Here is a 72,089-nt window from a genome sequence, read left to right on the forward strand (position 1 = left end):
TGTCACAAGAACTAGCAGATACATTACTGACTTTAAACGTTAGACAAAGTCTTACTCATGGCATGCTATTGATTATGCCCTGTTTGTCTTCAAAACTATAAAGTCAACACAGTTTATTTTCCTACAACATACACTATTGCCAATTCCTAGCAAAGATACATATACATTATATATCTTATATATCAAAATGCATTCACAAAATCAAACATACTTTACTTCAGCTTTCATCATTTTGTACAATAAAATACAACGAACATGTCTGATGATAAAAAAGAACCTATGTAAAAGCACCTTTATACAAAATCTATACAGTGTAATGTTATGTAAAATGTCATAAGACCAAATCTCAAAAATATTTTTTCTACAACACAAAATAAACATTAAAACAAAGCACGGGTGTTACAAAAATGGCAAGAAAAAAAATGTCGATATATTTTATTTGAAAATATTACATTTAAGTTTACTCATAGTAAGAAAATCCATTGTGATATTACACCTAAAACAAAAATAAAGAAATTTACATAAACAAAACTAAAACGAACTTCTGATTTTAAACTTGTGAAATCCTATGTATTTGGTGGAACTCGCTGGCAAGTTAAGGAAATATGTTTTCATTTCACCGGTGACCAATGTATTGCCACCTTACACTACATATACACGCAATTACGCGACACCATTTCTTTGTATTGCAGTTCAAACTCCAATGAATGTAGGTTTCGGGTGACAGCAACTAGCTTAACCTACACGCATACTATTGATCGACTTCAGCACCTGAAAACCAGGTGCAATATTTAAGTTTGGTGTAGTCACAAATGAGCATATAAAAGTTATTATTCAACAGTGGAAGACTACAGATAAACAAGAAAACCTTCAGTATAACTTAACCCACAACGTCATGACGTAACAAGAAGGGTGAAGAGTTCAAAGAGATTTACAATACAAGTAGATGTTTTCCAAAATTACCGTGGATTGATATATTTAGTATCATTTCTGATTAATGATAGAAATTGTTGTAATGAACACGATAGACAAACATAATTTCAATAAAACGTTGAATGAAGCTTGAAATTTCAGGTAGAATCTACATTTAAGGCTGATACTAGCCTTCTTACTTACCAAGTTTGTTAGCATAACATTTCAACATCATCTATGGATGTTTATCTGTAAGCTTCTCGGTACTTCTTTAATCTAATCTACACTATTATGGTATTCGACTTACAGGTAAAACATCAAGTTCATTCCATTAAATAACTATAAAAACGAGACGAAAATAAATTTACAACTACAAATTTCACTAAAGGTAATTAATATCTCCAGAAGCCGCTTTGATACAAGGGCAGTAAAATGTTTGATTATGATCTTTGACCTTCAAATGCGACCTCGACATTGAAGGTAGTGACACGGGGTCTGCATTTTATATGGTTTACACTTTTTGCTAGTTTTATGAGGTTTAAAAGATACAAAGTGGAAACAAATTAGAGCTAATCTTTGACCTCTTTGTGTGACATTGACTTTGGACCTAGTGAACTACGTTGCCGCTCTATATATCTTCTAGATTAGGTTACCAATCGATATTTATTTTACCAAGTTTATTTTTGTGGTTTATAAGACACGGAGTGGGCGCGAATGTAAGCATTTTGATGTTTTACCTCAAAGTGTGACCCTGACCTTGGACACAGTGACGCGAGTCTTATATGCTCTGCTTGTCGTCTTTAAGGAGGTAAATAATGAACACTAATTTTATGAAAACCTTGCACCTTGCAAGTGGTTTAGAAGATATAAAGCTGACATGAGTTTAAGCTATCATACCATTGACCTAAAAGTGTGGTCTTAACCTCGGACCAGTGACATTGGATGTGTCTCTGAACGTCATCTTAATAAGGCAAATAATTTATTCTCGTTATATAAAAATCTTCAAAGCGAAGCGGGCATGAAATTATTTGACAATTGACCTTAAGATGCGACCTTGACCTTCGACCAAGTGATATGGTTTGTGTATATTTTCAAGCTCTGTCGAGCATTTATTCAATTTTCTCAACAAGTTTGAAAAGTTCATTGTGGAAAATCAAAAATGAATAATCTTTTCATTCCATGTTACCTTTTCCTGATGAAACATCAAAGTTTCTTCTTTCTTTACATATTCAACAACACAATACAAATTTTTGATCAGCACATGAAAATATATCATAATCAATTATTTGCATACAAGATTTAACTACTAGAACCTGTATGATGGATGATTATCTTTGCCGGTGCCTAAAACCCCTTGACAAAGTCAGTTCATATGTGCAAATGTAGAAAAAAAGCTTTGTTGTACAGGCTTAAACGTGTCTTTAAAATGTATATTACAGATAAAAGCGATTTGATCAACATCCTCTATACTTGAAACGACGTCAACGGCAAGTATTATTACACTAATATAACACCAGGCTTTATAACTCTCGCGTCTTCAAACATGTGAACAATTATGTACATATGAGCTTTTAAGATCAATATAAACTAATATTACAAAGTTTGTATTAAAAAATTTTAATACATATGTTTTTCAATAAAAACCAGAATGAGACTGGATGAAAACTATCAAATATATAAAAATAGCTTAAACCCATTTAAAACTTGAAATAAAAATAGAACTTGGTTACTTTACACGTAAAGATAAAGTATCTCTCACTCAAGGTGGCTTTGCCACTCATCAAAATATTACATCTGGTCTCTTCTCGGTTAAAGCAAACGTACTCTAAATCTTTTGTAGTACTTAACATAAAATTTTAAACCTGACTGAACGTTTAATTACGTATTTCTGGTTATTAGGCAAAGTAAATTCAATATTTGATGACGTTAGTTTAAAACGCATTCATACCAATAATGACTATTACATATTTTGAATACATTAAAATAAGTATTGGAAGTTTAGCAAAGCTGTAAATAAAATAGATCTAAGTTCCATTCGTACACGGCATTCGTATTGGGGTATGAAACAAATTAACTCAACAGAACAACTTAAGGTATAACTTTCTTATAAATAACTCATGGCAAGCTATCATTAAAGGTAAAAGGGTGTAAATGGTAAATGGTCATGTACATTGTCATTAAAACACGACGGTACTGACGTCACGTCGATATATCATTTTGCGCCATATATCAGAATGCTGTTGCACCTAACAGACACAGTCTGAATGAATAATTTCAATTCAATTCAATTCAAATTTATTCAGGCATAAGATCATAAAACATTATATAAAACTAATGCAATAAAAAACGTGTATGCAATAGCTAATAAAGATTAAAATGAATTGATTATAATGTTATAAACATCTTAAAATAGATGTGCTAAGTAATATATGAAAGATTACGTCAATTATACTTTATGATTTATTAAATAGAATAAAGATATTAGTCTGTGTTCAGACCTTATGTTTTTTTCACAGGAGATAACTCCTGAGGCAATACAAATTTTGTATCATTAAGTCCCTTTTATTCTCAAAACATACGGTCTGTGCAAAACTGGTTTGAGCATCTCCTGAATCCTGGAGATCGACCTTTATCTAAGGTCAAGCTATTACAGCTGAAAATGATCATGTTACATGACCTGGTGGTTCTGGGATATTTATTGCCATTCACACATGTTTATAAACACCCATTGACCTGTAGATTACAGGGAGCACTATGGTAAAAATTATTGAACTAGAAAGAATACCTAATGAATAATTGATATATAGTGGATTAATGCTGTTGTTTAACTTTTTACATATTATGTATTCTGTGTTTAAATTTGAATGATTTTTAAAAAAAAATGTTGCACAGATGAAAATGCTTCTATATAATAATTCATGTCTTAATTGCTAAAATAAGGAAATGCTGATTGTAATCTACAATGGATAAGAATACCCGGCAATAGGAGTTTTAAGAACAGAACTAACACCTTCCTACAAAACAGAAATCATGTATAATGTGGGAAGAAGTGAAACTGCTCCCAAGGGACAAAAAGAAACTGATAATAGTTGGCAACCAAAACAATGATTTAGGTGTTTTATGAAACAACTGAAAAATATATCTGCCTATCACTGATCTGTTTCAATTCATTATTCTAAAATAAATTTCTTTATTTTGAAATAAATAAGCGTGATCTGTAAATAGTTTGCTTTGAATTTCTCTTTCTTGATTTTCATTGACTTATTATGTACTAATAATTCTGTATTATGTTTTGGTAAACATCCCTTTTAACAGTTAATGGTACTGTTCTAATTGAAAGATGGACAAGTTCATTATAGAAATTTAGCAGTGTAAGTGTTAAAAGATTTGCTTTGATAGATGATGTAATAATGTCTTATTAGTGCTTCAAAACAGTTCTATTAGCTTGAACATGCTTGGCATCCGCGTAAAATATGACAGTATATACTGCTGTGTCAAAAGTGTAAATGCGTCACAAACCAGCACTAAATGATATTCGTTCCTAAAAAAATATTTTTTTATATATATTGTTGTGGGCTTACTTTGCAAATGCATGGCTTTGAGGCTGTGTTTGTGGTGCTGTGCTTCCAAGAAATCTACCCTTACCTATTATCTTTTATAAATCATTGCTAAAACGTAATATAAATGAACATGGCGTATCTGTCGTGTTCTAACCAACAAACAAAATATCCAAAAATACACAAATCTAACAGAACATAAAAAAAGAGAAATAACAGAAAAATCTGAAGTCTAACTGGATTTAGAACGCATATCATGTCAAACTATGTACTTCAAGCCGTTCCATTTCATTTCAAACCACAGTTTGTGGTTACCATATCTTGCCATCCAAATTAATTGCCTTATTTTTTTCAGTTCACTTAGAGATACTCATCTTTAAGATATGTAAGTGCTTTTTTGCATTGTTTTAAAGAAAAGAAAGTAATATTCAAATCACTGAACTTAGCGCAAATATCGGTTAAAAACCAATAATTACCGGTATGTTGTTAGTACCAGGTAGATAAATGGTTTATAGCGGTGGAAGAACAATTCATCAGATAATAGTTTGTACTGTTTTTCAAGGAATTTGTTTAATTTTAAATCAAAGTTTCTTTTTAAGAGTTTTACTTCAGTTTAGACCACAATTACTGTTTGTGCTTGTGAACATGTAGACATTTTATAAGTCTTCTTATAAAACAATGCATTGGATAAGGGGTTTCACATTCTGAGTACATTTTCATGTTTTTATTGAAAAGGGGAAAATCTGGGTGAATTTGCCAATTTCACAATAGATACACTACTTATTTGGCAGATGTGAAATAAGTACATGCACTTGTTAAAGGACGTGGCTTAAAGAAGCTGCATAAAAATTTTGGGTATTTGATCTTTTCAAGGAAAAATAAGTTTTCTAATACCACTTGCATTTGGTCTCCATTAAATTTTCATTAACATTAAGTCACTGTTAAATTTTGATCGGAAGATATGTGCATTTTCTTTCGGGTGGTGATCAAATATTCATGCATTAAGGCTTTCATTGCCGGACAGTTACAAGTCATATTGTGTGTGTTTTTGTTTAACATAACATTGACAGGAAAATGTGTCATTTGATGATTTTTCAGCCTTTCTGGTACTAGAGGAAGAATCCAGGCGCCCGTCAGGCACGTAGGAAGCATTTTTAGAGTGGGGTCGGGAGGGCGGCACACATTTCGAAAGTCAACCGACCTATAACAAACCCAGTTCCATGAAATGTTAAACAACGTTTTCAAACAAAATATTTGGTTTGCCCTTCCATGCATGGTAATAAAGGAAGACTCCAGGTGCCCCACCATGCATGGTACTAAAGGAAGACCCCAGGTGCCTCTCCATACATGGTTCTAAAGGAATATCCCATGTACCCCTCCATGCATTGTTTCAAGCACAACCATCCAACTAGATGGCTTCCTCACCCGAGAGTTCTGCACCACAAGCAAGGTTTTCAACCCACAGGGGTTATTAGGTAAATATAATTAGGTAAGCTTTCTAGAGAAACATGATGTGCTACATATCTTACTTAGCAATTGACTAAAGAAAGTATGCAGATGCTATAAATTACAGTTTTGTGCTTATTAAAAAAATCCAATTAATTGTATACCGTATGAAGATAGAGGTTTTATAAGGACCATAGGTCAAGAGTATAGCAGGCCGAGTTCGTGCAAATGAAGTTGAATGTACTATAAACCTTTATACCATGCAATCAACGCATTTTATCCATAAAACCTTTTTATATATACTACAAGACGGATATAACAGTCAAAAACATGTTTTTACTGTGTGTGTTTTTTTTTTTTTGCCCCATAAAAACTAACCAAATCTGGGAGGTTAAGATGTTTACTAACTAGAAAATTTTAATACAATATTCAAAAACACATCATAAAATGCATATATAGTATATTGCACATACTTTTTCAACTTAAAAAATCAAGAAAAACGAACATCATTAATTACGTTGTAAAACTTCTAATCCCTTCTCTATAGCTGAATCCATTGTTAAAATATTCATTCTGCCTATGACTTCTTTTCTTATTATGCACTGTGCTATTAGATAAGACTTACTGGTATCAATAGTATAAATAGTTTATACATATTTATTTAATCTAACCAATAAGAAGACTATTATAATAATTAATATGATTTCATTTAGGAATTGTTGTTTTTACGTAATTATGATTGAAGACAAAGGGCAATTCTGACCTTTTTATTTTTTTGGTGTATAATCAAAACTAGCCAGATTAAAATGAAAGACAAAATTAAACCTCAGCTCATGTGCTCACCACCTGTTAACTAAATGCTGATTAAGATCTCTATCCATAGGAGAAATTTATTGCAGTGTGTCATACTGTGTGATTGGTCAGCTAACGGTTTATCATGAGATATCGGTCACAAGCTCTGACCAGAGTTTACCAGACTAGATAATCAGAGCCAAGACTGATGAAGTCAAAATATATAAAAGAATTATTTTTTCTAAAAAAAAAGATTATCTAGTCGGTAGCCAGACTATAAAGATATGATCTTAATACCTGGGATGACCCATCAAAGTAAAATCAATCACTTATTTCCAATGAGGTCCCATACAGGATAGTCTGTGCAGTCCTAAATTCTTTCACAGGACGTATTATCTCCCAAGATTTAGTATCATTAAAACATGGTTACGTTGCCTCAAGTTGGCCTTCTATATTTGGTACCATACATACGCAATGAAAAGAAAAAGATTCTCTATTGCATCCACTTGTTTACATAAAAGCGGTATAAAAATCGGAATACAAAATAGAAGGATCTAAATAATTTGAAATATTTTAACACTCCGAATTGGTGATACGTCTCGTTAAATAATTTACTAGGACTTCAGACTTCAGCGTATAACCTCTACGTCGTGCTCGAATTAATTAAAACAAGCATTTACACACAAATATATATATAAACAACACCAAATTACAGCAGTGAGTAAATTTAGTAGTGACTGCCATATTTTTACACAGACATCCATGTACTTCTATTCAAAATGTTCCCGATATTGTGAATATCTAAATATAATTAAGCTGTTTGCTTTATATTCCCCTTTAGCGAGATATAAATAAGACTTATGAGTGTTATTTAAACATAGTGTTGAAAGAACAACAACGTTTTTTCTTGAAACGTTTTCACCTACACAAATATAAAGTTTACCATTGGCATCGTCTTCCGTTAGGTAGACATTTTCCTTTCACAAACATGTATGTCTTAATCATATCGGATGGTTCAGACGGCCTCGTGTTTAAGATATTTCATTCGTTCGGCAACTGTCTGTCGACATTGGGAGGAGATCGGCGTTTAGGCAATGGGCGGATTACAGCCGTAGGAGATTGTCTTTTTACGTTTGATTCATGTACATTTGAGTTAATTGATAAACTACTTCCAAATGATTGTGTCCTTGATGCTTTGGCATCTCTACAGTCTGCGCAACTTGGTTATACAAATGATCTGTTTTGACTAATGAAGTATGTGAGACCTGGTTGAAATTTTCCTGACTGTCATTACTTTGCAACTTCTTATAAGAAATGTCCTCTGGTCCCTGAGTAGAAAACCCTGAAAATGCAATTTCTACAGGCATATCAGAAATTGGTTCCTTCAGTTCAGCTATCTGCAGACTTGAGGCTTGCATTCTCGTGTCTGTATATGTATGTTCACGAGGGCTACGAATGGCATCAGCCTTATCCGACTGTCGCATTACAATTCCCGGGCTTGGCGGAATATAGTTCATTGCCGGTGTGTCTGTCAAAGAGTCACCCACTAATGTGTCTATTTCTCTCCTCGGTTTAGTTACTGGTTGCTTAGATACATTGTTCTCGGAATGATAACAAATTGGATCTGATCGAGCCCTACGTAAACTTTGATTATAGTAATTCTTCTGTCGACTGTATACCACCTGATTACCTACTGGTGTACTTTCGTGTGGAATTTGGGAACTATACAATAAGCTGTTGACCGATGGCAATGAACAAGATCGAACATTATTCATGGCAGCCAAATCAGAGATAGAGTGTGGCCAGGTGTTATTAATACATTGTCTATTGGGTCCAGTAACATTGTTTGGCAAGTGATGATTCGGAGCCATTGAAGTGTAGCTAGGTGGAGGCTCTCCAACAGAGTTCAATGTAGACTGTATGTTAATCGGTCGGAACACATATTTTTCTCCACTATTCTTGATATGATAGAGTACTGGTTCCGCTTTTGAACACCCTCGATGACTTGTATATGTTGATTGTTTATAGTCAGTTTTGTGTTCACACTTTTGTTTTTCATCATCTGTACTTTTCTTAGTGGGTGTTTGATACTGTTTTGACTGTTCGCTGTTTTTGTTTGTCTTCTTTGTCTGTTCATTTCTTTCACTTTTTCAACTTTGTTGTTTTTGTGTTAACACTTTTGTTTTTCATCATCTGTAGTTTTCTTAGTGTTAATTTGTTCTTGTTTTGAGTTTTCACTGTGTTTGTCTGTTTTCTTTGTTTGTTCCTTCTCCATCACTTTTACAACTTTGTTAGTTTTGTGTTCACACTTATTTTGTTTTTGTTTTAATTTTCTATCTGTTTTTCATGTTCTTTCACATTTTTGTCTGTCCTCATTTGTAGTTTTCTTAGTTTGCTTTTGTTCTTCTTTTGATTGTTCATCGCTACTCTTTTGTTGTTCATTTTCTCTCACATTTTTATCTTTATTGTTTTTGTGTTCACACTTTTGTTTTTCATCATCTGTAGTTTTCTTAGTGTTAATTTGTTCTTGTTTTTAGTGTTCACTGTGTTTGTCTGTCTTCTTTGTTTGTTCATTCTCCATCACTTTTCCAACTTTGTTAGTTTTGTGTTCACACTTTCGGTTTTCATCATCTGTAGTTTCTAGTGGTTGTATATTAATGTCGGGTATTTCAATTTCATCGTCTGAAAGTTTGAGATCGTCCCATAGTTCTGATATAGATATTTTGTTTGTAGATGTTTCATATTGTTTTGGTTTGACTGATAGTTTAGGTATTTTCCATTCTCTGTTGTTGTTACTACTTGAAGATGGTCTTTTAACTACGGTACTTCTTATGCCTGTTCGTTTTGGTGTTCTTTCTGGACTGAATTTGTTAATTTTGTGTTTTCTTCTGATGTTGAAATCTTTTTGTACTTCTTTGTTTTTGTAATGAAAGGTGGCGTCTTCTGCAGGTCTTCCCCTCAACTTCGAAATTTTGTTGTAAGATTCAAAACGTACATGGTTAGGGTTTTTGCATGCGTGCGGAGCGTTCTCCCTGCTGAACTGCTTATTGCACCCAAGGCATATCATGGGCTGAGCGCGAAACTATTGTAACTGTATATAAATAAAGAACAAGATACAATAGTTTCGCGCTCAGCCCTCGATATATAACATGCCCCAAAATGGTATTCTACCAGATGTCTAATTATATTGGCCCGTCTGGGGTATTCTCTGCTGCACAATCTGCACTGGTAGGATGACTCATGTAAGTAGAAAATGAATCTACTTGAGACATTGGAATATAGTTGTTCATCTTGGCATAATACAGTCAGCAATAAATGAAGTTTTAACTTTGGGTTGAAATATTATCTGATTTACTTGAAAGTAGCAGTGAATTTATCATTTCAGTTGATGAGTTAGTGTAGTTCCCACCCACCAGGAATCGGTATATTTGGAGGATGGAGTGGTTTCACAATAAGGTAACTGTTATACAAGTACAGCAATGACAGAAATACAGCAATGACATCTTGTATCAATACAAAAATCAACAGTATGAACATCTGAAATCGTCAGAACATTTACATGTAAACACTTCACTATGGTATCATATGTGTGTTGTTAAACCAGGATGGTTTATTTTCACCCTTGTAAGGTTTCAGCTTGTCATGATGAACAATCAAACATTTGGTTGTTGGTTTCATTTTGATTTCATAAAGTACTTCTCCATACTTCTGTGTGACAATGTAACGTCCGGACCACGGATTTTGTAGTTTAGGACTGAGGTTTTTCTGTCTCTTTGGGTTGTAATACCATACAGCATTACATATTGAGTAAGATATAATGTGTTTTCCACGGTCATAGATTTGTTTCATGGAAACAGCCGCTTGTTTCAGGTGTCTCCTAGCTATCTCGTGAATTAATTCAAGGTTATGTTCTAATTGAATTACATATTCTGTGGTTGACTTTGTCATTTCATCAACAGGTTTCCCAAGGGCTAAATCAATAGGAAGATTCATCTCTCTTCCTAGCATCATCAAACTTGGTGTAAATCGAGTACTTTCATGGACACTTGAATTTTAAGCCATTGATAAAATGTTGAGGTTTTCGTCCCAATTCCTTTGGTTCTTTCTACATATGCAGATATCATGATTTCGATTGTTCGGTTGGCGCGCTCTATCATACCATCCGAGTTTGGCCTTCCTACAGTGGATCTGGTCTTATATATACCTAGAAGAGGGCACATTTCTTCAAAAACTTTTGATTCAAAATTTGAGCCGCGGTCACTGAATAATTCTAGGGGTACACCAAAAGTGCTTATGAATTTTTTTACAATTTTCTTGGCTACATAGCTTGCGTCCATTGTTTTTAATGATATTGCCTGAATCCATTTAGTAAAGTAATCACCAATCACTAGTATGTATTTGTTTCCTCTCTTTGACACTTTGTAAGGTCCTTGAATGTCTATTGCTATTCTTTCTAGGGCATGGCCCACTTGGTATATTTGCATAGCTCCCTTAGCCTTACGGTTTGGTTGTTTCCGAGCACCACAGATGTCACAGGATTTGCACATGTTTTCAACATCTCTTCTTAAGAAACACCAGTAAAATCTTTGCTGTATCTTACATAAAATTTTCTTAATCCCAAGGTGACCAGAGGTAACAGTACAGTGCATTTCCTTGAATATCTGTTTTTGACAACGTGACGGAACAATTACAACTTTACGTATGGTATTCTGTTCGGTCTGTATCTTTTGATGTAGTACACCGTCTTCAATAGTTATCAGGTAGAAGTTTGACCAGTAATGTTTTAGTACTACATTTTCTTGGGAGATACCTTGCCAATTTGGTTTTTGTTCCTGAATCTTCCATTGATTAATCTTGCTTAGTACCGGGTCATTTTCTTGTTCAATGCGTATGACATCCATGTTGGTAACAGATAAATGGGCACTAGGATTGTTATTTGAGAGGTTCACAATTTCGGTGTTGTTTACACTAATTTGCTCAGGTAGTGTTTGATCTGTCTCGGTGTAGTATTTGGTTTCTACACGTTCGCAGTGGGGACAGTATTTTTCAGAACAGGGTCGTCTACTGAGTGAGTCGCAGTTGTTGTGTATTCTACCAGGTCTGTATTCAATTGTAAAGTCATAGTTTCCTAGAACTTCTAACCATCTGGCTAATTGTCCTTCACAGTTCTTGAAATTTAGTAGCCATGTAAGTGAACCATGGTCTGTATGAATGGTAAAATGATTACCATATATGAAGTGATGGAAATGCTTCACTGATTCTGCAATTGCAAGTAATTCTTTGCGGGTTGTACAGTAATTTTTCTCTGGTTTTGATAAACATCTGGAGTAATAGCGAATTACTCTCTCTTGATTGTCTTGGTTTTGATTGAGTACACTACCTAATGCTTTGTTGGAACAATCACAATCTAGGGTATAAGGTCTATTTTGAATGGGGTAAACCAGAATGGGCGTTGAAGTTAATAACTTTTTCAACTGTATTAAGGATTTTTCACAGTCGTCATCCCATATGAAAGACCGGTTAAGTTCTATAAGTTGATAAAAGGGTTTTGCAACTGTTGCAAAGTTAGGTACCATTTTGCGGTAATAGCTACAAAGGCCGACACATTGTCGAATTTGTTTTGCATTTTCTGGTCTAGGCCACTCAGATATACTTTCAGTCTTTTCAGGACAAGCTTCTATTCCATTTTCACTGATGTTGTGGCCCAGGAAGCTTACAGATCTGTGGAAGAAACAACATTTATTTGGACTAAGCTTAAGGTTTGCATTTCTGAGGCGATCAAACATTTGTCTGAGGTGTTCGATGTGTTCATCAAAACTGGTAGAAAAACACAAAAGGTCGTCTAGATATACAAGACAGATTTCATAAGGTAGTCCATTAAATACGTATTTCATAAGGCGTTCAAACACTGCTGGGCTTGTGGCCATACCAAAAGGCATAACTTTCCATTGATAGGTTTCAGCACCTATACTGAAACAGGTCTTTGGACGGTCTTTTTCGGCCAGGGAGACTTGATGATATGCTTTCTTACAGTCCATACTGGAAAAGTATTTCTTGTTTGCTAGTGATTCTAGAGATTGGTCTATCCGAGGTAATGGATGAGAGTCAAATTTAACCTTCGCATTGACCTTGCGAAAATCAATACAAATACGAACTGATTTATCGGGCTTGGTTACCATGATAACTGGGGATAACCAGGGACTCTTGGTTGGTTCTATCAAGTCTTGTTTTAACAAATTCTGAATTTCTTCTTCAGCGACTTTTCTTTTCGCAGCAGGTAGGCGGTAAGGTGGTGTACGTACTGGAGGGCTTTCTCCAGTATCTATTTTATACTCTGCTAAGTTTGTTCTACCAATGTCATCTTCTGACTTTGAAAAGATATCTTGGTAATCAATTAGTAACTTCTCAAAACTTTGTTTTTGTTTCTGGGTTAAATCTTTTGAACATCTTTCAAATACTTCAGTTAAATGGACAGGTAGCTTATCATGAGTAAGGGTAGAGTTTTGTTCTGTCTGAGTCATGTTTACTTCTATAATGTCTGTCAGTCCTACAGGTTGTATTGTAGTTACTTTGGTATCTGTGTGTATTGCTTTAGGCATATTTGTGAAGTTTGCCAGTCTTACAGGTATCAATAAAATCTGGAAAGTAGATCCCTCGGAAGCACCGAGAACAAGGCAAATTGTGAAAATTGCAGACTCGGTTTGATTGAGTCTGTTCATGGGCAGTAATGGAAAAAGCAACACTGCCCACGCCCCCTAGCACCGGCAATCTTCAGGTTGTACCAGGATTGTTGCCAGGAGAACATGATGATTTTGTACGAAAGTAGGGTGTGTCTCGACAATTCCAACATAGTTCGGTGTGTATCCAGATAGTAACCGTCCTGAAGTAATGACTTCAGTATCTGGGGGTATTTCTATATCTTCAGTTATGCTAATGTAACAGGGTTTGTCCTGGTTGTCTACACTGAAATAATGAATAATTTCACCATTTCAGTCATTCAGTAATAGTTCACATTTTTATGACATTATGAAATCTCTTCCCAGAATGCCTTCTTGTTGGATGTCTGCAATAAAAGCAGGTATGTCAAAGGTTTGTCTACCTATCCTTATATTCACAATAGTTTTTCCATAGAAAGGGGCTTTGTCACCTGTGATTCCTATCAACTGAACATTTACGGGGGTTATTCTAGGTTTGCTTTCTTTTGGCCAGTTATCTAACATTTTCTTCTGAAGTATAGTTACTTTTGATCCAGTATCTATCAACATTTTGTTGCTTGATTTTGAACATAGGTAGGTAGAAAACAACCTTCTAGGCTTGCATAGTTTGAACTTTTGTTTATTGTCTCCGGCCCATGTTGTTCTGTCTTCCTATGGGCCTCCAGAAAGACTTGTTCTCGTTTCCCGAAACAGTATTTTGTTGTCTGTTTTGAGTGTAATGAGTGGGAGGAGGTTGTCTATTAGAATTATTGTCAGGGTAGGTATGTTGAAAGTTATTTCTTCTACTTCTATTGATATTTTGTCCATATCTAGGCTGGTCAGGTCGGGAATAGGGTTGGGGACGGTTGTTAGATGCCTGAGTTTGTGTCATCTTTTGAAATTGACGAGTTAAGTTTTCAAGTGAATCACAGATAGATTTTAGTTTGTCTTGGTTTTGATCTATCCCTGACTTTTCATTTCCAGTTGCTGCTACTGTAATAGAGGGATGTCTTTGTTGATCAGCTGTACGAAATGTCTCCAAACGTATAGCAGTTTGTACAGCTTCTGAGAGGGTCTTAACATTGGCTTCTCTTAATTTGATTCTCATCTCTGCTGTTTGCATTGCATCAATGAAACAGTCTACTGCAATTGTCTCGGTCCATTGTAAGGGCGCTTCGGGGTAGGCTTGAAGGCTGAGTTTCTTGATACTGCGGGCAAGTTCTGATATTTCTTCTCCATCTTTACGGACTCTTGTGCGTAATTGTGTCCTAAAGACTTCTACTCGGTTTAAACAACCATACCTTTCTGTTAATTTCTTACAAGTTTGTTATAGTCTTTTTTTTCTTCAGAATGAAGTTCAGTCAAGAGTAATCTAGCATCACCATTTAAACTGCTTGCTAAGTATAATCCAGTGGCTGGGTAGTCCCATTGGTTAATTTCACAACAGATTTTGAATGAGTCTAGAAATTCATAAAGGTCTTCTTTCCCATCAAATTTTGGTGGTTTTATTTTCATGTTAAGTTGATGATTTTCTGTTTGGGTGTTATGCTTATTCATACGTAAACTGGGGAAGTCTATTTCTGGATCGGGGGAAACTTCTCTATCAAGTATCTTTGATTGTGTAGTATGAGGTAGCAAGTTATTTTGTTTGAGCTGATTTATTTCTTCTTCCATATTTCTCAGTCTTGCTTGTGTTTCTTGGCTTTCATTTGAAAGGGTCATCAGACTGTCTGTTATCCTTGTTGTCATGGTTTCTATTTTTCTCTCAAAGTTGTTGTGATTTTGCTCTGTTATATCATCTACATAACAGTCATCATTATTTTCTAGATCATGGAACTCATCTTGTTCTGTTTGAGAGTCTTCTTCCATAATAGTTTCTACATCTACGATAACTTCTATGGGGCTATTTGTATCAGTTTTGGTTTCTGTCTAATGAACAAAGTATACAGAGGTTAAGCATTATATTATATGTAATCATCTTGAGGACTTGTATAAGGTTTTCTTTCATGCATTCATCCACATAAACAAACATAAATTATATATAACATTATTCTCTATCTTTCAGGCGCTAGCAGGAGGGTCAACAGTACTGCAGAAGTTTAAGTCACACACATAATCAGTGTTAGGGTGATGATCTTATTTCCTGTCTTGAGGTCTAAAGGATAGATGGAGCCAGGCATTTCCAACCATCAGAGCTGAAGATAATCTGGTCAAGATTGTGGACTCATACAGTCCTAACTAGATGGTCAGTTGTAATGGTCCTATTTGTGTGATAAATATTTTGTGGAATAAAATATGCTTGACAAGTATAGTTGTGTTATATATCCAAATGTCCACTTCTGGTCATGCAAATCTAATAAGATTCTGGTGTATTTATTTATCTGAAGAATAGGATAAATATGGAGATTTTCTGGGATACAGCATATGGAGGTTTCTGGAGAGGTATATATAAATTTGGAGGATCTGGATAGGTCATCATAGGGGATCTCTTCAAGATGGTGGTATTCTCTGCAGTCACTGTCATCTACACTTCTGACAGCAGTTGTTACGCCGGCGGGGAGAGCCTGCCAGTCCCCGGGAACAAGTTGTACACTTAGGTTGAGTAGCATAGCTCTTCTTAGTTGTACATGATCTCTCATTATCGTGTATTGGTGGTAGTTGTAGGAGATATTGTAGTCAGGATAGGGCAAAGTAGGAGGCAAGGCAGTAGTACAGTCAGACATCACATTTATTCTCATCAAAAGCATCATTTATAACATACATCATTCATGGTAGTTATTCATACATACATACAAGGGTCTATGTATACATAAATAGTAATATCCGGAAACCACTCCTGTTATGGGGACTGCCTATTTCTTTGACATATTTTATATGTTTATTATTTTAGAACTTAAGGACCTTAATATGCATTATTTTATTTATAGTGAACTAGTATTTATATAAAATATCTGGATACTACCTCTCCAGATGGGGAATTTCTATAAGACATTGTAAATAGAGGTTGCGTCTCTAAACGAACAATACAATTGACACAGATCTTAGAAAATCTGGGCTGTTTATAAGAAAAGGTCACATGACCCTTGAAATCAGAACGTGACATCTCCAGATGACGTCAAATAGGTACTCAGGGTATATCCAGATGACGTCACAATGTATCCATCTTAACTCCATTAACTTCGGAACAGTTTCGGAAGATTCCGTAACGGAAGTAAGCAGAACCCAGAAAATGGCGGATATTAAGATAATTTGGAAGTTTTTAGTGGTTATGGAATAATAAAAGGATGACAGGTACATTTAAGAATTGAAATATAAATTACTATAAAGGTATTAATGTAAGAAACCAAAAGTTTCCAAATGTGTGGGTATAGAAGTGGTTTCCAGAGGAAGTAAAAGTGTCATAGTATTCGGACGAAATGAACTTCGTTACAATATCATTTTTTTCTAGGGTGCCTCGAGTAAACGGATTTAATCAGACAGAATTCCAACTCCAATATTGAAAAATTATGGTCGAATCCTGCGGGTCTGTTTTGAATTTTGCTCACTTCATTCAAAAATAATCTTGGGGCAGAAGTAAAACCTACCTACATTTCTTCCACAATATGTAATCTAAAGAACGAAGTCAAAATAGAGAACTTTTACCGCATGTAACTCAATATTTTTAAAGATGTCTAACTCTACTCCTTCTGTTTTAGAGGTAAATTCACTTCTAACAGCAAGAAATTGCATATCAAATGATTTTTCCCATTTTTGTACAATACATCAATAATAAGTCTTGAAAGAAGTAAAAACTTACTAGAAAAAAGAAGGTTTGAGCCTGTTCATGGACGGTAGAGCAAATGCATGCTACCGTCCACGCCCTCTAGCCCCGGGTTGAGCAGAACTCAACATTTACACATGCTAAAAGTACAAAAAGCAATTTAGAGACATCCGCAGATGTATTCAAACGGCGGTGAACGTGGAACCTTCAATGATACACGTGTTGAGGCGTGTAATTCCCAGCCCAGTTTTAGCTCCCTGCCTTTTATGCTACAAAACTCCCCATCCCAATTTCTAGTCTGCTTTGAAACATCTTGCTTTTAAATTTGCTCTCACACATACACACACGCATGCATTGATTGACACAAACATTTCATGTTTATTTTATTATTAAAAGCATATTTCTTTAGATTTGTTAAACCGACATTTTCTCTGTCTTGATTGTATTGCTTTTGTTTCCAAGCCTTACAAGGGGGTTTTTACTATTTTTTATGCACTTTTCATTGTTTACAATAAATATTGAAATATTTTAACGTCGAAATATTCTTCGATGGTTCAGGACATAAGATTGTGTACTTGTATTCAAATATTTAATACGTTTTATTCCAGGACACTCGTCTAAGAGAACAAAAAGAAAAGCTGCAAGAGCTAAATGACTCGCTCAGTCGTAAATATAAAACGGATCATATCAACATATTACTGCTTGGTGAAATCCGTTCTGGAAAGTCAAGTCTTTATAATACATTAGCAACAGTCTTATTCGGAGAAGTTGTCAATGTAGCACTGACCGGCCCAGAAGACTCAAGTGTGACGACTAGAGTGAGTATTTCTGTAAGCTACAATAAGCATTGCGAAACGTAACACTTGCATTACATGAAACAGAACAAACATAGCAACCGTTCATTTTTGGACAATGACAACCTTATAATTTATCATGTATTATAATCTATCATATCCGGGTTAGTTTTAATGAAAAGCAATACCAAATTAGAGCTGAGACACTGGTTTAGTTATTTGCTGATTTACATAAAATGAACTAATGCTAAAAGTAAAATCTCAGATAAACAAGACATTACTGGAACATAAATAACATAATCAATAAACTGTGATCAATAAAATTGGTGATTATGTGAATTATAAAAAAAAAAACAGCATAAACACCTATTTGAAGGAGGAGTCTATATAACGCACTTAACACATGTTACGTTATCATTTCAATAATCATTTTTATTGTAGCGTTTCAGCAAATATTCTAGGAATGGTCTATTATCAAGTTCTTAAATACTCTAACAAAATTGTTTTATAATTACTATTAACTTTGCCTATGTATTTTTGTGAATAAATCAGTTATGTACACATCCATAAATTGTTGTAGGGGTACGATTTTGGGATCTGCCGTCTTGGAACATGGGTTTTCCTAATGGATATCAATCCTCGTTTTTTAGTGCTCGTAAACTGTATCTATGCAGTCATTCGCATATGTAGTAAAAAATTTTGTTTTTGAATTTCAGAAACACATGCATTACAGTGAGTTTTTCAAACTCAGAACTAAACAATAACTAACAAACAAAAGTAGATATACAGATCCTTTGATAATATCTTTAGAAGATTTTAACTATTTTCTTTTCAGATAAAATTATTTCCCTTGAACTATAAATTCTTTAATTAACTCCCTTTGTTGCCTTTAGAATAACTGGTACCCTATGATTATCCTAATATTCAAGCCATCCAGATAATAACGACGAGCAGGTAACCTGACCAGTGTTCCTGAATTTTGTGCCATTATTATTTGCACTCCATAGGTAGCTTATATGTGTGAATCAGAGGAGGAGGTCGACTGATTTCCGACACAACTTCTTTAATCAAATCAACACAGAGAACACTTGCCTTGCCCGGATGTCTGACTCAATTCCCTATTTTCTATAGATATGTGCCTTGTCTAGGTTAGCTTTGTATATTTTCAACACTTTTTACAAAACTCTGTATTCGCATGAATGGCTGTATATAGAAACTTTATGATCAGTCATGTAACTGAACAAATTGATAGTATTGTATGGTTTCTTTCTTGAGATTTCATCTACAAAAACAGTTTTATCGCTTTAAAAAGACAAAGAAACCTAGAATGTGTAACATATATGTCGTACCATCTCTTAGTTTACAGACATTTACTCCTTACAGTTAATAGAAATCAGTATAATGATAATTGTGGCTTCTATTTCTTCTACATAATTTTAAATAGAACGAACGGTAGTGGTATTCTCAGAGTGCAAAATAATGTGATATAATCAACAACTTTTCTAATGTCATACCTGTTTTTTTTTGTTTTTATCTCTGACAAGTTTTGACAGATTTGAATGAAAATTGTACAATGTTTAATGATTATTATAATAAAACATACAACGATAATAGTCTGAATTAGACTCATTTATCCGTAAGGGTAAAAGTAAAGCAGATTTTAAATCAAAGTCACATAATTAGTAAATTCCAAATCGAACCTATGAATTTGATGAAATTCAAATTATTATATACTGAATGTTCAATTCTGTTTAGTTTAATCGAACATCCGTCAATATTTTCAATATCAGCATGTTAATTTCATATCAAGTTTGTGATGTAACTAATGACACTACATTAATGGATGACGTGGAATCAGAGTACATGTATATACTTACCTCAATAATTTTCAATTTTTTCAGCCAAACAAGCAAATATGTATGATTTTATAAGTAAAAACGAATATGCAACAAATGATGATAAGGTTTGCATCGAGAAATATATACGGACTGATAACTGCACCGCTAATGTAGCGCAAAATATCAACTTCATTCACAATTGCCCTTTGTCAGCATAAGATCATATTTTATCCCTTGAATATTGTCATATTTGCCTAAAAATTGTTTAATCCCGTAGATGACACTACTTACCGCATAGGGAACAGCACCAAGTTGCATTTTGTGACATTTTTGTGTGGGGTGGGGGTGTACCTTATTACAACTGCCGTGGCTCAACGTACAGTTGATATCAGTGTCAAGTTTTATTTGCCTGAACTGATTAGTAAAAATTGTGTCGAATTTTAATTCATATCTGTCAAAATTTGAGTTAAAAACAAAAACAACAAAAAAAAAACAAAAAAAAATCAGGTGTAGAGAAAGATAAAGTTGCCGAGTATATTAATTATGTTTAAGAAAATTTTGAGCCGTTACACAATTATTTAATGATAACGTAACTTGTGTAAAGTAAGGTACATACTGATTTCTCTTTAAGGTCGATCCACACCTTAGGGCCGGAATGTAGAATTTTGACGGAAAAGTATGAAATTTTGCTCAAATATAGATCAAACTCTGTATTTTCAGAACGTGTGTATTTTTTTCGATTTTACGTTTGTGCGTTCACGTTAAAAGCGCCACCTGGTGGCACCCGTTTTTTTACGCCAATTGCTCGTTTTTCTGTCATTATTTCACTAATATTTTGGTAATTTCATAGTATTTGACGAAATCTAAATGTATTTAGTGCATTATAAGACCGTCATTTGTCTGAAAACAAATTGGCTGACGCTGAAATCATTATAGAATATGTACGCTCAAATTTATGCATTTTGTCCTATAACTTTTTTTCCGTGCGGTCAAAGTGTTTTATTTTTTGAAACAGCCTGCTGCTGTGTCCGCCCTTTAAAATTAACAAATAAAAAAGGAATGTGTTCTCGTTCGCTTTTTTTTTTTTTGCTAAAACCTTTGAAAATCATAGTTAAATGCCGAAAAGCGCGACGCGTTAGTTTGTAGAAACTATGACGTTACCCTGCTAAATACGTTCCGTTAATACAGTGTAACAGAATACTGTAAATTTCCAAGTGACCAAACAGTTTATTAAAAATGAGAAACTTCACATATATATGCAACATGTATAATTTTATGTAATAATGCACACGATACACGCAGTAGCACGCGGAAGGACCGGAAGAAAAGGAGTTGTAGTTTGCAGGAACATTTTTTCCGAATAACGACAGTTGATTGAGACGCTACTATCAAATTATACAAACCACTATTTTACTTGATGATTTTTTTTTTGATTTTTTTTTAAACTGTTAAAACTGTCTGAAATGTTTATTTCTTGATTTGTTTAGTGCCGAATTGTCAACAGTATTTTAGTTATGTACCTGCGGGCAGTTAACCTAAACAATATTCCTGGATTCAGTACCAGTAATAACCTGTTTTCCGCAAGTAACTATCAACTTCTTCACATGAATCTCAGGGATCAGCGGTGGGGGACAGATAATCTTATACACACAGTCTTTAATCAAATCGACACGGAGAGGGAATGTTTATCACTGAAAGTAATTACTGACCTTAAATTTTTGTTAAAGAGCATATTAAGAAAAAATATAATTAATTGCTATCATTTTACTTGATGCTGACATAAAATACTAGGCCCGCCAGAAATGCTTAGCAAGGTTCTGAGAACTCTGCCCGTATGTACGAGAATGATTGTATAAAATAGCGAATGCAGTCGTGCGTGCTGTAGTTAGTAGTGTGTCTGACTATCCGTGCGCACGCACATGCGTTCCTGCGTGTGACTCCAGCTTTGGAATGAGTTGCTGTACAATTAAGATAGTATCCAAGTTATATCCATTACTGTATTCAATACAGCTATTAGCTGTCTTAAACGTTTCACATAAGCGCAATATATTAAAAATAATGCAGAAATATAAAAAACAATAAATAAAAAAAGCATGTTGACAGTACATCATATCATACCCTAGCAGTATTATCGACAAAAGAGCTTGGAAACGAAGAGAAAATGGGCTCGCTAGAAATAGTTTTTCGGGTGTACGGTTATTAACTTTGATCATTACATGTTTTGTTTTATACCTAAAGAACCTTTATATTTTGAAAAGAAGTGCTGAAGCTCTTCACAGAGATGATGTCATTATCTAAATGACCTTTGCTTAGTATTTGAACGCACCGCTCGCACCCCGCCCCCGTACAGAAATTGGTTGAAATATTGTGAATGATCGCCAGTATGTGTAGAACAAGGTAACAGAATTTCATGTTACACATTTTTGATCCGCACCTCAGGTGAATTGTGTGACAGTTTTTTCATAAGACACAATTTGTATGCGCATCTCATTCCTATCAATACGCTATTGGTGGGAGGGGTGGTTTTTTGTTACCATTAGTAATTTTATAGTATCAATTTACCATCGCCCAGAAGATGAATACTTCGTTTCAGTTTCTTAAAGTCAAGCGTTTAACCCATCGGAATCAAGGTCAAACTTCAAGTTCCGTCATATGAATAGTGAAATAATGACAGAAAAACGAACAATTGGCGTGAAAAATTGGGTGCCATCAGGTGGCGCTTTTCACGTGAACACACAAGTGTAAAATCAGAAAAGATACATACATTCTGAAAATACAGAGTTTGGTCTATATTTGAGCAAAATTTAATACTTTTCCGTCAAAGTGCTACATTCCGGCCCTAAGGTGTGGATCGACCTTAAATCAAATGCTTATACTGATATTTTTTCAAACAATATACCTCGCATTTGTATCAATTTATGGATAAAAATCAGTTATATCATTATTCAGTTTTAGTGATATCTTGTTGAGACATTGGTTGCAGCACAGTCGATCTTTCGCAACTTAGCAAAACATATTTAATATAGAGTAAGTTACTTAATTCAGAGTAAAAACAATTATTGTAGAAATTCTGAGGAATTTTAAGATCAAATCGAAACTGTTTGATGCATTTTAAATGATACTTTAAAACTAAGAAAATATTTTATTAAATAATTTTATGCCATTTTGTATCAATCTCATAAATTTATTAATATGCAAATCTTTTTATTAACATTTAAATGATGTTTAAAAAGTTCAGTGTCTCAACGCTAGTTTGGTACAAATTATGTGCTATGTCACAAGAAATGAAGAAACATAATGAATTTATCTCCATACGTTTGTCATTTTCAAAAACAGAACAGTTGCCATGGAAACAGTGAAATCTTGTATGGTTCAGAAGAGTTTTTTTCATGGGAATATTTATATCTTCACACGGTTTGTCATGGCAAACAATTTAGTTCCCACAAAAATTATCTAAGGAGTGAGAGGGGAGCATTTTAGACGTTACTGACCACTGAGGCCAGCATTTTTTTAATTTTCTGGTTTACGGGAGCGCCGACACTATTTTTTGACAAAACAAAATAAAAATAAAAGTGATTTTCAGTACTTTTATTTTCATTTTATCCGCCGACCGTCCATAATTGCTGCTGCCAAAAATAAAAGTTTAACTGAAAGATAGAGGTTTTTAATCAAGATCAGCAGACGCATGAAAAATGGCGGCCTCCATGAATGTAAACTGTGTGAAATTAAACAGGAAATATATACAAGTTAACAGACAATAATCTTTGGAATAAGTTTGCAGAGATAACAAGTATTGTAAGCAAATTGGATCTGAGTAGAAATTACAGAACCTAAAGCTCAACATTAGGAATAATCACATACGAAAAATGACCGTCACTATCAACGCTGTCCAGATGTTGAAAAATCTGGCGTATCACATGTACGAGATTTGTTGTCTGTATATTATAATTGGACAACGATCAAATTCATGTGGGACTGTCAGAAAAATACCACATTTGATAAAAAGGAAAGAAGGAAAGAAACCAAAGAAATGGCAAAATGGAAGAGCAAAAGTGAGTATCAACTTGCTAAACACATTTTTTTTTTACTTTGAAGTCTTGGGGGTTGGAGTAGAAAAAATAACTAATACCATAATTTTCAGTAGTTCTGTTCAAAACAAAGTGCATTTCAATGTAAAATGACACATGTCCCTGCAAATGCTTGACAAAGATACAAATGAACATTGTAACATGTGATAAAAAATTCAAACTTCATGTAATCGAAATAATTGGCCAGTCAGATTAATGGTTGTTTAATATTTTTTACAGGCAATCTAATCCGAGTGGAGATATTTCTCATATGAAAAGATTATCTCAATATTTCCTAGGATCGTGTCAAATTAGTTTGACTAAAGTTCTAGCCAGGTACTGTAACTCGAAAGATAATTATCAAACATGAAACTCTCAGCAATATTCTCATGAGTCCTGTTCACTTGAAGTATACCGATAAAATCTGTAAGAAGACCCTTTGAAAGTATGTTTTGGACAAACATTCAGACACTGTATGCCACATGTGCCTTCGACACTGAGGAACACATAATGACATATTCAGTAATAATGTTTTTCGGACTCATAACTTACTAAGTCCAAGTCCCATCTCAGTGAAGAGTCTTATAAATATCCGATACTGTTGTTTGAACATCTACCGATAAGGTTGTTATTTTGTACACATTTTAGCTGAACCAAAATTCAGATTGTTTTGACTTGTCGTACAATATAGGTGGCACTGACAATCGGCAAACTATAAAACAATAATTAAGCCACTGAAACTTAAACCAAAGCCATTTAATTTTAAAGCCAGTTTATCAATTTGTAATTTTTGCTTTCTAGTATGACATGCCTGTCTTTTAAGACTTTTTATCTAAGGCCAATTAATATGCAGGATGCAGACCTAAAGTAGTCATTGCATATCCCCATTCTAATAGCAGTTTTTATTCATGTTTATATAATAAACATTATGCAATGTTCTTATGATATGTCAACTGTGGTATCTGTATATTTTATTATGAAAAACCACAAGACTTAGTATATTTTTACTACAAAATAGATACATACAAAAACACAAATAATAAATATCTTGGTGACTTTGAAAATTGCATTATTCATACAAGCTACACATAAAGAAAACAACAGTATACTGAGATGATGAGATATAAACCAGTTCAGAATAGTTCATTTGTGAGTGTGTATGCAATTTAAGCTTGCAAGCTTTTGTTTTCTGTGGTGTACAAAAAAAAAATTGTATCCTTTTGGATGTTTTATTTTTATTTATTTGGTCGACTGCTAAAAATTGGGATTTTTATTTTTATTTTTATTTGTCCCCCCAGACCCAAACTTTTTGAAAATCTCCCGTAAACCAGAAAATAAAAAAATGCTGGCCTGACTTACTAACAAAAATCTTAAAATCTTCAGCGTTTTCTGTGTATATATTGAATTATTAAGATATTTACCTAGTAAAAAATATAAGAATATTTCTTGCTTGATATTATAATAAATATCTCGCAAGCTATGTCTGATAATTTACAAGTTAGCATATACATATGCATAGCCTGTTATGCATAGTGAATTATGCTCCAATAAGCAACAGTGCTTAAAAAGATCAAACAATAAAGCATGTGTATATTCCTCAGTTTGACGATGTAATTTAGAAGTTAAAAAATTAAACATCTGTTACATACTGTATATTATGTATCATAGTCCTATGAGGAACTGCCTTCTATACTTATGTTATAAAATATCTGTAGTCTTCTATTACTTTAACTTAAATCTGCACATGATACACGATGCTTATGCAGATATTAAAATATTTTTATTTTTATCATGAATGATACAAATGTTTGTTTGTTTTTTCTAAAAATAAATAATGAAGTATGCATTTTATTGACTTACATGATATGCATGAACGTAATACTACATTTTACTATGACCTGACTTTTCGTTATTGTAGTTACATCGTTATGAATTAAAGACGGAAAAGGGAAAGGACATGCCCATCCGAGTCATAGATATCCGAGGATTCACTAAGGACAGAGATTATGAACATGAAATAGACAAAATACTGGATGGGAATGTGAAACCAGGCTATGAAGTTACTTTTATTTTACTTTTACATTTTTTGTACTTAATTTGTTATCAGATTTATAAAAGAATAATATATATTAAACCGATACCTCCCCTCTTTCATAGAAGTGCCCCTTATGCAAATGAGGGACCATTCTAAAGATAAAATGTCCATGAGAGTAGTTGAGATTTTAAGTACATATAAACACGTTAAACTTTTAAAATCTTTATGATATTCTTTTCATCACTTATTAACTGTAATCATATGGACAGATCTGTATTCTGTTTGTTAAATACTTTTATTAGACCTTTCTGTAAATGCGTACAATCATAATATCCGTCATTTATCCAATTTACCCCATTTGTTAAAAACCAAATAAGAAATATACTATTGATTTGAGATAAACATTTCACAAAAACAAATTGACAGGAAAACACTTTAAATAGACATTAACTACAGGCTTTTATTTAATGCTAAACATTCTAAAGTTAAAAAAATTGTAAATCTTTTTTTCTGAATTTTTACCCAGTTTGGCAGTAAATCTAAGAAAATAGATAAGGAGAAAACATTAGCAGGAGGGCCGTATAAAATACACGTGGTTTGTTTTGTTGTTGACGTTACACAAGTTCCAAGACAACAACATTCAAAAATGGTTACACAAATTCGAAAAATGAAAGAAAAAATTCGGAGCAGAGGTAAGCAAAATAAAGCTGATGAGTTTGTCCAATGAATGGTACGTAATATCTATAGAGGGTACGTATGTGCGGGAGGTTGTGTTGATAGACGTCAATAAATTATAAGTACATGTATGAACGTACTCCGAAACAGAATCATACCTTATGAATGATTATGACAATATTTAGTATTGAGGTGTCGGCACGGCATCGTTTCCCCTTCTTTCATGCATTTTTGAACATGAATTGTGAACTTCACATCTTAATTACAACAACAGCACCTTTTTATTTCTAAAGGTAATATCAATTTCAATTAAAGCCAGAAAACAACTGTTACAATCTGGCTAAAGTACATCTCCTATTACGCTACGCATAGGATCTGAGAACGAGCTATTGATAGCCTCGTTCTGACGATCCTTTCGCTAGCCAGTCAGAGCTTAACTTACAACATTTTGCAAATCTCTATTTAGCCTTGATTTTTGATATTTACAAATCTTATGTCGTAATGTGTCAGATAGCCGATTAGCTCAGTCGGTAGGCAACTTGCTCTGTAAGTAAGGGGTACCTGGTTCGAGCCCTGGGATGACTGCACATTTTTCTTACTCTTTGACATTGGAACAAGTCGTCTGACTGGTTCAATTAAAAATAGATTTGCAAAAACAAAAATAGCAATATTACAAATCCAAAATATACAGAAGACGTATGTGAATAGGTCGTTCTCAGATCTTCGTTTAGAAGATCAAGTACTTAAGTCAGATTGACAGCTGTAATAAACGATGAACATGCCATGATCCATGTTTTCATACATATTTGGCATGGATGACTGTTATTGTGTAGGTATGAAATGTAACCAATCGGAATACGTAGGGATGAAAACGGGGACTTCACATTTTCAAAAAAAAAAAAAATGTTCGAATACAACTACATGTACTCGGAAGTACTTCAATACCTGTGTAATACCTTAAGAAATGTGTGCCAAGTTGGTTGAGATTTGTCTGAAAGTTTGGTATGATTACTACCTCCAGGTCGGAGGTGAGGCTAAATGGGTCAAGGGTGCCCGGCTTGTGTACGGAGTACTTCAAGGACATATGCATATATGTCACAATCACACAAAAAATTAAAAAAGGAATGTCGACATACAAGATAAATATGCTGTCGAGAACGCCCGGCAGTTTTTGGCCTATCAAATAACAGTTGTTGTACATAAATCATCAAATAGTGAGCTGTGACACTGTCATTGGAGAGATCGAAATTCAATTCTAACTAGCTTTGAATCTCATGCCAGTTGGAAGATCGTCATTCAACTTTATAATATTACGCGGAATTTTTATTCCGAACCATAATTATCTAACAAAGGCCGAATGGAGTTATAGGCCTGTTCGGGAATCGAATCTCGATTTCAAGTCAAATATCAAGCTAGCGTCAGCTCGAAAATCGAACTTCAAATATTGAAATGTTGAATTTAGAATATTTAGGTTCGAACCTGCTCAAGATCATAATTGAATTTATAATCTAGCATATAATCTAGCATTGCATTTCGAGCCAGATAAAATGTGTTGATTTTCAAGTTATCAAGAACCTAAATTTATTGCTCCTAGTATTCGAGCAAGCTGGAAGATCAAATCTCAAATTTTCAACACATACGAATTCTAAATTGTAAAAAGTTAAAGGGTTTCTGCTCTATAACTTGAGAACCTCTTGACCCAAAACCTTCAAACTTGAAAGCATGGTTGGGTTTATACAGTAAATGACCCCTATTGTTTTGGGATAAGTAAGTCATGGGTAAAAGTCATAGGGACCTTTTAGTTTTCCATCAATGATGTAATCGTTTGTGATAGTGTCAATTAAGACCTTCGGAATCCGTTTCTTTTACACTTGGAACAGGCATCTGCGGATATTTAAGCTAATTATGCATTGCTGGGAGATGTTTCTTTTCAATTGTCGTAATGCTCCAAAATACCAGGTGTTGATATACGAGTGGTGTTCGGAAAGTTTCGGGACAAGTGCCGTAACATTCTATTATTTTTTAATATTTTTACACAATTCTTTAAACATACATAGCTCCATATATCTTTTTCTCATTCTCAGAAGCAAATTAACAAAATTAAAATAACACGCTAATTATTATTACTATAGCAACTTTAGGTAAACGTGGGCGGGGCAACTAAATCGCAGAAAGTCTATAACATAATGTCGGACACAATATACATGTCAGTTTTTCTCCAAATATTCCCCAGAGTACTTCACACACATCTCGTGTATGCGGACCAAAGATTTATAACAGTCTCCTGATACACTCCCGAACAACCATTTGGAGGTCTTCGACGTCGTCAAAACCTGGGCCTCTCAATTCGTTTTTGATGATGGAGCTTGTCGGTAAATTCTATCTTCACCGTGACAACGCAACATCCTATACGTGCGAACACTAGCTGGGCTAGATATTAAAACTATACCACATCCCCCGTACTCTCCAGACCTAGCACCATGTGACTTTTGGTTTTCCCCCACCATATAAAGCACTTATTCCCTACAGCGATATCATGTTTAACTTTCAGCTTACACGCATATATGTATAGGTAAGAGGGTAAAAGTAAGTAAGATATGACGGATACATGAATTGTTTTCCTTCAAGAGAGTTTCCTAAAAACTGGAAGAGAAAATACGACTTCAAATTTCCATACACTGCCTCTAATAAGAAGAACAGGTTAATGTTTTCAATTGACATTCCAGACGACCCTTATCAAGAAACCAAGATAATAATACACAAAACACAGAGAAACATAATAAATTATCTGTAGACAACATTTACTGTTCATGGAAAATAGAGTTCCTCACAACCCTTTGCTTACGGGGTTAAAGGGTGTTGCACATTTCAGTACCTCTGATAAACAGACAGAGTATAACCGAGTCTACATTTATTTTGCTTGGTTGCGTTCTGTGTTTCAAAAGAATTTTCTTATAATGTTTATTCCAAGTCACGAGGTTTAAAACTTCCAAAAGGCATCAAAAGATGTAATTATAGAATATGAAACATCTCACCGGGACATTTCTGTAGCCGTTTTTAATTCTTTAAGTATTTGTTTAAATTAAATGTTACCCAAAGATTCAGTCTTCAGAACGAGCAAGAAATAATGGACGACATGTTTCTATTTTTCCCAGATCTACCTGTCATTGGTGTTGCTACAAAATTCGATGTGCTTTGTCCCCAAATCCAGGAAAACGTTGCAAATATTGAAAAAAGCAAAAAGGCTTTGAATGCGGTAAAGCGTGCGGCAGAGTATCTAGAAATCCAAGAAAAATGTGTTTTTCCCGTTGTAAACTATACAGAAGATACAGTTATTGACAAAGCAAAGGACATGCTCATTTTGAAAGTGCTGGACTGTATTGAGGGACAAGCAAGGAATTATCTAGAGCAAGATTTAGGTAAATATATAGCGCAGAAAATAGCATACATTATATATATGATAAATAAATGTCTCAAACAACACATTTATTATATTATTAAATTAATTATTTAAATTTCTTGTCGCTTTTAAATGTTGCCAAAGTTATAATTTAAACTAACTTGATATTTCATGTATCTAGATGCAATTCATAATAGTTTTATTTATTACAGACTGGCAAAGAGAACCGTCAGTATGGACCGGTCGTATTGATTCACTCGAAAACGAAAATGTGGTAAATACACAATTTAAAACATAATCTTTCAGGAATAATGGAAAGAAATATAATTTAGTAACACCATGCAAAAATATATATATTTCATTTTATGTGATGTATCACACTGATCGAACACATATTTGCCATACTATTGGCCTGTCAGTCCGTCGTTGTTGTTTGGATTGTTGCTAAGCACTCTGCAATTGAGTTATAGTAATTGTATGCTTGTATGAATTATGTCTTTAATACAATTAAAATGATACTAGTAGCTTCCTCGCTTGACGGTCAGCATTAAGAGCTAGGACTGGTCAGCCCGGTGTCAGTATAGTGTGACTGGGTGGGGTATTATGTCACGTGTCTACGGTGTGATATTCTAGTGAGGCAACACTACAAAGTTGGACATTGTGCTCACAGCTACAAGTAGACACCTTCGTTTATACGACTGAAAAATTGTTGAAAAAGACGTTAAACCCGAACACACACACAGACTCAACATGCCGTTTCAATAGGAATTAATTATATAAGATACAATTAAGTTTCGCCCGTGATGTATTGCATTACTATTGTTATGTCGCAAAGACGGTATACATGGACGTAATTTTAACGTTGTTCGATTCAAATGGGTATACATTAATTAACTTTATTATTTGGCATTTGTATCTGTTGAATGCCGATGCCCCAAACTCTAGTACCAGATGAAGGTACTTGGCAGGAATCGATCAACGGGAAATTATATCAGTTAGTATTTCAGGTGAAAAATAAAAAAAATCTGCTTAGCAAAATGAAGGATGTTGAAGAGAGCGTTCGCATTTTATGTGTTGGTAGAACAAACACTGGAAAGTCAAGCTTTATTGATTCCGTTATGTCTGCGCTGTCGGGTGAGATCTCTTGCCGGGCAACTGCAGGATTAACACAGTCCATGAATGAAGAACGTGATGGCATCCCGGACACAAAAAGGGTGATATAACTTAAATGTTTCTACTTTAATTGTTAAAATCTAAAACAAAATAGTAAAAGACAACTTTAAGACGTAGGAAGACCTCTAAAATGCCTGCCCAATACATGTTTTACCATAGAGTCCCATGCTGTCCCGAACTTCAAATATTCTTAAAAAGTCCCCCCACCCACCCTCTCCCTCCCGTTTAAAAGAGAATTCCAGTAGCAAAGAAATAAAGTTAACAATTTTCAAAATTGCTTTATCCTAATTATGAGAAAATTCAGCATTGGGAAATAATAGCAAATCCAACGAAACGAAGATACATATCAGTTCTGTTAAGGAGGTAGGTTACCTTGTTACAAGGGTAAATTCAAATTAGTTGAACTGCAGCATTTTTTTGTATTTCGTCTAATATGAAGTTTGAACTGCTACAATCTCAATTTCGTTTGTCTCTGCCCCTTTAAGTTCAGTTTTTATCCAGGTTTGAAGAACATGACCCTCCAAAGGTATTTCATATTGAAAGAAGAAGGAAAATACGGATATTTAACACTTTTCAGTGTATTTTAGTTTCATTGATATCCGTAGAAGTCTGCATAATTGATAATTTTACTAGTATGCACGTTAGCTTTCTAATATAAGCTTAAAATGTATATGTCGCGGGGCTCGTGTTTCCATGGTAACGCATTTTCTCTCATTTTTAAACAAATATGTATAAAAATACGGGTACTCGACGGTTTCAGTGCCATTCTGTTAATGACCAACATGGAATATTTGGGTAATATTATCAGCAAAATACCAAGCACTTTACATGGTACCCTATTTTTCTCCAAGTTTAAAGTAACCATGGCAACAGAGAACTTTAAAATAGCTTATATCTTGCTTTTTGTCGTAATTTCTTATTAAAAAATATTGAATAAGATTATCTTTCAGTGAATGTAGCTTTAAAACATATTATTTCTAATGTAAGTTATATTTTCGTGTTATTTGCATTTATTCAAACAAATTTCACAGCTAAGAATACTCACAGCAGTACACCTCGTCTGGCATTTTTCATGGAAAAATCGTTCAGCATGCTGCTATTATTCTCATGGATATTGTTGAAATGAAAATAAAAAGCCGAAGCTGTGTTTCTTAAATAGACCAGTGTCAACGCTTTTGAATTTTACATTTAGATATATAGGTCACGGGCTTCGTTTCCATGGTAACATCAATTTAATTCAAGAAACCACAAGTTTCTACTGAAATTTGAACAATTTTAGGTCTTAATTTTAGTATATAAGTAACAAATTATCAACGGAACCTGAAAAATAGGTATTACAAATCAAACTGCTAGATTTTTTATTTGAAAATGGCCGTAACAAGTAACCATTCACCCAACTGTATTCCAAATAACATTGGTTACCATTGTCCATTTTCTTACATTCCGCATAACATTTCAATATAACTACATAAAAGAAGCAAAATATTGATTATTATTTAGAGCAACAGACTCATAAAAAAATATTTCAGCAAATAATGGTTATTTGAAAATAGTTAAAATAAAGAAAATGCACAGAATTACGTACTTTCAAGATAAAAGCTATTAATATTGCGCGGTAACTGACACGTAATGTCATGACGTCAGTGACGTCATTTTAAGGCAACATTGTTTTGAAGCGTTTCTGCGGCAATTTATCCATTATTTCTGCATTATTAAGCCATAAAGCATCAGATCGAAGACAGGTTCATGATTTGTTTTCAGAAGAATGAATATACAAACACATTTAGTTTGTCGTAAACGTCGTCGTAAATCGTCACGTTAGCTTCCGGTTGGACATGCGCACATACAAATATGAAGGTAACCTACCTCCTTAAGGCGCAGACCTGTCCCGAAGTGTTGCCCCTTCATGCGGTCTTTTTTCAGCAATTCAGTTACATGCCAGTTAAACTGACGATCATTTATGAGTGCTATACAAATATTCTATTTGCTGTTCAATTTTAGTGTACAATAACTCTTTCTCCTTATGATTTGGAGATGTTTAAATTTCATAACATCAAATGTCAATCGAATCCTTATTCTGCATATATGTATCTACAATAATTGTAATGATCCAGCAGTAAAGATTAAAGAAATACATTTTTATATAGTGTCGCGTTAATCATGATATAAAGCATATCTATTGATATTTTGTATCTTTCCAAAATCATCTTCAGTTGTACTTCAGTTGTTTCCAATAGAATTGCTTCAGAACCTAAATACTTGCTGGTGTCCTTTTTTCAGTACAATACGTACCAGCTGAAAGTTTCTGAAAATGGAAATGAGACACAAGAGACAAATGTGTACCTATGCGATATGCCTGGTATACATGAGAAAAATGGTGTGCAGTTAAATCAAATAAAGTGTGTCATAGAAGGACATGTTCCGAGTCGTTATAAAGTAAGAATATTTTGGCAATATCGGCATTATTGTAAGTATTTTATAAAGCATAAATATAAATATGCAGCAGTAAAAGCCATGTTCTGAGAACACTGCCTCCTCAAACAAACCGAAAACCTATTTCACTATACGGATAAATGCAGGATTAAAATATATACAAACATTAAACATACAGACAAATGAGATGAAACGAACAAACAAGAAACTCACTGGATCTTTGTATTTGAACAGTCTGTGTTAATACAAATGCTAAACAAATTTCATTTATTTAATGAGAGCTGTTGCTTTTGCTGTTGCTAAGTGACGAAAAGTTGTAAAAGAATAACTGAATAAACTAGAGCGAAAAAAACCCATAATAAATTATATTAGTAGAATCTTGTTTTAGAGCCCGTCCGCTTAGCTCAGTAGGGAGAGCGTTGGTCGCGGGTTCGATCCCCGGGCTTGGCGTATGTTCTCCCTGACAATTTGATGAAAGACATTTTGTCTGAAATCATTAGTCCTCCATTTCTGATAAGTCATGTGGGGAAGTTAGCAGTTACTTGCAGAGAACAAGTTTGTACTGGTACAGAATCCAGGAACACTAGTTAGGTTAACTGCCCGCCGTTACATGACTGAAATACTAAATACTACTTGAAAAATGGCGTTAAACCCAAAACAAACAAAACAATCTTGTTTTCTTCCTCAAACTTGTGTAGGTCCTCTCTGGCATTAACGAGGAGAGCAAAGGGTACGTCAAGGAACCCGGAAACAAAGATAAGATCCATTGTGTTTGCTTATTCTTTGATGGAAATGACGTCTCGGAACGGGAAATGAAATGCATTCAGGAGCTGAAAAGTTGGCTGCGCGACAACGGTAATTGTCATATTGTTTCTCATCTAAATTGTCCTTTTATACCATTCCGTGCATTTAAATGCGTACGTATATATACAATGTATATAACAATGAAAACGTGTATAATGCACGTTGCACAAATGTAACAGATACCTGAAACAGTTGATATTCAAAGTTTCGGTAACTAAGACTTAAGTGGGTGGGATTGAGAATAACGAAAAGATATTTTGAAAATTAGCTGCGATATCAGTAATTAGGTTAATAATTAGATTTGTATCGAGAAATATTAGCACAGTATAATTCCACGAAAGAACGAGTGCATTTCTCGATGCAAATCTATATACGCATCAACACTTAAAGCCATACCAAATTGATTAATAGTTCTTAGGAAAATTTTCAAAAAAAAATATGGGAGCGAGCGAGCGAATTTTTTTTTCTCAATTTTGATTTTTTTCAGAGGCGGGTAAATTTTACATGGAGCGAGCGGGTATTTTTTCCCCAGCTTGGGCCCTAGTGGAGGCGGTTATGATTATACATGAAGTTAAAATTTCTTTAAGAATAACACAGAAATCAAACATTTACAGTGTGACTAACGCAGTAGATAGCTTTTCTATATGTTTTAAAGACTACATGAATGACTTTGCAAATAAATTCTTGCCAAAACTCACTGAATCACCTTGTTTTTATTTTGTATTTATAATTATCATAGTATAATGACCACATAAAGTAAAGGTTGTAGGGTAGTGAAGAAAAAAGTCAATATTCCATATTAGATATGAAAACATCAGCTTTGTTTCGAGAAATATACGAGAGTTCTGCAGCTCAAATATTTTGAGACTTTATGTATGCGGTATACTCCGCGCTAAAGAAAATTGCAGAGTCTTCAATGCAAAGCTCATAATTTTAATAAATAATGTCACGATACACATCAAAGTGACATCACGCACCAAATATGAAATTAAGACTTCAGAAGGAAAGAAAATATTCATTTGGTGTTTCTGACTCCATTGTAGCTTAACGGGGTTTGTATCAATTATTGATAATTGTTGCAGAAACGCTTCTAAAGAAAGCACACATACAACACAGTAATTTTAATGGTTGAATGTAAAACATATTAAAACAGTATAATTATAGGAGTTTTTACATTCGCTTTCGTATATTAGCTATCACTTACAATAGCAAATGAAATAAATGTAAGACAATTCACTGTTACAATTATGTTTGTAGAAATACCACTCATTGCTGTGGTTACAAAGATTGATTTACTTAGCGAAGAACTTAGAGCAGGTCGTCAAAACCCATATTGTGTCCAGCGACTGACAGAAAGCATCGTGAATATTGAAAAAAAGTATGGATTCAAAAGGAAAAATGTATACCCGGTCAGAAATTACGTACATGAAGATACTGTAAAAGGAAATATGAACGCTCTACTTCTTGGTAAATTTACTTCTCATCAAATTTAGTAAACACATTATACACTTTTAACAAATGAAAAATTTCAGTTACTGTGATTGGCAGGCTCCATAACCTCAGATCCTCTTTCTTAATTCCAGTTTGTTTAGTTCTGCTCATTGTTTTTTCGTTTAGAGCAAACTTATTTTTTAACTGGGGACAATACGCCGCTTTTTATGGAATTATATGCTAGTGTATCATTGAAGGTTCCATGTGCACCGCCGTATGAACACATCTGCGGATGTCTGGTTGGATTTAACGTCGCACCGACACTTGATAGGTCATATGGCGACTTCCAGCTTTGATGGTGGAGGAAGACCCCAGGTGCCCCTCCGTACATTACTTCATCACGAGCGGGCACCTAGGTAGAACCACCGACCTTCCGTAAGCCAGCTGGGTGACTTCCTCACATGAAGAATTCAACGCCCCGAGTGAGGCTCGAACCCACATCGATGAGGGATGCGGATGTCTGTCTCTAAATTACTTTGTACTTGTAGCATGTGTAAATGTTGAGTTCTGCTCAACCCTGGTCTAGAGGGTGTTGACAGTAACATGCATTCCATTACCGACCATGAACAGGCTCAATTAAAATGAGCCTGCAACATTTCCGTTTTTGTCGTGTGGAGCGATCTGTGGAATTTCTACTTTTTCTATTTTAAATACATTTCACAGTAAAATATTATTCTTTTTTGCAGCTGCTTTCAAAAAAATACTGATGCTGGCAATTGAAACCAAAAAGCAGCTTGACGAAGACGGAACTGCAGTTGATCCTTAAAATGTTTAGTGAATGATCAATATACTAAATTCGTTATTACATACTTGAAGTATTTTCTTTATAATAACAAACATTTAAGTGTTCCTTACGCTTGACATTTTACCATAACTTTCGGAACAAAGTGACATATGAATGCTTAGACAAATGTGTTTAACATTCGCTTGAATCGGGAGTTAGTTTAGTGAGGAAAAATATCTAAAACATTTTTAAATTATATTTTCTTTCTTTTGATCTGTACAAGCACACGAACAAACCCTCAGCATCCACAAAAATTCCGCACAAATAAATATCTTTTCTCATTTTTGCATACTTCTTCTTTGCACATGTACTTACAGTACCACCAGCATAAAAATTCAAAATAAATTGTAATTGTAAATAAATAATGGTATATGGGAAAGAATTGTATAAAGTGGAACTAAGTTTATATTCAAAGTTTGTTCTTATAGATGTGATATACGTAAATGATAAAATCGTTGACTTTTACGTATTTTCCTTTGTTTATGCGTTTATAAAACACTAATTATAGGATTTACTCTTTTCCTGATTTTGTTTGTGATAACCTAATGTATACTGCTATAACATAACTAGTATTGTGTCGTTTTAGTATGCATTATCATGATTTAAAACATAAGAAGAACGGTATAAGTGCCATACACGTATGTAGTTCTTATATAGATAAATATGTGTTGTCTATCATTTACAAATGTTACGAATGCATTGATATATACTTGTTTCTTGTGTATATTTCTATTCTCAAACTTTTTTTTTCTGATTCGTTTAATGTTTCACTAAACTAAGACATAGTGAAATATTTATTGTCTGAAAAGAACTTTGCTTAAGACGTTAATGTGGAATGCGCCTAATTTGAAGTTATTGGGTTTCGTTTCGAAATATTGATTAATATAAAATTCAGTATTCTTGTCTCATAGATTGCGTATTTTACTCTTTTGATATTTCTGTAACTTTTTTCTCTGCAAACCTCCAAAAATGACCATTGACGTCGATTTTTGATGAACCGCGATTTCACGTCCATAGACCATTTCTGCAAATCGTTCTGTTCATTCTACAAAAATCGATTTGTTTTCTACTCATCATCTAGTTAATCATATTTAACTGTGGAATGGATTGCTGTTAGTGAATACGCAAAAGTGAATCACTTGACACATTCAAACAATATCTTAAGACACTGTATTTTAGATACTATGACATTGTTTTGAAATTTTTAATAATTGTTTGAAAAGCGATAACAGCAGGTGTTAGCTTTTAAATTTTTGTGAGTTTTTACATTTCATCATTTATACGTTTAAGGCTTGTTAAAGTTAATGTACAACGCCACTGAATATGTCATTATATCAAAACAGGCGTTTAATTAAATTAATCAGTTTCAGTTTCAGCCAGTCAGACTTGAATTAATACATATGCATGTATAAGTGTAAAGTGTCCGAGTTATAATTGTATGGGAATTAAATGAATAAAGACTGTCTATGATAATATACATTTTAATGTTTAGATACGATTGCATGTTGATAAAGAACTTACTCATACTACAATGAAATATAATATGTAGGCGGAGCTTAGAGAGTCTGGCTAGAGATTGACAAACTCTTCTACAGTACATCTCCTCTTCACTTGATTTAAAACTTGTATAGTAATGTGAAATTAAAATAAATAACATAATATTGGTGCTAGACAAATTCTGTCAAAGTGTCACTTTAAAATACCAGAACATAATACTTTAATACTGAAAATATCACCAGTTAAGTATAGGTAAGAGGTTCTGATAACCGGGCGAACTTATTGGCGAATATGTGGGGATGAATAAATCTGACCTTCCTAATTAACCATGAAATTGCTGTTGTCAAACAAATTTGTGTCTTCAGAGGTAAGCTGAGTGTGAATTCCGTCATTTATTTTGTCTGTTGGAGCCAAAACAGATGTGAATGTCTAGCAAAATGACGGACTGTTTTCAGTTTGTTTCAAAGGATTATACTGAGCAAAGAATTAAAAGAGTCATTTGTTCCCTAGCTAGCTCTTATAGTGTAATGTTTAATTAAATATTTTCACACTTCATAATATCAGTATGTCACTGCATTCCTGTAAAGTACACCACAAATAAATGAGTCTGATAAATAAATTGCCGTTATCACTTGATTGTGGTCTTTTCATGACCTTCCCAATTAAACCTGTCAGTTATCAGAACCTCTTACCTTTACTAAGAACCGGGTTCTTACTGAATTTTTGGGGAAACATGAAGAACGCACCATTAAGAAGCAGTTTGCCAATAATATTGATAAGTTTACATCCTGTGTGTTCTGCACGTATCTTATACACCAGTCTATGTGCCTACAATAAATCTGTAATGTAATTAAATGAAATGTCAAATAAACTAGAGTCAATTACATTCTCTATTAATATCTTTTATCAATGAAATTCCAGAGTTAATTGTTGTGAGAAGAATAAGAGCAGTGGTTTGTAAACAAAATATGATTGTTTCTTTCTCTCTTCTTTGAAACAAATGAAATAAACGCACTTAATTCGTAAAACTGCTAGCATTATAGATAAAATAAAATTTATAAACACTATATACACCAAGTAAAATTTCAAGTCAAATGTTATCCTTTTAGATCAATTCTGATGATATAAACTTGCACTTTTTTATCTGCTGAATTATTATGCCAGCTTCACAGCACTTCAAACATATCACTTTTAATTAACTAAATTCCAATTGTTTTAATGCGTTACATAATATTTAGGTATTCAGGTGGTTTTCTTTCACGCTGACTTCGTCGTACAGGTTGTGAGTTGGTTGTATCGCGTGTCAGTGACAAATCAGAATTATTTTTAGTCGGTATGTTGATAATGTTGTTGTTATTTGATGATGCTGATGATGTTAACGGCGGTGGATTTTCTACGTTTTTGAATTCTGATGAATTTCTAGTAATTTGCTTGTCCTCGCGTTTTGCTGTAATCATTGTTCCTTTTTTAGAAATGATTTCATACGGACGCGGGTCAAATGTTGGTGTAAGTTTGTTGTCCTTCTTTTGTTTGACAGTACTGTGACACCAATTTTCAGATTTGATGGTTAAGCATTACGTCTAGTATCAGCATAAGACTTCATTTTTTTTTGCTTAGCCTTTTTGTCTGATTGTCTTGCTTTCTTATGTTTGTCTCCTTTTGAAGGTATTTGAACACTCGGTATTTTGATGTTTATTGAACGTTCATAAAACAATTCAGCTGGTGAAATGTTGGTGGAAGCATGTGGTGTTGCACGGTAATTTCGTAAATATGAATACATGTCTTGTTTCCAAGATGTACCCTGAGCATGGGATGCGCGTATTGCTTTACCTATCGATCGCATGAAACGTTCACATTCACCGTTCGCTTGCGGCAACAATGGAGTAATTCTTCTATGTTTGAATCCCATATAATTCGCAAATTGTGCAAAGTCGTGTCCATTCATTGGAGGACCATTATCTGATTTTAGAAATTCGCAAATTCTAAATTCTGAGAATATACTGTCTAATTTAAGAATGACTGTCTTTGAAGAGGTTGAGTTAATAATTTTTACTACTGGAAACCTTGAATATTCGTCTGTCAGAACAAGGAGGTGTTTTCCATTCGGAAAAGGTCCTGCAAAATCCAAGCTAACATGCTGAAATGTATATTCCGGCATTTCACTCGTATTCAATGGTTCTGACGAATTTGTTTTCGTTGCAGCAAGGCATGGTATGCAACTTTTGCATTTCATTTCGAGTTGCTCTTCTATTCCCGGAAAATATACTTTTTCGCGTAATAGCTGTTTCGTTTTTACAATAACCTTCATGAGCTATATTAATTACCTTATCTTGTAATGATTTTGGTATCACGAGCTTTGATTCATGAAGTAATACTTCACTATCTTCAAGATAAACCACTGTCAGAGCATTTTTGCATCTTGCAAATGTATCGATTACACTGTTTTGCGATTTTTTTCCACTTCGAACTTTTGATATTTGATATGACTGTTTGTAAATCACTGTCATCGCGCGTTGCACTTATAATTTCCTTCATAGTTACTGCCTTCGGGACACAATGATGAGCAATGAATGGGATGTCTTCTTCTGCATGTTTTGATTGTTTTGACTGTTTTGAACTGGCAGCATCTGGATGTCGACTCAAATAATCGGACATGTTTGATTCTCCAGATCTGTATTTCACACGAAAATCATAAGCTTGTAGTCTCATTCTCCAACGTTCAAGTCTTACAGGTGGTTTCGACTTAGGATTCGCGTAAATATGTTCGAGTGTTTGTGCATCACTTATTAAAGTGAATGAATGTCCATACAAATAGATATGCCAATGTTCAATACCCCAGATAATGGCTAGATTTCTCATTCTGTTTGGGAATAACGTTTTTCTACGTCAGTAAGTGACTTGCTAGCATAGCAGACAACTTTTCCATTCTGAAGCATAATTGTTGCAATTCAAACTGGATTAGTATCGGCTATTAATTCAGTTTCGGCTTTTGGATTGAAGTAAGTCATTACAGTGTTACTGCTTAGATTGTTTTAGAGAGTTTCAAATGCATCCTGTTGTTCCTTGTCCAATTTCCAGTCTACTCCTTTTTGATCAATTGACTGGTTCAGTTATTGTCGAATAATTTGGAATGAATCTCGAGACATAGTTTATCATTGCCAGAAAACTACATACTTCTGACACATTTGTGGGAGCTTGAGCATTTTTGATAGCTTCACATTTCTTTGGATCGGCAGAGATTCCATCTTCACTAAAACATATCCAAAGAATTCAATCTTGCGCTTGTTGAACTCACACTTCTTTGTTAAGCGTAAAACCTTTATCTTTGAGTCGTTTCAAAACAGCCTCTAAACGTTTGTCATGATGTGCCTGATTTTCAGCATACACGATGATGTCATCGCTGATGTTTCTTACCAACATGTGTTGTGAATGTCGTCACATTTCAAGATGATTCTGAGAGTTCTAGCTGATGATATCCTTGATTTAGATCTAGTTTTGAAAACACGTTTGCTCCATTCAAATCAACTATCGTATCATACAATGTAGGAATGATGTCTTTTTTCGTTTGATTGCTGTATTTGGCAACCTCATATCAATACATAATCTAATTTCATTTGTTTTTGACTTTGGTTTTGATGTTACCACTATCGGTGAAACCCAATCTGTAGCTCCTTCTACCTTTTCAATAATGTCCAAGTCTTCTAGACGCTTCAATTCCTTTTCGACTTGTTTCCGTTGATGAAAAGGTATTCGTCTATGCGGTTGTGACACGGGTTGTACATCCGGATCTATTATTAGGTCAATCTGCTTATCCTTGTATTTCCCAATACCAGTAAATACTGAATTGTAGTTTTTGCAAATTTTATCGACCTTACTATGTTGCAGTGTTTGAATTTCTGGAATCACTTGTAATTCTACTGATGTGAGATGCGATAACAGATTACCGCTTTTGCCTTCTGTCACCAAAATTTCAGCTGTAGTGTACTTCTGTTTTGTTTCAACGGTAGTCACAAACTTCCCAAGAAGTTTGACATGAGAATCAGTGCCATATGCAAATACTTCCATGTTTGGTTTTTGAAGCTTTGGTTTCGGATTTATTTTGTTGTACGTCTCTTGATCTAGTATATTAACTGAAGAACCAGTGTCAAGTAGGAACTTGACAACCATTAACTAAGTACTTACGTATGGTCTGCTGGACATGGCATTTACAGTTAGTCCAAATGCATAATTGCCACTTTGGTCACTATCATCACTCGATGAATAATCATTTAGATTGTTAGTTTTCCTAGATTTCATTGTTTTTGCGCGGCAAACACTTTCCAATGGTTTTTCTTGTGACAATATGAACATTCTTTACCTTGCCCTAGACATTTTGTCTTGTGAGGGTATTCAAATCCACAGTTTCGACATTTTCCTTGTTTTAGCTTATTCCGATTGTTTGCTGTAAATTTCTTCAGTGTGAATTTCCTTTTTGTAGCCTTGTTTGCACTTTTACCATGTTCAATTTCGGAAGCATGTTTCTCAGATAATTCCAGTGCACGAGCTTCTTGAATCAATTCATCCAAAGTTATATCTTGTTTCAGCGCTTTGCGACGTAGCCTTGTTGATTGACATCCTTGGAAAATCTGTGTCTTTGTCGGCAAATTCACAGTTTTCACAGAGCTGTCGTAGCCTTGTATGATACGTGTCTTACTTGACTCTTTGTACACCTCCTACTCCTAGTGTATTTTTTCGGTGGAAAGTATTCCGTAAGTTTCAAAAGAGCAGTCTTATAATCATTACCTGTCTCGGATAGTATATCGAAAATATCATTTACTTCTTCCCCGGCATAATGTAGGAGTAAGGCTCTCTTTCTCTTGTCATTAGTTATGTCCAAACCAATTAGTAGATAGGTGACACCATTTTTCCATCTAGTGTCCACAGCAGGCTCGTTAACAACAAAATAAAAGAACACTGGTTATCCCTGTGCCATTTTAATAGTAGTAAAAAATGTTTCATGAATGAATTTCTACAATAATGTCACTGATGTCCCAATGTCGTTTATTAAACATTTAATCCAATATTTTGTTGCTATCTCGTCGCCAATGTAAAGTGTCCGAGTTATAATTGTATGGGAAGATTAAATGAATAAAGACTGTCTATGATAATATACATTTTAATGATCAGCTACGACTGCATGTTGATTAACTCTGATAAAGATCTTACTCATACTACAATGAAATATAATATGTAGGCGGAGCGTAGAGAGTCTGGCTTAGATTGACAGATAAACTCTGCTACAGTACAATAAGCACTACTAGTATAGTTTTTATATTGTTGAATACAACCACTTTCAAATGGAAGTGTACAAATTACTCAGCAGACAACGCTTATTTAAGCTGTACATTTTGGACAGAGTACCAGATATCATGACAAGCTACTTATATCGTAAGTTGTTATTATGTATATTGTGTTTTAATTTGAACTTTAAGAAAAGATCTTCCATGTTACATTTTAAATAAATTAAGATATAGGTAGATGATTTCTTATCAGATTGCTCAATTTGGTCCATTTAGAAAGATCAAAGCTATAAGAAATATGAATTTTGCATAGTACAAGCAAGACAACTAGACTGGAGAATTATAGTAAGTCTTACTGACTTTGGAACGTTTCAATTAATCATACAGTCAGTCAACGCAATAATCTATACTATATAAACATTTCAACTATTTTTTATTATTATTTACAGGTCTTCAAGTATACTATCTGAATTTATTCTTCGGGGTTATGCATAATAATTATATAGAAAAAAAAGAAAGTTAAAAACAAATTTTCTTGAATGAAAGATTAGAGTGCTACAGAACTTTTCAATAACCCCAAGTGTTTTCCTTTCTCGGCGTCTTAATGAAGATTAAAATGAGTTTGGAATCAAAAAAGAATAGGTAGAAGCTTCCTTTAAAAAAGGATTTTTATTGTGTTCAACACGTAAAATAGCATTATTGAATTCCGTTCTAAACAATAAGAGAAAAATGATAAAATTAAGACCATTTTCTGTGTTTTTCATTTTGCCAGACATATTATCCTACAAATAAATCCTACTTCCAAATTCTTAGATATCAAATTCTGTGTTGTTGTTGTCTTTGTTGTTGTTTTTATGATATACATTTGCGTTCAGTTTCGCTAGTAATGCTTAGCTGGGGCTTTGACTGACCAAATAGAAACAATAACATCGAAATGAATTTGTGAAGCGAAATGTAGACATTTTTGTTATTATATCTTTTTTATGTTATTAACAACTAAAAAGAGTGATGGCCATGTCGTACTATATTTTAATCTTATTCTTGATTAAGCATATAATTTATGTATTGGACTCATATATTCTTGATCGTATATTAAATTATGTTTTGTCCATACTATCATGGTTAAATCGGGCATAGTTAAGATTTGACTTTTCAGGATACTCTTATATTCCGTTGATTGCCTGCTCTAATTTTTATTTTCATTTTCTTGTGGATAACTTAAAAACTCACAGAGGCGAAAGTGATATGAGCCACACCATGAGAAAACCAACATAGTGCATTTGCGACCAGAATGGATCCAGACCAGCCTGCACATCCACGCAGTCTGGTCAGGATCCATGCTGTTCGCTTTCAAATCCTATTGCAACCAGAGAAACCGTTAGCGAACAGCATGGATCCTGATCAGACTACGCGGATGCGCAGGCTGGTCTGGATCCAGGCTGGTCGCAAACGCACTGTGTTGGTTTCAGATGGCGCGGCTCATATAAAGGTTTGAACGAATCGATAATACCTTGATTTTCAGGCAAATTTTCCATATTTCCCCCAGATGTATCACAGTCGAGACATTTATGATTCAAAATTACGTATTGTTTTGACAGGTCAGATACGTCTTTTGTTTTATTGACTAAGTGAATTAAGGATTGATAAGTAAACAACATGTCAGTGAAAAAAACAACACTTACTATGTTACAAGAACTTTAGGCATTTTTATTGTGTTATAATTTTTGCCTGGTACTTGTTGTTAAAATGTGTTTGCTCGATACTCGCCTACGTTAGATCATAAGCAATTACCGTTGAAGAGTTTTAAAGCCAATTATTAATAATTATGTTATGATAGAGCTTAGAGAATTAGAATGATGAATGATTATTAAATAAAAGGTTTATAGAAGAGACACTGTTGTTATTATCGGTGTTGTTGCTGTTGTTGCTGCTGCTGCTGTAGAAACATTCACACCACGTTGTTCGAGTGGGTAATGTGAAGTAGGATGTTAGGGGACTTTGGTCAATAGCTTAGTTAAAACAGAGAGTCATTTGAAAATTACCTAGACAGATGCCATAACTTTAAAATTAGCAAATAAAGACGTCCTAACGTTGTATCACTTTGAAATATAGTGTCTGCGACATATGCACCACATCTGAACATATTATGCACGATGTTTGTACTGTGATCTATTGTTTATGGGGTATTCATTAAGGCATCGTAACGTTAACTTTGTTTACAGAATTTTGAGAAGACTCAGTATATCATATAAAGAATAAGATTAATCAATTCAAATAACACTCTCAGTTAACGTAAAATATATTTTGAAACAGTTTGTTTCTGGATATCTTTTATCTTTTATTTCTTTTATTTTAATATATTCATATGTGTATTGTGCCAGTGCGTTATTCAAACAGACCCTGTAAACCCTGCATCATATCTTATTCAAAGTTACACACAACACGTTCTTCGTCCTATTATTTACATTCAATCTGACCGTGACAGGCATTTTCTTAAAATGTTTCACGAATGAAGATATTGACTTCATTGATGTAATCAGTATATTTCGAGATAGGTGTGTCATTGACTATATGCCTAAATATTTCAGACACTCTGAAGTTCCTATTATCTGTTATGAATATAAAACACCTGCAAGAAGTGATATATTCAGTTACAATAAAATTGTCTCAGACCTCGATGTACAAACAAATACCCCTACTTACTACTCAATGTAAAAATTCAAAATGCCAGTCATGTGATTACTGTGATTACTGGTAATATTGATCGATACTATAAAAGACAACTAAATTCGTACTTTATTTTTTTTAAGAAACTATAAACAAAATCCTTCAAATATTGATACTGATGCTTGTCGTGGTCAGATTCCTGAATCCATCGAAACGTTTTTTTGTTAAACAGTGCCGTCTTGAGAATGCTGACCCCAATGCATTAACGTCTTGGGAACGTTCTTGTTAACATAGTCGATTCTCCTATAAACTTCTATATAACAAATGAACACCTATTTCCACCTAAGCCTTCACAAAGTGTTTTGCACTATTTAATGTTTTGCTCAGATTTCTAGATGTTTTTGACGTCATTCTATGTAAGATAACGTATGACTGATCTTGACTAAAAGTTGAAATTTTTTTATTTCGAAGATCGACTGGTCACAAACTTACAAAATGGCAGATATTTGCTAAAATTATCGGTCGTTCGTTTTTTTTATTAGGTAAGTGGGTTTCTATGGTATTTTGAAATCTACAGATATGTGGATATGTGCATGCATCAGTTCTATGCCTATGTAAGTTCTATGTATGTATACATTGCTATTATCATGCACTTTATGATAAATATGTGGCTCTGTCATGTCAGTTTAATTACCATTACATAATCTTAACTTAATATCACACTCTCTGGACACTAACATAAAAATATATTTGCTTTATCTAATATTCAAATAAACCAAATATCACTTTTCCTGTTATAATCTGTTGTTTTAGCAGTGGACAGTACCACAATACCACTAGAAACATTGATATTCTAAAATTATTTAAATAGGGTAGATGTGATTTATACCCGTCCAAACGCACCATGAATAACATTCAGTCATATTTAAAGTAGCTTCCTACAGAAGTAAGTTCCATATGTATCAGAAAATCAAAATAAAAGTCTATTGATCTTTACAGCATCTAGATAGAACAGCAAAATATGATATTTGGAAATTTTTGTAGCTGATTTTGAACGACGTGTTTTCGAACAACGCCATTTTCTTTATGCGAATGATGCCACATGTCGCATGTCATCTTGTGGAAAGGACCAACCTTGATATGATTGCACCAGTGTTATTTATATGAATATATCCATTTGATTTGTCTGTCTACAAAAACACAAAGTAAATGTTAATATTTTGGTTTGACTCTGATTTTGTATGCCATTAGCTAGTGGCATACACGATCAAAGTGAAACAATAGTTCTACAAGCGAACAGGTGTATTTACCTTATAAATCATCCCCGCAATATCAAAGTACACTCAAATCGACAACATTATCTAAATTAACTTAAAACTATTCCAATTTGGAGTTTGTGTGTGGTTGAGTAGTGTCACGAGGTTGCCCTCTATATTTCTACAGAGGGTCAGTAGGTGAATCTACATGAAAATTGCAATTCAAAATGGCGGATATTTGCATTTTCGATATAAAAATGATGATAAAGTAAAAGCAATTACAAGAAATTTTGTAAATTTCATATAGAATACTGCTGAAAAAATAGTCCTTTCTGGCCTATACAGTATAGCCAGGTATAGCCAAATTGAGTTGACTCCCCTGAGCAAAGGCACAACCTTGACCTTTCAAAAGAGTCGCCTGCTGCAGTTGTGAACAAAATGACATCAACTTTAGATTAAGAATAGGCTCTGATAGAACCTAAAATTTTGAAGGAGTACTTATCGGAATGTGAACGTTTTGGGGAAAATTCGAGGATTTGTCTCCTGTGTAAGTGGACAATGTTTTGGCACATTTTTGGATGGACTCAAAGAAAGTGGGTGAACTTCTTACAAAATTAACTCATTAGAAAGTGTTAGACATGGAATTAACAGACACTTGAAGAATCCGCCACACAATAAAAACTTTGATATCATCAAAAACTAAGGAGTTGTGAAAAGCAATATCAATTTCAAGGCTGTGTGTTTGGAACTGAAACGAAATGGCAATTGAGATGTAGAGCATTACCCACGAATATCTGGGAATGACGCTCATAAGTTGTACAGGAGCGTTCATCTTGAGCCATCTGCGCCACAAAGACTTTTTAATAAAGTTCAGTTTCACATTAGGTTATATTTTTGAGGCAATGAAAACATGCACTCCATGACCAAAGATACTTCTGTGTACAAATTGACCAGAGAAGATGCCAGATGAACTCACAAAAAAACCATTTCCTTGACAAAGAGACCAGTTTGAGTGTGATGCCTGAGAAACCAGGTAAATTTAAAAAGAAATATAATTCAAAAATAATTTGGTCTATTTGCGTACAATTTAAGGTCATTGTTGGCCTATATTTACTGCTTCCGTATGTACCGGGTGATTCGTAATAGATTAAAAGATTCTGCCACAAAATTGTCTACGTGCTACTAGTATATTTTTATGTCGTGAACGATAATTTTCCTCAACTCAGAATTTTAGAAATTTTGATATAATTTTTAAATGAAGGTTCCTTGCAAAATTTAGGGGGTTTAGGCTCTGTTTTTGATGGGAAGTCCCGATATTATAATAAATTCAAAGTGGACTACTCGACAACTGCTAGTACAGCAATTGGAATTAGCGCTTGTCAGACAACCATTAGCCTGACATGTAAACAAAACGTTTCAGGCTTGTTTTAAGTTAATTAGTTTATATTTTTTTATGTTTCAAAGCCAGACATATTAAATTCATTAAAGCTGTTGTAATACGTAATTACCATAACGTTACATTTTTATTTATGTCTGTCTTCATTAGATTTAAGATGTACTCAATATTTTTTTATCAGTTACATGTACTGTACAAATTCTGTGTACAGAAATCAAATTTGTATACTTACTTGATGTAAATATAAAGGATATTTTTTTTTTTTTTTTGCTTTTGGTGAAATATGAAATATATTTTCACTCAACATAAAATTTTCGTATTTTCACGAGTCCAAAATATCGAAAACATGATTAAAAACTCTTATCTTCTCGAGTCTGAAATTTAGAAGAAACAAAAATGAAAAAAAAATCCAATGAATATTATTTTAGACTTCCCACAGTGTGGAATATATTTAATATTTTCAGTCAGACATTATAGCATATGAAAATATTTTACTGTCATAGAAATCATCTTATATCATTGGTAAAATAGAATAGAATTGTTGAATACTTTTTCAGGCTCTGGCAGAGAACGAAAGAAAGTTTTGGGTATATGGTTCTGTAATGCTCAAGTTCGGGAGAAGAAATTAAAAACATTCATGTCATCTTCAAGCAAAGCTGTAGGGTTGTCACTAATTTATACCAACCACTCGATAAGAGTTAAGGGCGCTTCTATCTCGAGGAAGAGTTTGTTTGGCCCGCTCAAGTAATGTCAGTTACGGGACATCAGTCTGTGCAGCCGTTATCGATATATCAGCATGTTGACGATGGGGAAAAATGCAAATGGGCCGAGCTATAAGTGAAAACATTACACCTTTGGAGGAACCTAAGTTAGCTTTTGTTTGTTTGTTTTGGGTTTAACGCCGTTTTCAACAGTATTTCTGTCATGTAACGGCGGGCAGTTAACCTAACCAGTATTCCTGGATTCTGTACCAGTACAAACCTGTTCTCCGCAAGTAACTGCCAACTTCCCCACATGAATCAGAGATGGAAGTCTAATGATTTCAGACACAATGTCGTTTATCAAACAAATAGTCACGGAGAACATACGCCCCTCCCGAGGATCGAACTCGCGGCCCCGAGATAAGTAGCAGATCGTAAACCATCAGAATTACAATTGGTAGCTCAACGAACATCAGTTCAGCAATCTTTGGCAGCACAACGTTTGCCACTGAATGACATTATGAATACACTTGCAGGTATAAACCCAGATTACATCTTTGGAGACTTTGATGCCCCAGCTTCAAGCAATACTGATGCATCATCCCCATCTGGTCCTGTGTTTCACAACTGACAATTGCACTGTCAATTGGTTCAATCATATAGTTATACAAAAGTGAATTGAATTTGACAAGTCTAATAGATATAGCAAGCAGTATTGAACTTCTACAGTTTACTGTTACTTTTGTGTTGAACATTTTGTTTAAACATACATTATTCTGGTGTTAAGCTGACTGGAAAGCCAGCATAGATTCAGATTGTGTTAAGGGAAGACTTTGGTGTTCAGCAGAAAAGAACGGCTGTGATATATGCCTTTTGTTATTCGTTAAAAATTTTGTTGTTTAACTAAAGTAAAATATTTCTTCTATTTCTTCTTTAATTATGATTAAATGTTTCATCTTTTATGTTGACTTTAAATGAATGAGGGAGCTATCCTACTTTCCCAGGAGAAGTAATTAAGTCGTCGATAAAACAAATCAATAATTAGGTTTGTTACTGACCCTCAACGGAAATATGTAGAGTCAGTATGCTTTATAGAGGGCGGGGCGAACCAGTGAATAATAATGTTGGTTTTCTCATGGTGCGACTCAAGTACATCCACACATACAGGAAACACCTGTATTATTTCATAGTTTTTAAATGTCGACTTCAGTCAAATAGAATTATCTCTTGTAATATCAGCTGTTGTGCAATATTTACTGAAAGACTGAACTATATAAGTTACTAGGCACAAGGTGCCATCATTTTACTCTATACTTACATAAATAATTGATCAAAACATATCTACAGTTGAATCCACTGTAACCGTTGAGAAAACTAGATTATTGCTCATAACAAGAGATATCACATTTCGAGTCGTAAATGGATCTAGTAAGTTCTGATCAGTTGGCCCAATCTGGATAGACCAAGGCTGCCTTCAAATACACTACACCTGCAATCGTAGCCAAGATGGCTAAAGGCGTCAAAGTGACAAATGTTATCCTGTCAATTGCATTACTGACGTCTTTCCAAGTGACACTCTTATCATGTTTCACAATTTGTTCCGATATAAAATTTAGTTCAACTGGTTCTAAGTTTTCTTTCCGCATTGATGGTAAAACATTATCTAATATTTTACAGGTGTGCTAGGTAAACAGGTAATATTGTTATCTTTGTTCTTTCTTGCCTGGTCCTCTGGATGAACAGTTCTATTTCCACTGAATATTGACACCAAATTTACAAGATATTTGTACCTTTGTCCGACTGGTTGCGCTTCATTCCTGTGGAACAGGCTCAGGCTGACGAAGTTTATTATGTTAACTATAAAGGCAGCAAATACTGTTAAACTAATGTAAATGCACATGTAAGGTAGAGGTTCAGAAACTTTAGGAACTTCGTCCTTGATGACCATCATGAAAACAATCATTGATAACATAATGGTAATTCCAAACCCCACCTTCTCTCCAGTGTCACATGATATAAGCAGCACAAACTGTCCGAGAGAAGTCACACAATATAGCGGTATTATCAATGTTAGTAAGTTAAAAGCGGATTGTCGGCGAATCTTGACGGTATAAATAATATCATTCCCGGTATTATTAAATCGGTTCTGATAGGATGCAGTAATTTGTTCATATGTCCATTCTGCCATAGATATGAAGTCGTCATCATATATAGGATTGGGTGGAAATATAAACCTAATGTTTACATTTCCTAAAGGAACGAGATATAAGTTGCAGGCTTGTTTATCAAAGGGCCAGAAAGTCATTGTAAATCCACATAAACCACTAAATGTCCCCCCTAATGCGACATGCGAAACTCCTGTATGATTGATCAACACCTTATGCCAGCTGTTTGCAATAGTTTTAGTAGTTACACCACTGCCTATAATAATAAGCGGTGTCCATACTGTGTCCACTTGTAAAGATAGTTCCTGAATTCCACCATAATCAGCTGGATCCCATGTTAGTTTCTCATCAGTCCATGCTAAATACAAGTATGCTGATAGCATTATTGTAGAACCTACGGTATCTACTTCCGGTATAGCTAACAAGGAAAATATCGCGGTGACGTTTAACACATGCGATTGGTTTAGTACTGGTACAACGTCTTTATCATATCTGGTCAATAAATTCATTTTCAGTGTCCTCACATTATCATACGTTTGCCCATTTACAGGGTTTCCAGAAATCTCCAATACAATTAAACACAAAAGCGTACATAATACTGATATTAATATTGTCATCGTAGTCTTTCAACTGCTTTTTTTTCTTAAACAAAAAGTTCAGAAACAACCAGTTATTAAAACTGAATTTAATAATATCCTTGTTAACAATGTAGTTCTCAATAAAACCATCAAAGATTTTAATTTCGGTGGTAAAACCAAAGTTAGTTTTATCCTGTGATAAAGATGACAGAATGACATTGATAATAGTAATGGTACTTAATGGACTATATTGTTGCTTTCAAAGAATAGTAAAGCAAATATTGACTATACATTACCGGTTTGGTGCCAGGAAGTTTTCGCTATTGAATTTATTGCATAATCAGTGAACTGTTAACAATAAATGTATTTATGTGTATAGGACTGGATGGTTTATCAAATGTTGATAACAATATGCGTTTTAGTGCTGTATGCCATTGTGATTCTTTGTCGGAACTTTTACATGTATTTAGATTTATGAAGCTTATGATTAGGTGTTGCAAGGGGCCTTCGTTGCAGAGTGGTTCTTGTTGCTGACATCGACTTACTGGCCTCTCCCCTCCTTGCTTTGGTGTAGATTTTTTTAAGCTATCCAGCTAGCTTGCAGAAAGTCGTCGGTTCTACCCAGGTTCCCGTCCCTGCATGAAACAACGCTTAGGGAGAACATGGAGTCATGGAGAACATATGACCTAAATTGTGTCTGGGTGTCCCACCATAATAATGATGACTAAGCATTGCACCATTTTCACGATTTATAATTTTTTGATTCATTTCCTATATATTTTAACATTCGTTTGTTTGTATTTGTTTTTTTCAACAGTGTTTCATTTGTGTAACAGCGGGCAGTAAATCTAATGTTTCTGGGTTCTGTACCAATACTAAACTGTTCACTACAAATAACGACGAACTTTTCCATATGTGTCAGAGTCAGAGGACGAATGATTTCAGATGAAAACAGATATTCTGACTGGCTTATGTGGAAATGTCTGTCAAGAGTTGTTTAAACTACCCGTATACGCTAAAGTTTGTACATTCAATATAAATGTGCATTGCGAGTGCTTTTATATTATATAAACAAACCAGTTTTATGCATCATTGTACGATTTCATATTCAGAATAATTTGTTAGACAACTCTCATTCATGATTTCGAGTTCCGTTATAAAACTTCGAATACTGAACATTCTGGTTTTGTTTCTCTACGTTTCACTTATACATGCACACAGTCGTCTGGACCGGAAATTCAGTAGGAAGGGTTGTCAAACATTCCTAGAATGTTGACGAAAACATAAAATACACGGAGTGTCTCTGCGATGAAAAACATTGAGAAATACGACTGGCGTACGACAGAAGATGAATTACCAATTGTTCAATATGCTTCGGAATTCTGTTCATGTCGTGTGTTGACCGTCGTGTTTTAGGTCGACGCAGGACGAGTCACACAACGTACAACAAGAAGCGCGATAATACAACACACCATGCAGTACAACGCACGACAATGTGACACGATGCGCGACACGATGCATGAACAAGAGGGCCATGATGGCCCTATATCGCACACCTGAGTAAATTTGCTTGCTTGAAAAAATTCTTTGCTAAAGCTTCAAAAACAAGAAAGTAGGTCAGTAGGTCATATTCATGGTCATTGAAAGTCAGTTTTAAGATTGGAGTGCAAAACTGTACATGTCATCCAAATTTCAAGGCTGTAACTATAAAAACAAGAAAGTAGGTCAGTAGGTCACGGTCACAGTCCGGTGACACCTTATTACTTGGGGTCATCTGGTAAATATAATTAAACAGTCTAGGAAATATTATGTGATAATTTTTGAAGAATTTTACTATATAACTCATATGGCGAGCGTTGTGTCGCATTGTCGCGTTTTGTGTTGTGTGTCATCCGTCTATTCTTCTAGGTCGATGCATGAAATATGATACGACGCACGACAATACAAAACATGCGCGATACAACGCTGACAATTCGAAGCAAGCTTGACACACGAAATGACGGGCGAAAATATAACACGACATCGCGACATTAATGTCACGGGCCATGTCGCATGTCAAGCGTCGTGTCCCGTGTTGTGTCATTTCGTATTGTCACACGTCGTGTCGATTATAGCGCACCGACCTGAAACACGAAGGATGTCATACGACATGAGTTATAGGGTTCTGTAATTTAGCAAACTGTCCATTTTAGGTGAGAAATGCCTGATTGAAATGGAGTAGCATATTTTCCTATTCTCACAGTATACCGGCAATATGACACGGCGCGAGACACGAAGCACGACAATGCGACACGACGCGCGACATTAACGTGCCATGTCATGTCGTAGTCCCACTCCCCGTCGTGTCGCATTGCCGCGTTTTTTGTAGTATGTCGATCGTCTGCTCTTGAAGATCGACGTACGACATACGATACGACGCGTGACAATACGAAACGACGCGCGACACGACACATGACAATGCGACACGACGCTCGACTCACGATAGAACGGGCGAAAATATGACACGACATCGCGATATTAATGTCGAGCAACGTGTCGTATAATCAAATATCGTTTCTCGTGTTGTGTCGTATTGTCACGGGTCGTGTTGTGCATCGTGCCGCTTGTCTTGCGTCGACCTTAAACACGAAGGGCGACACACGACAACTGAAATTATTTCGAAGGACCTATAACCACCCAAGTGTATTTATAAATAGTGTTCAAAAACGGTTTTGTTTTGTTTAGTCCAGAATAATTTTATGAACGGAAATAAAAGGTGTCGTACTGTTTTCGTCGAGACTTTTTCTGGCCAGCAAAATCCTGAAGACTGCTAAGGCGGAAAGAGAAACGATTAACAGTTTAATTGTAAGCTTCGATGAAATCATAAGCAACAAATATTCATCCCTATAAATTATTTCGATTCTAATATATCTTTTATTGTAAAATTTTGATAAGATATGAGAGAACTGTTTCTTCGCGCATGTACGGCACCCAATGGCAGGTCGTCATGCTCCTTTGTTTATACACGCCAGGACCGGAAATGGCTATACGTCTTGCGGATTAATTCCATTAAGGCGCAAAAGATGGCGAATCATACCGCACAGCTAATTACCAACTCCGTGTGTGTATGAATTAATTGAGACAGTTATGCTAGATTTAGGTGATGTTTCGTTTTAAACATGTTTTTAAGTAAAATATTTGATCAAATTTGAAAGCTCTATTTCTCGATGCGTACATTGCGCTAAATATCACGTCGATATGACGTCAACATAATATCGTTGTGTTGATTAAAGCATTGCTAGTCATATTAGAATGTCAATTCTAACACGACCCGATTTGTTCTCCTATGAAACATAGAAGGCTGAAAACTTGTTGATATTTCTGACGTCACAATTATTACGTCATAGCGTTTGATGGCATAGAGAAATCAACAGGAATCTGGCACATATTTGACGGATATCGGCAAGGACGTATATAATACTCCTTGATAACGTGTTAGAATCGAAATAATAATTTGCTCATGAATAAGATCATTGTTTGGAATTTAGATGCGAAGGAAATATATCACGAGGGCGCAAACCACTTTCTGGGATAGATTATATCATTTCTTAAATAAGTACACTTTAATACTTTACCCGCCTTAGGAAATAGAGTCTAGTCTAGGTAGATTCTAGTTTTAATTTTTGTGTGGCTATTAATACCATGAGGAATGAGGTGTTGAAAGTAATTATCGACCTAAATAGATAAATATGAAACAAAGAATAATTGTAGATCTATTACTTATTGGTAGTATTTCAAATTATAGTATTTGCTACTTTCAAGCTAAGGTTAAAAACTCATATAGATCTACAACTTATTTTCAAATAAATAATAAGGAACATGGTTGTTACAATTAACAGCTTCAAAGCGTGCATTTCACGTAGGGAATGGACCACATTTACTGATAACTATTCTCAGTTTTTGAATTTTGAGAAACGACTAATGGGTGTAAGTTTAATACGATTCAAAGACGAATTCCTTTAGCCCTCAGTCAATTCATTATCATCCATTAGAGGTTCGTCAAAATAACGAGACGATCAACTAGGGAACCATGGTAAACGTCGGGTACGCGAGAATGTGGTCAATGTTATATTAAGACAAATCACCAAAGTCTTTACCATACAAGAGGTTAACATAAACTTTGAACTGATCTAAATAAGTGAAAATAGCCATCGGAAAACGATTACCCGTTTGCCAATCTATGAAAAGTCACCCTCGGGCTTTTTAAAGACTTATTTGAAAAATTATGTAGTTTAATTGTTAGTCCATATTTTCTTTTCTTTCTAGCAAACTCTTGCTTTTATGTAAAGGCCATTATGGTTGCCGGAAGTACTCTTCTACTGGAGGTAGAAACCAGACTTGCACATGCATATCTATAAAAAGATGTTGGGGCACGTCAAAAATATGTTTTGCCAAACACAGAACTGCAAAGTGCATATTGGGTCAAAGTCAACATGTTAACAATTTATTCTTTTGACAACATCGAAAATATAATGAACGATTAAAAGCACAATTTAAAAACTTGCCTTTTCAATTCTGAAAATAAAATTTGAAAAAATGCCGAGCTTAAGCATAAAATAATTCGAGTATTACACTTGTTGAAAAGCTGGTGAAATAATAACGTGTATTGGCGGAGAAAAAGTAGCCGGACATAGTTTCAAGTGTAAATTTCCTTCATTATTTTCTAAAAATCAACACCACACAGTAACGAAAGATATATCGGTTTCGTAGGGGCTCAGATATTATAATAAAATGTGCAAGATATTTTGCGATGTTTTTATGTATCTCTTTATCTTTTCAACAATGCAAATGCTTGATGATTCAAATACATATCGACTAGCCCAAAAATCGACAACCTTGCACTTTATGTAATCAATATATTGAAACTAAAACTACCGACTGTAATCAGCACAAATATGAAACCAGTATAACCTCCCTCCCAACTGCCAGTTCAATAAGTTAAAACAAGTGTGTAACTTCAATGCGATCTTATTCCCTAATGAGACCGGGGGAGAATTAACGTTAATGAATCTTGTGAAGTGTAGTTATTTCATAGACATGACAATAAAACAACCGAATGATCTGGCAAAAACGAGTGCACGAATAACGCCTAAATAATGCTGTAACACAGTTATAATGTGACCAGACACTGTGTCTGTCCAGGAACTCCTTCTGCTTGACGTCACATTTTACTGCAAAGCTCAAACTGCGTGGAACGTGAAGCAGAATTGTACGGAACTACCACGAAAAATGACGTAACAACTCAGGAAGAATGATTGCCAAAGTCCCCAAACAGATCAACTACAGGGAGTACTCTACAAGTGCCATCTCTAAATTCTGTCTGGCATGAAATTTCGGCTTGATTTGCTGTCTGACTGTATTTCATTTTAACAAGGTTCTGTCGTAGTGTCATGTCGTCCGGATTATCAAGCGTGAGAAAAGAAGAAAAGCAACCTTTTATCTTGACCCAGTAAATGCAAGACGTTTATTTTAATGATAGTCAAATTTCAACATGGACAAATGTTTTGCTGATGTTGGCTTTTTTATGTACACACTTTCTGTTTTCATCCAGCAGTTTAGTATTGCTATATAAGAACGAATAGCTCCTGAAGTTTCGTCTTGTCCGATGGATAGTTTTGCCGAGTACTCTCTCTTTTGTTCAAAACATAAAATGTATATGTCTGCATGCAATACGTAACGTCAGTTAATCAAGGCAAAAGTTACTCCAGCGTAACGCCAGAACAAGATCGGACGTAGAACTTCGGCGGTTTTTAATGAGGTTGTTTACCTCAACAATAAAATACTCAAGCTTTAGAACCGACCAGTTAATAATCTTTGGGGTAAGACTTTGGATTTTTATGAGAAAACAATTCCGACTCAGTATGTGCTAGAAAAAAGTATTTTGGTAGACTTAGTCCAGAATAATTTTATGAACGGAAATAAAAGGTGTCGTACTGTTTTCGTCGAGACTTTTTCTGGCCAGCAAAATCCTGAAGACTGCTAAGGCGGAAAGAGAAACGATTAACAGTTTAATTGTAAGCTTCGATGAAATCATAAGCAACAAATATTCATCCCTGATATTTTTACAGCAGCCACTTTGTGAAAATCAGCAATCAAATTAAATATGGACACACAAACAGTTGCCACTTTGCAAATGTTTTGTAATATTGCATATAACAAAATAAGATATTCACCGATGTTGCACTACACTGTAAAATAACAGATTTATTAAAATAAACATATTTCGTATTGAAAATTAAACACGTCTTTCTCATGTGCTGACACAGCGAATCTTTAATATAGTTGAAAAAGTAAATCAAAAACTAAATTATTTTATAAGTAAAATATCTTACAATGGAACGTATCTAATCCGAACATGCTTGGACCAGACATTATGTGTATATCCGTCTACTTGTGAATAGATTCATAAACATAATCAATCTATAAGCAACATGTAGTTCTGTTCAGTGTGACGTCAATTGACGTGTTAATTTAACTTTTTAATGTTAATTATAAACATTGATTTCACCATTCTTACATTTGCAGAAGATAACTAAGTAGAAAATTTATTACTCGCCGATCCGGTATACTACCACTTACAGGGAATCAAATACCTGCTCTAGATGAACAAATTGCACAAAAATATGTGAGGAAGGTACAGGATTAACAAATTTATAAGAGTCTTTTACATTGGCGGAATTTACTACAAATATATCTATTCTTATAAATTTCTACTAAAACAATAAACTTGCATCATCTACAAAGTAATAACCTGTAGCCTTCAGCCGAAGACGATGGATATTTCAAGGGGTACATCTCAACATAATCTACTCATACGTGTGCGCGCCTTTAACAGTGATAAAGTTGATCTACTTACTGAGTAACTTTACTTTGGGTGTGATATAGATTTGCCTCTGTTTGTCTGTTTAGCTGTCCGTACGTCCTTACGTTTGTTCCTTCGACAAAATTATTTGTTTTATGCATATCTCCAAAAGCTGCTTACCTACCTTCATAACACTGCACCGGAATGCTATTCAACTTCAAATTTTGTGCAGCTGAAACATTATTAAACGTGAACTACAGCGAACGACCTGTGTCCGTCGTCGTCATCGTCCGTGGTGACTATTTCAAATTTAACACTAGGCCATACGAAATTAATTCCTGGACTATCATCCCCGCCCATCCCCTCTTTTAGCCACCCGACCTTTTATATTTAAAAATAATTGAGGATTGGAACCAGAAATGCGCAAACCGCGAAAGGTTCCCGTATATAATTGAATTTAAATAAGCCAAACATCTTATTTGTCAAAAATGTTAACATACATCATTACCTTCGATGATCATTATATATCTATATAGATGTGCCCTAGAAGGAACGTTTGCTATGCTTTAAATTGTTTCTTTACTAACTTTAGAAACCTTTCTGACATTTTCGGTGACAAAAATAATTTAACTGAAATTCACACACATTTCTGACACATGCATTAGAAACTGGGTTAAACCTGTTTGACAGCTTTCGACTGGTTTCAATATGGCGAAGAAAGCTTATAAAAATATTGACTGGGTAGTGAAATTACATCATTTTAAGTGTTTTATTTGAATTTATTTTTCTTAATTACTTTTTAGCGGAAACATGGACCGATGAGGAGTGTGTCTGAACGGTAATGTGAAATTTAAAACGTCATTATTTATTTTAAACATTTCTTAGAGAAGTTTCTACAGCCGCCGCTATATTTATAAAGAGCAAATCGCTCTACTGTAGTACGGACTAAAAGTACGTTCGATCATGCGCATCAGCAGAAACACTTCCAGTTTCTTACTATACTATAAAGGTTACAACACATTAATAAGCTGTTTTTCTCTATTCTATATAAAATTGACATATATCCAATGGCTGTACAGCACACATCAGGGCCCATTAACTTACATATTCTTGAAGAATATTTTCAGTGCTGAATAAAAATCAAAAGAAAATTGAGGGTCATATTTGATGCAAGAAAAATATTTTCAGTCAAACAAACAAACAAACAAACAAACCTCAAAATCAGCTAAAAATGAGACCCCAAATTGTAGCGATGATGTATGACCTACGATTCCATGACAACTTCTGTCAAGCTATCATTTGATTATGAAAATGCTTCCAAAATGTCAAGCATAGATCTGTCATGAGATTTCAGCAAAAAAAGATGCAAAGAAAATAAGGAAAATAGCTCTACAGAGCAAATCAACTGAGGACTATTTGAATCCGCCATTATGCTACTATTTTTTCGCGCCATTTCCCTATGCCTAAACAGTAGGTGATCAAAATAGGCTATAAAGTAATTCCATGTAAAAATAAATCAAACATAATTATCAAACAAGATTTAGCTTACCAAAAGGTTCCTTCTAGCGCACATTAAATATTCTTTTTAAGGGATCTTTAATAAAATAATTATGAACTATGTTTTTGCTAGTTTACGTGCATTCTTATCTATTTATTTTAAGAATACTTAAGTTTTTTCACACAAACATTTATTTAACTTAAAATAATAAACAAACACCTTTAGATGAGCGATCCTACCTAAATATTATTACAGACAATAAATACCATCACTTACAGCTCCAGAACGACTAAACCAGGAGAAAAAGGGTTTTTATATAAGTCGGCACCAACAAACTGATGGATTTGAAAAAAGTGCGTATAAAAAGTTCACAACTTGACAATTACAAAACAATTAATCAAAAGGTATGAAATTACCAAGTTCGAAATATTTATAGCTCAGTAAAGTGAAGAAATGCATTATACAGTTCTAGATAAAAAACAAGGGAAGTAATTGAAATGTTGTTATCCGGTGACGGTACGTATCGTGCAAAAGCATTCACAGACAAGTATAAAATCTCGAATAACTTTATTAGTACAGTATGTTTTGATGGTTATACTTAAAATGTTAAAATAATAAAGTTGGTATGAAATAAAATCGTAAAAACAACCTCTGGAAGCAGCAAAGAATGAAACCGAGAAGAATAATAGTAGACGATATTTTTAGGCGGGAGTCTATTTTTAGATGAATATTTATTTAGTTAATCTCCAATCTGACTAAAGTACTTGATCTTCTAAACGAAGATCTGAGAACGACCCATTCACATTCGTCTTCTGTATATTTTGGATTTCCAAGATTGCTATTTTTATTTTCGCAAATCTATTTTTGTTTGAACCAATCAGACAACTTGTTCGAATGTTAAAGAGTAAGAAAAATTTGTAGTGAATCCAGGGCTCGAACCCGGGACCTCTCGCTTACAGAGCAAGTGCGCTACCGACTGAGCTAAACGGCTATGTGACATTTTTCTACATAAAAATTGTTAATGTCAAATACCAAGGCATTTTAAAGCTTGCAGAATGTTGTAAGTTAACTTTTGATTGGCTAGCGGAAGGGTTGTCAGAACGAGGCCATCAATAGGTCGTTGTCAGATCCTATGCGTAGCGTAATAGGAGATGTACTTTAGTCAGATTGGTTAATCTCGATTCTACAATATGACATGTAAGATATAGGAGTTAGATAGTTTAAACTAAATTATTGTTTTTGTAGGTCTGTTTATTACGTAATTGTATTTCACTAAAGATTGACTTAAAGATGCTAAAAAACATTGGCAAAGAGGCTATTTGTAATGAATATGCATGAGTACAAAATGGCGGCGCCTACTGGAATTCGGGTGCCTTTAATGATACCCTTGTATCCATTACCTGCTCAGTCAAGTGTGACCTGTTCACCATAAGTGTTCCTTCTCAGGAGGAGGAACAATGAAGAGGCGTACTTGTTGGTTAAATAGTCTTACATTTTTTATGTGATTAAGATCTTTTATAGATTGTACAATCAAGTATACCGCCATTGTCAAATTGTGTTTGGTTATTTCAGATAAAATGTAATTCATTGATAACATTGCGGGGAAAAGTTTATGTGTTTGAATGGAATTAGGCATAATTATGCAGACATATATTTACACAAAATGTCAGGCACACTAATACGTTTTGCGCAATTAAAACATTGGTTAACATACAGTTTGTATTTTAAATATTATATCAGTATAGCATAAAATACAATTTTATCAAGAAACGCTAACATAAGCATCACGGTATTTGGCATAGACATATAAAATAGATGTACTAATTCACTATGAAATATTGTGTAATTAACGAAGCACATGTAAATGTTTATATACATAGTCTACATGTTCTGTCGTCCATGTGAGCAAATTGTGCACAGTTCTTTCAGAGATCAGTCATTTTTATACGCCCGTTCGAAAAACGGGACGTATTATGGGAACGCCCCTAGCGGGCGGGCGGGCGGGCGGCGTCCACAGACCTTGTCCGGAGCATATCTTCTACATGCATGGAGGGATTTTGATGAAACTTGGCACAGTTGTTCACCATCATGAGACAGAGTGTCATGCGCAAGAACCAGGTCCCTAGGTCTAAGGCCAAGGTCACACTTAGAGGTCAAAGGTTAAATTCAAGAATGACTTTGTCCGGAGCATATCTTCTTCATGCATGAAGGGATTTTGATGAAAGTTGGCACAATTGTTCATCATCATAAGACGGAGTGTCATGCGCAAGAACCAGGTCCCTAGGTCTAAGGTCAAGGTCACACTTAGAGGTCAAAGGATACAAGAATGAAAACTTTGTCCGGAGCATTTCTTCTTCATGCATTGAGGGATTTTGATATAACTTGGCACAAATGTTCACCACCACGAGACGGAGTGTCATGCTTAAGAACCAGGTCCCTAGGTCTAAGGTCAAGGTCACACTTAGAGGTCAAAGGATACAAGAATGAAAACTTTGTCCGGAGCATTTCTTCTTCATGCATAGAGGGAATTTGATATAACTAGGCACAAATGTTCACCACCACAAGACGGAGTGTCATGCTTAAGAACCAGGTCCCTAGGTCTAAGGTCAAGTTCACACTTAGAGGTCAAAGGTCAGATACAAGAATGACTGTCCGAAGCATTTCTTCTGCATGCATGGAGGGATTTTGATGTAACTTGGCACAATTATACACCATCATGAGACGACATGGCATATGTAGTTCCCTTCTTTAGAATTACTTCCCTTTGTTGTTGCTATAAATAGCTTATATTGTAACTTTTTCATTACTAGACTTAGGGAAAAATCGAGACCACTTTTCTGTAGTACAACATGCATGTTACATCCAATTTTGAGGTGTATTTTGACCAATCTCTACCTGGTAAAGATTTTTGTGTGGACTTTTTTTTTTATTTTTTTATTTTTTTTTATTTTTTTTTTAAAGATTAACTTCCCTTAGTTGTTACTATAAATAACTTATATTGTAACTTTTTTATAATTGCCTGTAGGGGGAAAACCAAGACCACTTTTCTGTGGTACAACATAGATGTTACTTTCTAATTTTAGGTGTATTTTAAGGTATCTCTACCTGGAAAGGAGTTTTTTTTGTGGACTTAGAAAAACAAAAGAATTACAATGATTACTAAACAACCACACAATTAGAGAGTGTCATTTGCCTGTAGAAAAATCACGGAGATCTAACATTAGATCTTAAGTTGTGCAAAACGCCTTTAAATGAAAATTTACAGTTCAAATGCGTTTCCGTCGATAAAAAAAGATAACAATTCCAATTCCGGTGATCTGGGACAGAGCATGAAAGAGACAACAACGCTCAACTGACTACGCTTGATTACATTTTCTACTTCATCATATTATGAGAGTTAACTTTAATAAGCCATATCTGACCTACTTAAAGACCCAATAAAAACAGCGAGACTGGACAAAAATGAATACATGCATACGTTCAGTTTGCTGAAATTTATACACTGTTTCAAAAATGTTTCGTTACATTACTACAGAGAACTGCATAGATACACCAGAAAATGACGTTTAACAGAGAAATGCAAAAATACTTTAGAGAGGGATCTGTACACGTAATATTGGAGTTCTACCTGAATGATGATTGGATTTTAGCACTCCAAATTTGCATAACTAATTGTAAACAGTGTAGTTGTCAGTCATCTTGAGATCAGCTTTCTGTCTAAACTCCTTAATGTACTCGTTGATTAATTTCTCCGATTGATTAAACTAATAAATGCAGTTGTTTGATATTACTTTGAATTACAAATGCCGTCTATTTACTGTTATAATACTCCCGAAATGTGTTTGAAATACAGTGTTAATTTAAAACTGCACTGAAATATTAAAACTCTTTTGTAAAGCGTAGAAGTAATGCATTTTTTTCATGTAAACAGCACTTTATCTATACTGCAATCCAACAGTTCTGTACATTGAATCCCCACCAACGCCTAATATCTTTTTAAAGATATTTCTTTTTTATCATCCGCTGTTACTTAATGATTCGAATTTTTTATATAAGAATACAACACTGGACTTGTTAAAACAATGTAAATATGAGAGAAATCAAAACTATGAATATTACAAATGACTGGCAGTTTCAGCGTGTGTGTGAGTGCGTGCGCGCGCGTGCGTGTGTGTGTATGAACGCGCGAGAGAGCGAGGGAGAGAGGGGATGTAGTGGTGGAATGCCTATTTACAGTCAACTCGTCCCCAAGTTAACACATCCCCTATTTGGTCATTTCGTCTCCCTCGGCGATTTCAAATTGGTACTTTCATCCCCTTTTTTCGCACCCCCCCCCCCTTTTTTTAAACGTATTTTTGGGGAAAAAATCAAAATATGATAAATATGATAAATTAAGTCGTAGTTTCTTTTTCAAATAAGTATATATTTTGCTTTAAAAATGATTGATTTAACAAAGAGGATTTTCTGTTGTTTTTTTCTTTCTGTTTTTTTTTTGTTGTTTTTTTTGTTTTTTGTTAGCCTGCTACAACATGATTGCTTTTTAATGTTCGTATTTGATGCTGCTTATTTTCAAACTCTTGAATAAGATTTTTTTATAACTTTATAACAAATAATCAACTATTAACAAAGTTCATTCAATCAACAGCTTCTCATGCAGTTAAATACAATTAACACCTTCCAATCAGCCCAGTCAACGACTTTTAACGTGATTAATAACCTTTAACACCTTTTATATAGTTATAGGCTCATTCTACTTTTTTAGAAACCCCTGTCCCCCGACTTTCGAAGTTTTTGTTTTTTATCTTAATGTCAAAAATGGATAAAAAGCATGTTGTTTACCTTTAGTAATACATAATGTGACAGATATCAGTTGTTTATTTATTTTTATTGTATTTCTAATTAAGACTTTCTTTTATTATGACCAGGGATAAAGATTTATTGCCCTCTCTCTTTTCTTACTATGATTCTTAAAAAATTAAATTATTATTTTATATTTGTAGTACTAAAGACATTGTATTTATTTTTATAAGCCCGTTTGAAAAACGGGACGTATTATGGGAACGCCCCTGGCGGGCGGATGGGCGGGAAGGGCACAGACTTTGTCCGGAGCATATCTTCTTCATGCATGGAGGGTTTTTGATGAATCTTGGCACAATTGTTCACCATCATGAGACGGAGTGTCATGCGCAAGAACCAGATCCCTTCGTCTAAGGTCAAGGTCACACTTGGAGGTCAGAGGTCAAATTCAAGAATGACATTGTCCGGAGCATATCTTCTTCATGCATGGAGGATTTTTGATGCATATGGGCATAATTGTTCACCATGATAAGACGGAGTGTCATGCGCAAGAACCAGGTCCCTAGGTCTAAGGTCAAGGTCACATTTAGAGGTGAAAGGATACGAGAATGAAAACTTTGTCCGGAGCATTTCTTCTTCATGCATGGAGGGATTTTGATATAACTTGGCATAAATGTTCAACACCACGAGACGGAGTGTCATGCGCAAGAACTAGGTCTAGGTCTAAGGTCAAGGTCACACTTAGAGGCCAAAAATCAGATACAAGAATGACTTTGTCCAGAGCATTTCTTCTTCATGCATGGAGGGATTTTGATGTAACTTGGCACAATTGTACACCATCATGAAACGGAGTGTCATGCACAAGCCCCTTTAGAATTACTTCCCTTTGTTGTTTCTTTAAATAGGTTATATTGTAACTTTTTCGTTACTAGTCATAAGGAAAAATCGACACTTTTCTATAGTACAACATGCATGTTACATCCAATTTTGATGTGTATTTTGACATATCTCTACCTGGTAAGGATTTTTGTGTGGACTTACAATTTTTAAGGGGGATTTTTTTTTAAAGATTAACTTCCCTTAGTTGTTACTATAAATAAAATAACTTACATTGTAACTTTTTTTTATAATTGACCCGTAGGTAAAACCAATGCCACTTTTCTGTGGTACAACATAGATGTTACTTTCAAATTGTAGATGTATTTTAAGGTATCTCTACCTGGTAAGGAGATCTTTTGTGGACTTAGAAAAAAAAAGAAAAATTACAATAATTACTAAACAAAATCATTGTAAACAACCATAAAATTAAAATTCCATTTGCAAATACAGGTGCTAATGTAAAGAAATTTGTTGTGACGGGCGTATATTGACATTCTGGCACTCTTGTTTATTTTATTACAGTTAATTGTTTTATATTTTCAGTATATTTCTTTTATTATTTTAACCAACCTAATTATTTAAAGTTAACCATTTCCAATATAACTCCGTCAAAACTCACGATTTTAAATACCAATTTTCAAAGTCAAAGATATCATAAAAAAGTAAAAATGTCTCATAATTTTAGAGGGACAAAATTATTAAAGGGGGGCGAATTGACCAAAAGGGGGACGAGTTGAACAAAAGGGGGACAAGATGACAAAATTTTATCAGGAGGGGGACGAAATAACCAATTTTGGGGGACACAATGACCAAATCGTGGACGAGTTAACTGGGATAGAGTTGACTTGATACCTATACATCGTTGTGTTTATTATACATACGGATGCATTCTGCTTAAACACATTTTAAACATGTCCATGTTTTCCATACCCAAATGTAAACTACAAAACCGCGATATGTTTCCGATTCTGTTTCAAACTTGCAACAATTCACTTATCATATCACGAAAAACAATCCTTATGCAAATGAACAAACTGAACTGGAGCGGCTTGAGTCTTTGTTCGGATTTCTGCGGATGTTGAGATCATCCCAGTTGAATACACTAAATGAATCGCCCTGTGTTTCCTGTATATAGTTTGGTGAGTCCATTCTTGACTCTGAGGGCGAATTTTCAAAGCTAGTACGCTGATTTTGAATTAAACGGATGTTATCGCGTGCATCATCGCTTATTTCAAGTGGATGTAACTCTGATAAAAAGCGTTCTGTGTCCAGGGAACGAGAACGGTGGACAGAGACATGGGGATGAACACTTTCATCTTCATCTTCCGACGAAGAGGAGGCCATAATTATTGGTTCCCGATATCTTGAATACGTTTTTAGATCGGGATGTTGGATATCATCAACAAGTCGTTGCAAGTAAGCTAGATGCGGAGAAGCGATTAGTGTTCTCAATGATGTACCGATACGAGGTAGGAGGTATGGTTGCCATTGAGAACGAGATAAACATTGCAATGGGTTTGCAAAAACCTCACCTAAACCACCCATTTCAAGTGAACTTTCAACTGAAATATTTTCGTCAACGTGCTCAGAAATGGCTTGTGCAAGCTGATTTACGGCATTTGCAGTTTCATCGTCTTCAAGCATTCTTTGTACATTTTTCATTGCATTCACAGAAGTGCATCTGAGCTGAAGCCGTGTGCATAGGTCATCGTCCCCTGTGTCTTCCTCGTCTGCGAAAGAAAAATGTCGTTTTAGAAAAATACTACAGGTGTTTTTGTTTTGTTGGAAAAAATAGTGACAAATCATTTTTAAACAGAAGGTAATATTAGAACACCATCGATGACTAATTGTAAGATTTCTGGATTTTTAAGGCTTTAAAAGAATTTAAAGTAAGCTTGAAAGCTGTTATCTGCTGTAATATCATGTACTCTCCTTTGTTGCATTGCAGAAACATTATGCTACAGCCAAAGTTCGGTATCTCGAACTCTCACCTTTCGCTCGAACTCAACGCCCGGTTCCGGCTGAACCCACCCCAATATAATAAATATTGTGCTACCTCAGATGGCTGGAACTCTAGAGTAGCGTTGCTTCGAGTAAGCGGAAATAACACCGTAAACATAATATGATTACAGCAAAATGCCGGGGGATGGGAGGGTGGGAGGGGGCGGGGGCGGAGATGGGCTCTCCTATGCAAACTTTATAAATGTATGATATATTGTTTGTTTGTTTTCTAACTTTATCTGATGTTAATGTTTCTTTTACTCAATGCATTTCATTACATTTTCCTGCTGGAGACTATTTCACAGGTACTAAATTTATAAATAAACAGCTGCCTTTAACACTATTTACTGTTCAGTCACAAACAAGTATAAAAATGAAATAGCGGGACAGCAAATTAGAGATAACAGAGGAGTACCGCCACGGATGTGTACAAAGCTAGTTTATTCATTAGAATAATTATTACACATTAAAAACGATCCGTTGTACATGCACGACCAAAGATACTGTTTACGAAACCTGTAAAAATTGCCTTAATATTTCTATTGCAACTTCTAATAATACACCAATTTGGAAATGACTATTTGACAAAGTAAATGCACTAAACAACCTATGCGGTACTCAAGAAAACGATCAAATATAAAAAAAAATAAAAGTAATAAACTCTTATACTTACACAGTGTATCTAGTGCATTTTGCATGCTTTCTAATGTAACAAACGCTGTTACGGTGATATTTTCGCCATATAAGTCGCTAAAATATGCACTGATGCATTCAAACGTTTCAAAAAACGATTCGCATTTCAAATAATCATGGAGACTTAGGAACCCGGTAGTTGTTGCACAGTGAAGAGTCAGAATTATGCAGTGCTTTTCAACATTTGCTATTGTGACATCAGGTATTGTTTTTATTCTCTCTAATATCTTGTTCACTGCTTCTTTTATCGTTGGAAAATCATCAGACCCGTCACTCATATTGACGGCCTTCTGCCAGACTGTGTATAATATATCTTCTGCAAGTTCTTTCTTTTCCTCCGCCTTTCCAACAGTCATCATTTTAAGATCTAGTGCTGAAAATATGACATTTAATGTTAAATCATTGCGACTTGATTTTATTGAAAATGTCCTTGTAATGGTGCTGGTTACAACATTGCTGTGATGTAATATTGTCTTCTTTTTTAAACTGATGCCAGAGGAAGAGGGGAACGGTCATTGCTAAAATCATGGTTAACAAACGCTAGTGAATGCATGAAATATTAACTCTAGTTTATCAAAATTTTGTATTATAATTTACTAAACGTCTTATATGCGCAATATAAGACAATACTTAAATGAAGTTGTATATTTTGCCTAACAAAAATATATACATTGTATCAATGCATTTAACCAATTTCCCTTCGTAATTGGAATGAGGTATTCCCTTGACCCGGACCATGCCACAACATAGACAATGCGACATGCATCATATATAGAAGACCAGGACCATTGTTTAGTACTAGCCGGATCATGTTTTAGAAAGACCTGGACCACATATTTTAACAAAATAAATGTGATTGTAATGTTCTAGAACAGTTTTATCCATTTACTTATAATGGCCAGGAATATAGATACATGTACGTTTAGAAGAAAAATGTGTACACATAGATTTCTTTTACTAACTGCTATAGGCAAAATAGAAAAAGTGGAAACTCCACAGGTCGCTGAACACGACAATTGTTTACGTTTACTTTAATGCTATATTTTATCGTTTATTTCTTTTACTAAAACATTTTGCACAACGGTTAACATTTTAGCAAATGGTAGGCATTAATATTTGCACAGATAAAACAATTTTACAACAGTTTTTATATCATCATTTACATTCAGTTACCTAAACAATTGTTTTCAATTTATCCACAAACAAACCAATATTCTTACACGGATCATCTATCATGTCAAAACTTATGAATCGGCATGGCGACACAAAAATGGTATTCCTATCCACAAAAAGAAGGCCCTAATGGCTCTTTGTCGTTCATCAGAACTTGATTGACCGTTACTTTTGAAAAGTTTAGTATCAGAATGTTTAGTCTGAAGTATGATCAAAATGACCGAGAGACGACGAAGACAATAATGTGAGAAACAATATGATCCAACGTAATTAAGGTCTCTTAAATATATTTCCGACAAAGTTTGTTGAACCATTGCAGTCAAGTGAGATCATTTAAACTTGAAAAAAAGGTGCATTCAAAGATGCCTCTGACCAGCTAAATAATGGTTCATGAGAAGAAGTGACTTAAATGCTTCTTCTGTTTCCTCTGACAGCTACTAATGCAATGGCGCAAACTATCTGAACAGACTTCAAAAGAGTCCATCCAATGATGCTACATGTCAAGTTCGGTAAACATCCAACAAGCGGTTCAAGAGTAAAAATCGACCAAAAGGTTTACCTATTTTAGGTATCGCGGCCCCATAATGCAGTCAAGCGGGTCAATTGAATACACTTAAACTGTTCCATCTAATGCACCAAAAGATGATAATCAAGCGGTTCACGAGAACGAATTCGTTCTTTAGCTCAGTGGCCCTTTGAAGTAATCAAACAAATCCGATTTAACCCACTTGAGAACGATAAATTTTGATTAAAATCTATCAATACACTATTAAGTCCCGGGTTGTTACCGGCCAAAATAGTGTTATAGTATGTAATGATACATCTATTTTCATAGTTTTCGTATTTGGTCATGAATTCTTGAAAGAGAAGTAATTTTGAATGTGTATTGCAATTCGAGTGTTTAAAAGCAATTTGTTTATTAAGAATACATCAAAATTTCAAAGAAAATTGATTATTTTTCTACGTTTTCAGGATCAAAGGTTTATATAACAATTTTCTTTTACATGCCATACAATAGAAAAAACGTTAAACATCTTCAAAATAAGAATACTTTCTGCTTCAGCTCTTGATTACTTGCAGAATAAATATATATCTTTCAGATATTAATACCTTTCTCTTTTCCAAAGTCAACGCCTTCCTTTTGCAATGTTTCTACCGCTATTTTCAGTTTGTTTCTGGTTTCTAAAATAATAAAACAACCTTCCAGTATAAACATGTCTTTCGCTTTTTATTATATTGAATAAACATTCCTCTTAAGATACGGTATTTGTTTAATATATGAAATTGAATTCTGACCAACAACGAGAGGTCATCGTCTGGACAATAAGAAACGGCAAATGTATATTAGGTCCTATTACTGTATTCTAAAATATATCTCGACATGTTGATAAAGGTACATTTACTTATAAATAAGAATACGGAGATTGAATATAATCATGAAATAATGTTTATTTTAAATTTTACTGAGATAAATCTTAACTGTGAATAAGCCTGTTGGGTGATAGTTCAAATTGAAAAGCATTTACGGTTATCTTCTGACCTCGATCTCTAAGTATGTTTTTAATGTCATAAAGCACTATTCAAAATAGATAAAGATACTATCCAACAGGGAAGAACAAAAAAAATCGAAGCCCCGAAAACCATATTCAAAAGTTCTGAAGAAGATCTGTAAGCAATCAGGAAGGCAGAGTAACTACTTACCAGTTCATGTTTTAAGCTCTCGTTTAACTAAATTTGTGTGTAATAAAACTGACTTAATTCACTTTTAAGAAGTAAATGTAACATTTTGACATGTATATTTTCCTTTTATATACCTTTGTAAAGTGCGATGAGACTGTTCAGAGGTCGGCAATCTTGAAGAAGTTGCGATAAATATAGTTTCACCGCATCTTCATTGATAGGCTCCTTGTCATGTTTCTTTATTAGTTTCTGACATTCCATCTGTGTTCTTTCATCCTGCTGAGCGCTTAGAATAGTGATGTTTGATATGATGTCTGTCCAGTATGTTCTAA

At 34.5% G+C, this 72,089-nt stretch overlaps 4 protein-coding genes across 4 annotated transcripts in view; 1 reads left to right on the forward strand and 3 right to left on the reverse strand.

Moving 5' to 3' along the window:
• The first annotated feature begins 16,511 nt into the window (after positions 1–16,511).
• Positions 16,512–36,990, forward strand: LOC128556629 (uncharacterized). Its single transcript, XM_053542194.1, has 11 exons — positions 16,512–16,613; positions 17,771–17,980; positions 25,780–25,920; positions 26,423–26,588; positions 29,727–29,990; positions 30,184–30,245; positions 30,979–31,185; positions 33,425–33,580; positions 34,276–34,432; positions 35,639–35,848; positions 36,559–36,990. Exons 1-11 carry the CDS (start codon positions 16,512–16,514, stop codon positions 36,636–36,638), a joined length of 1,755 nt encoding a protein of 584 aa, XP_053398169.1. The 3' UTR covers positions 36,639–36,990.
• Positions 36,991–39,720: 2,730 nt separating this feature from the next.
• On the reverse strand, positions 39,721–40,386 carry LOC128556630 (uncharacterized protein K02A2.6-like). Its single transcript, XM_053542195.1, has one exon. The coding sequence runs from the start codon at positions 40,384–40,386 to the stop codon at positions 39,721–39,723; it is 666 nt and encodes a 221-aa protein (XP_053398170.1).
• Positions 40,387–41,678: 1,292 nt separating this feature from the next.
• LOC128556631 (uncharacterized) lies at positions 41,679–42,320 on the reverse strand. The gene has a single exon (XM_053542196.1). It carries the CDS (start codon positions 42,318–42,320, stop codon positions 41,679–41,681), a length of 642 nt encoding a protein of 213 aa, XP_053398171.1.
• Positions 42,321–65,039: 22,719 nt separating this feature from the next.
• Positions 65,040–72,089, reverse strand: part of LOC123551680 (uncharacterized) — a 19,594-nt gene continuing 12,544 nt past the window's right edge. The window contains exons 4-7 of the mRNA XM_053541139.1: positions 71,892–72,089; positions 71,188–71,259; positions 68,885–69,277; positions 65,040–67,940 (exon numbers count right to left, since the gene is read on the reverse strand). The exon at positions 71,892–72,089 is cut by the window's right edge and continues 381 nt beyond it. Coding sequence (XP_053397114.1) covers positions 67,228–67,940; positions 68,885–69,277; positions 71,188–71,259; positions 71,892–72,089 — 1,376 coding nt within the window. The 3' untranslated portion in view covers positions 65,040–67,227. The remainder of the gene's footprint in view (positions 67,941–68,884; positions 69,278–71,187; positions 71,260–71,891) is intronic.

Source organism: Mercenaria mercenaria, chromosome 4 (genome assembly GCF_021730395.1).
Source record: "Mercenaria mercenaria strain notata chromosome 4, MADL_Memer_1, whole genome shotgun sequence".
NCBI lineage: Eukaryota > Metazoa > Mollusca > Bivalvia > Venerida > Veneridae > Mercenaria > Mercenaria mercenaria.

Excerpts from the sequence above, each read along its gene's own strand:
- LOC128556629 (XM_053542194.1), top strand. The coding sequence starts at position 16,512 with ATGACGTCAAATAGGTACTCAGGGTATATCCAGATGACGTCACAATGT. Across the intron at positions 30,246-30,978 it reads CACTCGAAAACGAAAATGTG|GTGAAAAATAAAAAAAATCT; the intron begins GTAAATACACAA and ends TTAGTATTTCAG. Across the intron at positions 33,581-34,275 it reads ATGTTCCGAGTCGTTATAAA|GTCCTCTCTGGCATTAACGA; the intron begins GTAAGAATATTT and ends AAACTTGTGTAG.
- LOC128556630 (XM_053542195.1), bottom strand. The coding sequence starts at position 40,386 with ATGAAATGCAAAAGTTGCATACCATGCCTTGCTGCAACGAAAACAAAT.
- LOC128556631 (XM_053542196.1), bottom strand. The coding sequence starts at position 42,320 with ATGGTTGTCAAGTTCCTACTTGACACTGGTTCTTCAGTTAATATACTA.